The sequence below is a fragment of the Akebia trifoliata genome, chromosome 3 (assembly GCF_017979445.1).
Source record: "Akebia trifoliata isolate Shusen 1 chromosome 3, ASM1797944v1, whole genome shotgun sequence".
Taxonomy (NCBI): domain Eukaryota; kingdom Viridiplantae; phylum Streptophyta; class Magnoliopsida; order Ranunculales; family Lardizabalaceae; genus Akebia; species Akebia trifoliata.
The window spans coordinates 25,054,574-25,126,662 of record NC_141377.1 but is presented as its reverse complement, the minus strand read 5'-3'; the positions used below and the strand labels follow the sequence as shown (position 1 = coordinate 25,126,662).

The 72,089-nt window shown below is 34.8% G+C and overlaps 2 protein-coding genes, 1 long non-coding RNA gene and 2 pseudogenes across 4 annotated transcripts; all 5 read right to left on the bottom strand.

Moving 5' to 3' along the window:
• Window positions 1-1,881: 1,881 nt before the first annotated feature.
• LOC147406200 (amino-acid permease BAT1 homolog) lies at window positions 1,882-6,074 on the bottom strand (annotated as a pseudogene). Its single transcript, XR_015176350.1, has 8 exons — window positions 5,782-6,074; window positions 5,315-5,575; window positions 4,245-4,263; window positions 3,909-4,128; window positions 3,655-3,836; window positions 3,122-3,411; window positions 2,497-2,626; window positions 1,882-2,244 (listed from the first exon to the last, which is right to left on the bottom strand). The product of XR_015176350.1 is annotated as an amino-acid permease BAT1 homolog (transcript).
• Window positions 6,075-19,652: 13,578 nt separating this feature from the next.
• On the bottom strand, window positions 19,653-35,914 carry LOC147406199 (uncharacterized). The gene is made up of 5 exons (XM_086432515.1): window positions 35,364-35,914; window positions 34,609-34,738; window positions 34,182-34,508; window positions 20,374-20,594; window positions 19,653-20,067 (listed from the first exon to the last, which is right to left on the bottom strand). Exons 1-5 carry the CDS (start codon window positions 35,912-35,914, stop codon window positions 19,653-19,655), a joined length of 1,644 nt encoding a protein of 547 aa, XP_086288641.1.
• A 3,326-nt stretch (window positions 35,915-39,240) lies between these two features.
• LOC147406198 (amino-acid permease BAT1 homolog pseudogene) lies at window positions 39,241-42,248 on the bottom strand (annotated as a pseudogene).
• A 17,048-nt stretch (window positions 42,249-59,296) lies between these two features.
• Window positions 59,297-62,334, bottom strand: LOC147406197 (uncharacterized). Its single transcript, XR_015175778.1, has 5 exons — window positions 62,240-62,334; window positions 61,986-62,071; window positions 61,713-61,822; window positions 60,010-60,088; window positions 59,297-59,603 (listed from the first exon to the last, which is right to left on the bottom strand). It is a non-coding gene; the product is annotated as an uncharacterized LOC147406197 (long non-coding RNA).
• A 5,752-nt stretch (window positions 62,335-68,086) lies between these two features.
• On the bottom strand, window positions 68,087-70,806 carry LOC147406196 (uncharacterized). The gene is made up of 7 exons (XM_086432514.1): window positions 70,783-70,806; window positions 70,502-70,579; window positions 70,349-70,380; window positions 69,407-70,159; window positions 69,077-69,320; window positions 68,888-68,959; window positions 68,087-68,803 (listed from the first exon to the last, which is right to left on the bottom strand). The coding sequence occupies exons 1-7, from the start codon at window positions 70,804-70,806 to the stop codon at window positions 68,087-68,089; spliced, it is 1,920 nt and encodes a 639-aa protein (XP_086288640.1).
• Window positions 70,807-72,089: the final 1,283 nt, after the last annotated feature.

The following is a 72,089-nucleotide window of genomic DNA, read 5'->3' as shown; positions in this document are numbered from 1 at the left end:
AAACTCTTTTGATCTTTGAAAAAAGTTAGAAGGTACAAAAGGATCTTGATTCTAATGTGTCTCAACAAACCAAGATTAGAGGAGGTAAGTATTCTTGAGTGGGGACCAAGTAAGACCTTTGATCAAGTTTAGGATAATAAAACGATTACTAAAAGATCTTTGGTAGGGGAAATTTGAAAATTTAGAGCATGGGTAGAAAGGAAATTAGTGAGGGTTTTCTTGGAGAATAAATCATTAAAAATGTGGTTTAAAGAGTCATTTCCTGTGGAGAATCTTGTGAACACATGAGCTCTTAACTAAATTGGATGTACCCTGAATACAGCCAAAAAGAATTATGTCTAGTCTTACTTGAGCTAAGGTCAATGCAATTTTAAGCCTACACTTCACCAAGGTAAGATCAACACAAAAAATGACTTGGCCAAATGATTTGTACGGCGAGGTAAAGCTATGTTTAGCCGTACAGGCCATATGGCCGAGCAAAAGTTAAATTTTAATGATCAAAATTGATCATCTTTGAATGGTCCACGTATGTCCCATTTTGGTGTCTACAAACATTTTTTTTTTCATTGGTTCATATAATAGTTCGGCAAATTATAGTTACACTAATGATTCTCAAATTCCAAACCAATTTTCACAAATGTGCTTTGAGAATCAAATGAGCTGTGTTATTGGTAGTAGTTCAAATTTAGGAGATCTTGAACAAGAATGGCAGGGCAAGATGGTTTTTTTTTTTAATAATCAAGACAACACCCGACATCTCCTTTTCTATGAAAATAACTAATGAAACTTAAAATAGGGACTAGCAAGGGATCGGCAGGTGTCACATATTATCAATCCATTTGATTGTAATGCCTCTTATTCCTTGTTTGAAGAAAAAGATGAGCATAAACGGAATTATGAAATTGGTTGAATTTCAAATTTCCTCTTCTTAAACATACGCACTAAAAAGGTACACGGCTGATGCAGCAAGTGCAGAGAACCAAAGATCTTTTTTTCTTTTGTATCCCTAAGAAACAGATCTATATATGCTTCTGAGCACTTGCCACCCACAGACCACGTACATTTTAGCACGTCATTTTATCACGACTATAAACATTTACATAAGAGCGACATATTAACAAGATATCGACATTATTTACTTGAATCGAGCAAGTGTAACACGGATAATCCTTTAATTTTGTTTGGAGGAGATCCATGCCACAAAAACCAAAATACATGTTGAATTAGGAGTCCAGGTTTAGATTTACTTTCAACTAATAAAATATACACATAATGCGCGGAAGTGAATTACACACAAGACATTAAAAACTCAGATTTGTTGTTTTTCATTGACCCAAGACCCTCAATTGACTAATACAGTCTGATTCAACAAATTATATTAAAACTCATCATCGGTGATGAGAAAGAAGAGTTAAATTGTTTTGATGGATTCAAAGTGGGAGAAAGTGATTAGATGATATTACAATAGAATAGTGATGAATGCACACGGTCTTGGTACACTTCTGATATGGCAATGGCACAGAACCGCAATCTTTTTCCTGTGTATCCCGATGAAAACAATCTATGGTTTTTTGCGCTTGCCACATCAGCAGCGTACCTAGACCGTGTGCATTCTTCACAACTCATTACAAAAACATTTATCTCGGATGATGAGTAAGGAAAGAGTGGAAGAATGGGCTTTAATGGATTCAAAGTAAGATGCACTTTGGAGAAATTCTTATACTGTAGATTCAAAAGCCACTATAGTCCTAATCTATGAAGTAGTGAACAAAAGCGGTATTTGGTCATTTCTATTTACTAATTTAGAAGGCAGATACGATTAGAGAAATAAATATGCTGTAAATTCAGTTTTCTTATTCCGTGAAAAGTAAATTAACGCATCAATGCTTTTGAAATTCAATTATTAACATTGGTAACGGGACCTTTGAAACCAGTGCCGGCCACTTAATATCCACGATGAAACAGTGATGATGAGAAGGCCACCAACCGCAACAGGGGTGTAGTTGAGAGTATCCTTCGTAATTGGGTAAGCCACGGGAAGAGAGAAGAGAACCGTAATGGTTGCCACCCAAAGGACTGCAATCCACCCACAAGAACCCCATAACGGCCCAAAGTGAAAGGACCGGGAACAAAGGACTTGCGTGCCAGTGTCACCCTAAAGAAGATGGGTAACGCATAAGCAATGTAGAGTCCAATAGTTGCTATCGACACCATTGCCTGAAATGCCACTAAGCTTCCGAGAGACTACAATACATGTATAGAAAGACAATAATAAGCCTTAAAAATGGTAAAAACAGAGAGTGCCACAACAACTTTTGCTAACACCACCCCAATTCATATGTAAATCACCAAAGAATTGGCATACATCTTGGGGTGCTGTATAGTAAAATTTGGGTGTGGCAATAGAAGCTCTCTAAATAATCAAAGGAAGAACAACTTCAAATCATGGTTGCAAGAACAGTAACATAAAACTCTTATTAAGTGATGTGTACAAACCGGTAATGCCATGCAAAATGATATAAAAGCAGAGAGCCAAACTGCATTTAAAGGAACATCCCGCTTATCCACTTTATGCCACAATGATGAAAAAGGCATAGCTCCATCTCTGGAGAATGCATATGCCATCCTGAGATCGAACAAAAAGGTACTTTAGCTAATAAGCGATGGAAGTAGGGCTGGAAATGGGTTGGTTGTGGTGAAATGAAGTACATTTCTAAGGATATCCGTATCTGATTATTCATCCAAATTTTTGAAGGATATCTGTATCCGACTTGTACCCAAATTTCAAACAAATATCCGAGTCGGACATATAAAACTCAATTGTGAAGATGATGGAAGAACTTTAATTTTGGGTTATACATATATCTCTTTGTGAATTTACATTAGTAAAATTGGAAAAACGGATATTCAAATCGGATAGGACGCTTATCCATATCCAGCCCTAAAAAAAAATCGGATAATTTTACCCGAATTCTTAATAGGATAAAAAAAGGATACCCATAACCAAATAACATGGGTTGGATGAGTTGAGTAAACGGATATTATCCAACTCATAGCCAGCCCTAGATGGAAGGAATAGAAACTACCAAACGGAACACCATATGTCAAAAGAAGTTTTCACCTTGAGTTGCTTGTAACTGAACTCATACCACAGAAAAATATGGCAACGCCAACCACTCCCAAGCAAGCGATTCCCCCTACTCCATTACCGTATCTATTCTTGAACGATTGGTAAAACACCTCGGCAATGGCATAACCACCAGAATCATTGTCAGTGTCCAAAAGGTTTGGGATGTCGGTTACTGCGAATGTGATACCAAGTAGGTAACCAAATCCAACAATGATAGATATACCAATGGCACTTATTATTCCTTTAGGTCCATTCTTATCTGCATTCTTTGTTTCCTCTGTCTAAAAGCACATGTTAAAGTTTCAGTGATTTAACAAACTCGAAGCATACAACATGAGAACATGATGGTAGTAGAAGTGTCTGAAGAAATAGGTAGTTTACGGGCCAAATTGGAGGCAATATCAATTTTGCGAAGATTTTAAGTTTGCTTATAGTAACATAGCTATGAACATAGGATCGGTGGATAAGTTGATGCAACTGTTTTATGTTGCTTAAATGTGTACCAATAAGACAATGTAACTTACCATATGAGCCGATGCATCATACCCAGTAAGCGTATATTGGCTCATTAAGAGCCCAAGAATAAATATGTAAGGTTTGCTGTGTATTCCCTCCTCATTATCTGTGTTGAAATGAGTGAAAACAAACTTGGCACTAGCCCTCTCGGTAGCAACCATGGGAACGAGAATCATAAGGACAAAAACACCTACAAATGCCAACAGAGGTTAAAGGTATTAAAAATATAATTTAAATTAAAAGATAAGAAAATTATTCTTACCTACAAAATTCCATGCAGCCGCGATTTGTCCGAAAAGGGATAGCCATGTGATGGGAAGACTATTTATGAGGGCATGTACAAACAATATTCCTCCATGGATGCCAATCACCACATATTTAGAAGTCTCGGCTCCATCTCCATTTTTTCCACCAGTACCAAGTAGAATGATAACTTGAATTAGCTGAGCAAGAGAGAAATCTACACTTGTAGTAACAGCCCACTGCAAATGCAAAAGTCTTTTTTAATGATTAGAGCCTCAATTGAACTTGTAATAGTTGTTACAACATTTAGATATTGAAGGTTTTGAACTTCAAAATTATAATTTCTCAGAAATACCTGGCCAACAATGTTGAACCTGCATGAAAAAAGTTCATTTGGGGAGCATCAGAAAATAAAAGTTTAAAAATTGCTAATTATAAAAGCAATAAATTTCCATTTTTGGTTCAGGACCCTAAACAAATGAAAATTTTGAAGAACATAGGCAAGTCAGGAACAAATAATAAGTGGCATGAATAATACTAGAATGACAAAAACAATACACAATAAATTATGATAATGTTCACTACTAAAATTTTAGCTTATATTTTCCAAACTCGGAAAGATTTTAAGTCATTCAAGAAAGATACCAACAAACAAACAGGCTGGAAAAAACCCTTCTACTTAAATGTTTCTCACATCAATTCACTCCCAAATTAAAGTTTTCATACATGGTCACATAGAGAACATCAAAAGAGGTCAAACTTAAAAAAAAAATAAAATTAAGATAATGCATGCAAAAGTAGGTAGTATGGCCGTTACCATCCAATTTTCACCTCTATTTGCATATTCTTCATAGTTAATGCTATTAACACGACTTCTATTAAAAGGTTACTTCTTCGTATGTCCCTGAAACCTATAGATTTTGTAATTGATCAAATGCTCCCAAGAGAATAAAATAGATAAAATCTCGCATGAATTGATTTTCTTGCCTCATAATGGATTTGTCATGGAATCTCTGTTTACTTGGTCATATATATATTCTGTCACCCTTGACATCTTCCTCGTCATCATCATCATCATCATCAAAGCCTTATCCCAAGAATTTTGGGTTGTCATCCAATCAATTCAGTCTAACTTAGGCATGGAATCTACATTATGGACCCTTGCACGCATCAATCGAAAATCCCATTATACTAATAAGTATAATTTGAAAGTTTAAAAAAAAAAAATTGTGCACATTTCAAGCAATTTGAAGTCTATAAGCATGTCTTGAATCCTTAGAAAATGTGGAAATTATGATAAAAACAACTCGGAAAAAAAAATTAATTAAAAAAGAAAAAGAAAAATCAATGAAAATGAAATAAAAAACAAAGAGCAACCCATAATTCAAATTGTAATCAGAGAAAAATCAAATTTGAAGAAGTTACCAGCCCGTCAACCACGAAGCGAAAGGTGCCCAATTGGGGCCAGCGAGTTTAGCACTCCAGTAGTAGAGACCACCAGAAGTTGGGAAAGAGGAACAAATCTCAGCCATTGAGTACCCAACAAACATTGTGAAAAAACCAGCAATAAACCAACCATAAACAATACTAACTGGACCTCCAAATCTCAACCCAGTATTGTAAAGTGTAGTTATCCCAGTAAGCACCGATATAATCGCAAACGAAAACGCAAAATTTGAAAACACCCTGCAATTTCGAACAAGACCCATAAACCAGAATTCAACAAAAAACAAACCCAATTTGATCCCAATCCCATAATTTAAAAAAAAAAAAAAAAAAAAAAAAAAACCCAATTTTGATGGTGAGTTGAGTATCTTGGGAATCAGTTAAAAGAGCTAAGAAAAGATTGAAATTTGTAAAGAAAAACATTAAAAAAGTTTAGATTTCATTACGAGAGATCTCGCTTCAGTTCTTGCTTATAACCAAGCTGAAGTAGACGAGATTGGCCTGAATCCAATGAAGAAGAATTCCCATTTTGAACATGAGAAGGAAGAGACATTTCTTCACGTTTCCAACCCATCTTTCTCTCTCTCTCTGAGAAAGAACAAGAACTGAGAGAATGGTACGGGTATGTTTTCTTTCACTTCTTTCTCTCTTTGTTCGCTCAAATCTCAATGGGTACTCTTTCGTTATAAAAAAATTAAAAAAAACTTTCTCAATTCATTTCGTCTACTGGTTGTTTTGGAGTGATTTTGGTCAAACTACGCCAAGATGCGCAAAGGTGAAGATGAATGCGACGTCTTGTCGTTACAGTCTGTGTGATAGATTAATTAATTAAACGTCGTTTAAGAGTTTAGACATGCCCCTTTATGTTTTGTAAATATTTGTTAGACCACATTGTGTTTTCAAACTTCATGATACACTCCTTGACCTCGGTCTCTTCTTAAAATGTTTTGTACAATGCCCTAAATGCCTTTGCCCAAAAAACCACCTTGATTTTTCTGCTAAAAATTCACTGTCTCATTAGTACTTTTCAGACTTCCTATCTTTCCCTTGAGTTTGAAGGAAGTAAGAGGACATAAGAGAGAGAGAGATGCCATTGTTTAAAAATCAGACCAATTTTTAATTTGAAAACTTATCAAATTGGAGGAAAACTAATTACATTTTGTTAGATCTCATATATCTAATAATTAAAATACATATATTTTTTCCTAAATAACTCTAATTTAGTTGCATAAAAAAAATACAACATTTATGATTAATTAATCAATTCAATTTTGTTATAAATTCTGGTCGAACATTTTATTCTTCCTATTCTTAAATAAATAAAAAACTAAAAGCCAAGGGTAAAATATAGCTTAATTATAGAAAAATTGACCACTTTTACTCGAGGTTGAAAATAAGGGCTTGTAGGTCATTTTCTACTACTGCTACATATTAGACGAAGGCCAAGGGGTATGCCATAAACACAAAGGGTTCCTTGTAAATATTTACAAAAGCCAATTATTAATTATTTAATAATAATTTCGTTATTTTTATAACAGAATCTTTTATTGCAGGATCCGATTTCGTGGGATTTTGAGATTCCTTAATCCTATTACCGGTGGCTTAATTGACTTTTCTAAGTTGAATTGTATATATGATAAATGGGAATGCAAATTACCCAAATAAAAATCCAACTTTTCTTTCAAACTTGGGGAACCGCTGAACACGTGTAATCATGTCATTAGTTCTTGTTTGATATTAGAATTCAATGTGAGATTCAGTCAACTTTCTAACGTGCAAAACACGAGCTGGAATCCTGTATAGGATCCAAAAATACTCACTTCCAACACTCAAGAGTTTCAAATTTAAAATTAAAATATGAAATCCTTCAAAATCATGTCGCCTATTAATTGATGGCCCTGATTAGACTTCAGTTAGGACCTATTTGAAAAGAGAGTTGGGTGAAAGTGCTATCTATATGAATGTTTGGAATGCCCATTCTTTACATAAGTGTGCTCCACTTTGAAAAATTAATTTTTAAAATAAGCATAAATTATAAATCTGAAAAGTCACATTTAACACAAATTTTTTCATTATAGAAGTACATAAATCAGAAATTGATGTTCGTTTGATAATTTTTTATTACTAGATTCTGGTAAGATGTTCAGAATGTCCTTAATATTGACAATGCACCCATAATACATAAAAAATGATCAAAATACCTTAATAAAGATATAATTACATTAAATATATATAAATACAATAAATTTATATTAAAAAATAAAATAATAATAATTATTTTTAATTTAAATAAATTTATAAATTTTATAATTCGATCGAAATTTCAGTAACATCTCTTTAAAATGATCATATGAAAATTTTTTATAAAGAAAATACTTACGTAATACACAATCCAACATCCATATAAAAATGAAGGGTGTTTTGATAATAAATTAGTGATGATGAATTTCTTTTGGTCTTGGCAATAAAGATGAAGGATATTTTAGTAGTAATCCCCCTTTAGAAGATGAAGGATATTTTGGTAAAAATTAAAAGTATTTTAATAATCCTTTTTTATTTTTTAAGATTTGGTCTGGTTGAAAATTTGATTAAAGATGAAAGGTATTTTGATAAAGATAAAGGGTATTTTGCTAAAGATCAAGGGTATTTGACAATTTCGTTTTGCTTTTTAAGGTTAAGTTTGGTTAAAAATTTGATTAAAGATAAAAGGTATTTTCGTAAAGATGGATGAAGGGTATATTGATAATTCTCTTTTATTTTTTAAGGTTAAGTTTGGTAGGAAATTTGATTAAAGATGATTTTGGTAAATATGAAGGGTTTTTTGATAATTTTCTTGTGTTTTTTAATGTTAAGTTTGGTTGAAAATTTGATTGAAGATGAATGATATTTTGGTAAAGATGAAGGGCATTTTGATAATTATATTTTATTTTTTAAGGTTAAGTTTGGTTGGAAATTTAATTAAAGATTAAGGGTATTTTGATAAAGATAAGATATTTTGATAAAGATGAAAGGTATTTAGTAATTTCCTTTTATTTTTTAAGATTAAATTTGGTTGAAAATTTGATTAAAGATGAAGAGTATTTTAATAAAGATAAAGGGTATTTTGGTAATTGATAAAGATGAAGGGTATTTAATAATTTCTTTTAATTTTTTAACGTTAAGTTTAGTTGAAAATTTGATTAAAGATGAAGGGTATTTTTGTAAAGATGGAGGGTATTTTGTTAATTCTTTTTTTATTTTTTAAGGTTATGCTTGATTAGAAATTTGATTAAAGATAAAAGGGTATTTTGATAATTTCTTTTACTTTTTTAAAGTTAAATTTGGTTGGAAATTTGATTAAAGATGAAAGATATTTTGGTAAAGATGAAGGGTATTTTGGTAAAAAAAAATTACTTTTTAAGGTTAAGTTTGGTTGAAAATTTGATTAAGATGAAGGATATTTTGATAAAGATGATGGGTATTTTGGAAGATGAAAGGTATTTTGGTAAAGATGAAGGGTATTTTAGTAATTTTTTTTATTTTTTAAGGTTAAGTTTGGTTAAAAATTTGATTAAAGTTGAAGAGTATTTTAATAAATATGAAAGGTATTTTGGTAAATAGAAATGATGAAGGGTATATTGGTAAAAATCAAAGGTATTACAGTAATTTTCTTTTCTTTTTTAAGGTTAAATTGGTTGAAAATTTGATTAAAGATGAATGGTATTTTAGTAATTAGTAAAGATGAAAGGTATTTTGATAATCTCTTTTTATTTTTTAAGGTTAAGTTTAGTTGAAAATTTAGTTAAAGATGAAGGGTATTGTAAAACCCCGAGTTTTTTATTCGTATCTCGAGGAAAAATAAATAATTGAATTTTAAGAAAAATATTGAAAGTAGGATTTATGGGTAAAACTTTAGAATGTTTCTGATAATTTTAAATGGAATCTGACTTCACCATTGGATTCAAAATGATCGAAAAACATACTTTAGCCTGTAAGCACGTTCAAGTACGAGTCCGAATAGGAAAATTGTAAAATCATTGATTACCGAGTTGGACCTGACTAAAATAGTGACTTTTTCCTAGAACAAGAATTATTAAGATTCGATTATACCACTGGGTTCGTAACGAAAAATTATTGAACATGGACTATTTATTTGTCATTTTTGGAGATCAGGAAGTCGAATTATCATCAAAAACGAAAATTACGTCAATTTTAGAGATCACCTCAGGCCAAAAATATAAATTTTGTTAGAGACAGAATTGTTAGAAATTGACCACACCATTAGATCCAGAACGAAAAATTATACGGAATAGAATATTCATTCATCATTTTTGAAGTCCGGACAATCAAATTATCGTCGATCGAAATAATAGGCGAAATACCGATTTCGTCCCAAAATTTATATAAATAAATTTTTTTTAACTTTTTTTTATTCTTCGTTTTCTCCAATCCGTCCAAAACAGCCAACGATTTTTTAAAATTTTTTTTTTTAAACTTCAATTTCAAATTCACGACAAACGGTTCGCCGTCGTCGACTGATGTAGAAGGGAGAAAAGTCTGCAACCATGTTCTTTACAAAATCCACCCAACCTCTTTCCATTTCACTTTCTTTTTCACCCCGTATCTTCAAAAATCAGCCATATTTATATATCGGGATTTCGAAACTTTGACCTTGAATTTCGTTTGTTTCGGGATCAAACTGTCCTCCGAGATCTTCGAAACCACTAGGCCAGATCCAAAAATTAATCGTCTCGAAGTCGAGTCCATCTCAATTTCAGCACTAATCATCTTGATTTTCGTGCACGTGTTTCAATTCCGTCGTTTATAGATTGTAAGGAACTCTTAATTTCTATTAGTAATCGTAGATTGTGAACGCATTTAGGATTTTATTAAAAATTTGTGGTGTGTTTCCAAAAATTTAGAATTTAATTGGTTATTTTAAATTCACGCAAAAATTTACATATTTGATATGTTTAATTGTATTTTATAACAAGTTATATATGGGTAGGATATTTCACCAGGTTTTATGTTGGCCAGTTGGGTTATGTGCATTGCTCGGACCCCATGTTGATAAAAATTTTGTAATTTTTCAAGTTAAGTGAAAAAAAAAATTTAATGTTTGAAAAATGATTTAATATTCAATGAACTCATATTGAGTTGATAAATATCAGAAAATAGATATTTTATTTGAGATATTGAAAATTATAAAAAAAAAAAATCGAAAAAAAGGAAAAAGGGTATGAAACGGTAAAACGTCAGAATCACACCCGAGGGGTGATATTTGCATTTTACATTGTTATATTGTGTGTAAGTTGGTGAACGGATATCCAGGGATAATGTTACTAGTTGCATGTTTATTTACTTTCTATTAACGCGAGGCGCTGTTTACTTTTCCATTTTGTTATTTATTTTAAGCCGAGTGGTCACACTTGCATGGTAGGAAACTGGATATCTATTCTCAGTCTGGTATTATTAATTCTTTTTTGTTTTCAAATGAAAATAATATATATATATATATATATATATATATATATATATATATATATATATATATATATAGCTATTTTATGAGTTGTTAAGAGTCTGTGAATGCCTGAAGGGATAGTGCGTCATATCATCTAGAGTGGTGTACTATCCTGGGATATACGATAGGGACCATCAAGCTCATACGTGGTATGAAACGCGTATGAGAGTGAAGTTACAACTGGAATCCGGGTTATTCCTTTCTATTTTTACCAGTGAACTTGTAATGTAAAGGTGGTCGTATATGAATGATTTGTATATTTGGGAATCACATGTACGCCTGATAGGCATAAACGGAGATGATTAGTTAGTGATCACTAACAATTTATAGTAGTCAAACATTCTGACATATCGAAAAGAGACCCATTGCTTATGGTCACGTCAAACGGACAGTCTGAACTGGATAAATGGTCAACCAAGTGTGGTAAGTGCAACGACCTATCACAAAATCAGGAACTAAAAGTCAGTAAAGATTATGAAGCATTATGTCTCGACTGAGTGCGATCTAGTCGTGAATCTCAACTCTCTAATTCCACTAATACACCATTGTGTATTATGTATATGTTGCCTTATTTTGATATATAAAATGAAATGCATGTTTAATGTTTTCATTTGATCAATTAGATTTGTATATAAAGAAAATGCTATAGTAAGTACTGTTGATTGATGTAATGTCAATTTTAAAATGTTTAGTTGCTCATCCCTGACTATATGTACCAGTTTACCGTAGTTTCTTCTGTAAAATTTTGTATTATTAAAATGATTCAGTATGCTTATTCGATCATGTTAGGAGGGGTTATTGGCAGAAATTGTTTGTTTCCCTACTGGGTAACTATTGTTACCATTTCCTTCCTATTTTTTTAGTTTCAGAACCTGCAATTGGTGAGGCGGGTATAGATCAACGAGTGGGGACCATCTGGTGGGTCAGATAAATGACCAGAGTCCATTACTTGGTGAGTACTGGGGTTATTATCCCTAGTGGTGTCAGTTAAACCAAAAGTATTATAGATTTTGTTCTGAGCGTTAGAATTTTTGTTAGAGTGAGGAATATTTGTATAATCCTGTATATAAATTTCTTCTTCCGCACTCTGATCTATCGTACATTATTAGATGTATATAGGCTTCCACTAGTATTCTATTTTGTATATATATATGCAGGAATGTATGTCGTTTATCAGGTGCAGGTTGAATGCCTTGGAATGCTAACATAAACAGAGGAGATCATGCCGAAATTTCGAGGTGCCACCTAGTATCTCGAGATCTGACATGGGGATTTGTGTCAGTGTTTGGCGGAGCGCCACAAGTATTTTGGTAAAAGTGAAGGGTATTTTGAAAGATGAAGAGTGTAGGGTCAGATTCCAATGAACGGTGCTGATGGGCTCTGCCTCACGGATCTGAAGTCGACCCCTCATTGCAAGTGTCGACGTAGTACTTACCAAAAAAATTTCGACGCTCAGGTTAGAGAAGCAGATGAATAATCTAATGTATTGATTAGACTTTCAATTTACCAAAAGATCATCTACTATGTGCCAATTGTGCTACTTATAAATCTTACCTTTAAATCAGGGTTTCCTTTTCTCTTGGGAGGTGATCCGAGAGAATCCCTTAATTCCTCAGATCCTAAACGGAATGTGGATCTTCTGGATTGGATATGCTATACTGGGGAGATTTTTTCCGAGATCTCTGAGCTTGACGTGTGCATATCAAGATTACCGGTACTCTTAGATCAGGTCTATCCTACTTAGCAGACCAGGTATTTACTCAGTGTTGTGCTGCCCTTCTAGTCAGGCTAGGCGCTCTCTACCTTGGCCTGCTCTTCTATTGGGTAGCACCCCGTATGTTGATTTGCGCATAGTACCACTCAACTAACCCAAACACGTGTAAGATCTAGATAATTGTGCGATTATTTCCCTCTACAATTATCCCCTCTCGAGGAGACGCGAAGTCTCAATATCTTCTTGAGACACGTAATCCTTTCCTGATTGGTTGTCAAGATTCTCTATAATTGCTTCTATTTTTAAATAATCGACACATTTAATGTAATGTCATTTCACATATTTTCTGACGACTGAGATGAATCGCCATTCATCTATGTCCGTTCACGTGGCCCACTAACATCAGCACTACACCCCAAGTTGTGACAGTTAAGTTGAATTTCCCAGTCGTACGTACTCATTTACATTTTCCTATAAATAGGATACTTTGTGCTAATTTTCCTTCTTATTGTGTTATTGTTCTCTGCAATCTCATCTTTATGTGTTTGCAACGTTTTCTTCCTCTATTTCTCTTTCTACTTCATTGCCATCCTTACTTTTCTCAGGTCAAGGTAATCTTCTTGTTATTTTCTTTTCTTTTCTACAAACTTGATTTCTTAATGGCTACCAATATGACCCAACTTCGGAGGAGACTTTATATCCATGCCTCTGTATTTATTTGGGTCTGCAAAGACGCCTAGGACTCTGATGAGTGTCGTCAGAGGAAAATTATGATTTACGTCGACCAAATTAAGGCTGACCTCAGTTTCCGTCTCTCTCCCTTCCTCAGGGAGGCGTTAAGTAAGATAAACCGAGCCCCGGGTTAAATGTCTGACAACTTTTATTGTCTGGTGGAGATAGTAGAGAAGATGAGTATAACCCCCAATGACTTCCTCTCCAAGTACAATTTGAAAGCTATCCCCAATGCCTTGGGTATTACTCACTATCCTCCAAGAATGCAGCAGTTGCACTGGCTCTGTCTCTCCCCAGTACTGACAAAAGGTGGTACAAGAACCCCTTGATTGTCTCTTAGAACTAGGATTTTTCCCTTGGCACTCCTCGTTAAGGATTTAGAGTCCCTCGAACTTTCCAAGGTAAGATTGGTTTTTAGATATCTAACTATGTCTCATTCTTCAATTTTGTCTATAACTTAATTTAACTTTGCCCATGTTTTATTTGCAGATTCTTTTGCCCTTTCTGTTGATGTAGCTAGGAAAGAGCAACACAAAGCATGGAGAGATAAAAGACTAGTGGCAGTGGACCTCCAAACCAATGTTGTTTTTAGGTTGTCGTCGAATGAGATCAGATATATCCTTCCCTTTCAGTTTTGCTTTGGCTACCTACATGACGGGCCTCGTTTGATCAGCCTGAGTAGATCTCGGGAGACCTTTCTTTTCCCTTTGCCTCTGTGTTTCTGCCCTTCCTTCTCCTCTATCACCCTTAGGGTCTTTCAATGCAATGAACATTGACGTCTCGGAATTCCTTCTCTATCTCACCCCTACCGTCAGGGCTACTCCTCCCTCTGACTAAGATAGGAAGAAAAATAATAATAATCTGACGTCTTGTACCTCTACCCACACTAAAAAAATAGGTCAACCGACACTGGTGTGTGGGAAACGAGATGACCCAACTTTTACCTCTGCTTCTATTTCTGTTGTTGATGTTGCAGCTGCTAGTACTAGAGGAGATTCAGGCTTAGGTGGTATAGAGCTCAGACACCATTAGAGAGCATAGCCTTGTCTCTGAACTTCAACCGCGCAAGAAGCGTAGGCTGACTATGAAGAGTTTGAGGAGTCCTTCCCTTCTAGGGGAGTTTGAGCAAAAGAGTCCTAATAACCTCAAAGACTCCCCTAGAGGAAGATGCATTCTCCTGGAGGAGTCGCGAGGTCTTCCTTTAACATGAAAATGAGAACAATGACTTTAAGCCCTATTTCAATTATGTCTACAATAGGAGTTATGGGGTGAAGAACCCTGTCATTGCTGCCTATCTGCTTTCCCACTTTATTTCACCCAAGGATTGGGATGTTGTGGACCGAATCAATGCTGATCTAAGCTTTGGTCGGTTTGTTCATGGCTTTATCAGGTAATTTTGTATTATTCTCACTTTGCTCCTTATTTTTCATGCTTTGCTCATTTAACTATTTTATTCTTTTTGCATGCCAACACCTATGGTACCTTGACCTTCTTCAAATGGCATGAGGTTGAGAACCAGACAACTACACAGACTAGGGATTATGAGGAAAAAATTATTCTACTCCAAGCTAAGTTGGCCTCCTCTAACTAATTTTCCCACGAGGCTAAGAGGATATAGAGGCAAACTTGGCCCAGTTTTCCAAAGCTAACTTAGATTTGAAGGCCAAAAATAAAAAGCTAGTAAATCTCCAGGACGTTTTCCAACTAGAATTGGCCCTGTACAAAAAGAGAGTGCAGATGAGAGACGTAGAGTTGGCGGATCTCCAATGGAAGGTACAACAACAAGAGCTTAAGATAGGCTCCCTTAGGATTGTTTGTGAGACAACTAAGGCACCACAGGCCAAGAAGGATGAGGCTGAGACCAAAAAACTATTTGTGCAACTGCAAGCCCAATACTCTTAGTTGATAGAGGAAGCTTTTACCAAGACCTACCACGAAAGTTTTGAGGCTGCTCGACTCCAGTATGAGGATGAGGATGAAAATCCTATTGGTTCTCCTATCAAGAAAATCTACAGCTGGTTTGGTGATTTCAGGCGAGCCCACCCTTCCAATTGGATGAGGAGGGGAACCCAATTTCCATCCTAGATCGAGTTCCTAGTAAACTAATGGAGGTTGGACAAATTATAGATTTGAATCAAGTCAGGCTGACTAATTCGCCTGATCCTGCTAGAGACCTACCTCTTGTTCTCGTTATCGACAACAATCAGGATGAGGCGGTCAATCCCTCCAAATCCTACTATTGAGGTCTCATCTTCTACCAACCAGTCATCTACTGTCGAATGAAGACTTGTTTCTTGGTTTCTACTATCGCTATGTTTTTGCTGCTATTTTTTATACTTTCCCATTTTTGGGATTTCTTTTGTACTCCTCTTATCATTAATGAAAAACTGTCTTTTAATCTGTCATAAAATTTACTTTTCCATATTGTTTGTGCTACACATTCAACTGCTGAACTGATCTGATTTCTAACTTAGCATAGACTTTAATATTATGTTTTACTTGCATGTTTGCGCTGCACTCTTAACTGTTGAACTACTATTTGACTTAGCATAGGCTTTAACACTATGTTTTCCTTAAATACACTTTAGCAGATCTATTTTCTTGCACTGCTTATACTTTATGCCTTACTACTTCTTCCCCCCAGGTTTTACCTCACATAATTTTTACTTGGGTGGAACATTTTCGTAAATTGCCTTATAGTAAAAAATTACTTAAGATTTTGTGGGGTATAATCTTCTGTTCTTGGGGAGATACTTTCGAGTTACTGTCCTTCAAAAAGGCTCTAATCCAGTGTTTCGTAACATATAGCTTAATGCTTTCAAGGCATAGTTACTGTCCTTCAAAAGGGATGTCTTATAGTATTTTTATTAAGGCAAACTACATTCGTCTAGCACTATTTTCTCTACTATAGGTAGAAGAAGGCTTCGAAGACTTGCTTCTCAGCTAAACAAATCTTTGTGCTTTGTCACTCAGGACAGGGCAAGGCAATCCAACTCTTCGCTCTATTGATTAAGACAAAGAAGAGCCGATGCACCGGGCTTTCAAAAGAGCCCAACTTAGTGCTATATTACTCGTGCCAAAGTAGGGCCCCGACTAGCTTCTTACTCTAACAATCAAGGTAGAGAAGACCCACGTAAGCTCGAATTCAGGTGGGATCCATCTTTAGTGCTTTTGGACTCGTGACAGAGTAGGGCCCCGACCAGCTTCTTATTCTGCCAATTAAGACAGAGAAGACCCACGTAGGCCGAATTTAGGTGGGATCTATCTTTAGTGTTATAAAACTGCGTTAGAATAGGATCTTGACCAGCTTCTTACTGTACCAATTAAGGCAGAGAAGACTCACGTAGGCCTGGATCTAGACGGGATCCATCTTTAGTGCTCTTGGACTCGTGATAGAGTAAGATCCCAACCAGCTTCTTACTATGCTAATTAAGGCAGAGATGACCCAAGTAGGCTCGGATTTAGGTGTAGACACCCCATTTTTGCACTCGCCTGATTAATCAACTCGTCAATCCGATTGCAATGATTCCCAATGATGGATGTGTATTCCATTGCTTTATTTTGTTACCAGATGTGTTTCAGAAATCCGGATGAGGTATCTCGAATTGACAAAACCTTAGAAACCACGCTACGCTAGGAAAATACGACCCCAGAAACATAGAAATCATCATCTTGCAGATCAAAAAGAAACTTCACGATAAAAATCACTAAAAAATTACCAAATTACCAAAATACCCCTAACCTCAAAACAACCCTATAGCCTACGTTACGCTTAGGAAAACTCTCTCGAACACATAAAATAACAAATCGGAACCAAATAAATCATTTCACCAATTTTAACAGAATTTGACAAAATTATGAAAATGCCCCTCATAAAGTTCACAATCATTTCACATAAAAATTTTCATAAATGACACAAACCAACAATCTCATTGAATTCCTTACGAAAAACCGATTCTAAAACATCCTAGAACATTAAAAATCGACTTAAAACGTGAAAAGTCCTCTCCGGGGGCAAAACGGTAATTTCACAATTTTCATAATTAAAAAATTCGAAATTAATAAATAAAACATTAAATAATTAAAGTGAAACATTGATGAAATTAATTTAAAATTTTGAATTAAAAAATCGATCAATCGGGCTTTCAAGTAAAATTGTTGAGGGTTCGTGAGATATTTTTTTAAGGACCCCTCCATTTGGGGGTCCAAAGAATTAAAGAAATAATGGAGGGGGGTTCTCCAAAAATTAAAAGTAAATCAAGCAAGACTAAAGTCAAGGTATTAAAGTCAATCAAGTGAGACTAAAGTCAAAATTAAAGTCAATTAAGCAAGACTAAAGTCAAGATATTAAAAGTCAATCAATTAAGACTAAAGTCAATCAAATAAGACCAAAAGTCATAATAGAATTCTAATTAAATAATAACTCTATCTAATAGAGTTCTAACTTAAAAATAATTCTACCTAAAACAATTCTAATTAAAACACAATTCTACCTAAAACAAGTCTAACTAAAACACAACTATAATTAAAAGAACTCTAATTAAATACTAACTCTATCCAAATCAAACCTTAAAAAAATTCTATAAATAGAGGTGCTCACACCCTATTTTCGTATAAAATCATAAACCCTAAGAGAAGTAGGTCTAGAAGCTCCCCTAGCCCCCCATAAACCCTAGTTTTGGAGCCCCAACTCCTTACCTAACATCCCTCCTTCAATTTTAGTCTAGAAAACACCTAAAATCCCTCCAAAAACACCCCCAAATCCGCAACAAACTTGAAGAGTTCAGATCCAAAAATAAGGAGATACCTTGATCTAGGAGATCCGAAGTCAAATCCGGAGACAGAACGAAGCAAGGGAGTACAGTACAAGGAGCTCTTTTTGTCAGATATGAGGGAACAAAATCCTTGCTATCGGAAAGGTATGTAATTTTTTTATTTTTATCTAGGTTTTTAGCAATGTGATATATTTGGGAAGTTAGTAGAGACCGGCTTTGGCCGGGCGGGGTTGGTGCCTAACACCTTCCAACCCCGTAACATGATCCCCGAATTCAGATTTTTTGTGGTAGATTAGTTCTTTTTATCCATGTTAGAGTCAGTTTGGTTCCTAGACCACAATAACTAGGTGGTGACTCCCAAACCTCAAGAGTCAAAAGCGGATCCGCGCACCCCGCGGATCGAGGGCGCTTTCATTAGGCGGGATCCATATTTAGTGTTATAGTACTCTCGTTAGAGTAGAGTCCCGGCCAGCTTCTTATTCTACCAATTACGGTAAAGAAGACCCACATAGGCACGGATCCACGTGGGATCCATGTTTATTGTTATTTCCACACGCAGGCTACCAACGATCATAAGAGATTTCTTTATTGAAAATATCTTTTCAAATTACATATTCTACAGTTTAGGCAGCTCTTAACCGGTCATTATCCCCAAATAATACTCTCCCTTTTGACTTATTTTTGCTACTTTGTATGGCCCTTCCCAGTTAAGACCTAACTTTCCATTGTTATATTCTTATGTATTCTAGAATACTTTACGCAGCATTAAGTCTCATTCTTTGAACTGTCTGTGTGAACTCTCTTATTGAAGTAGTTTTGCAACTTCTGATGATAACTTTATAACCTTATCAACGTTGTTTCTCGTTTTCTTCCAGCAAATTCAATTTTGCGATTATCTGCTGGTTATTTTGGTCAGTCTGCACTACTCTGGACCTTATCGTAGGTAAACTATTTTTTATTGGTATTACTGCCTTCATTCCATAGGCCATAGAAAATGGAGACATCCCTATGGAAGCTTTGACAGTTGTCCTGTAAGCCCATAGTACACAATGCAAGACCGCTGTCCATTTTCCCTTCACTTTTCCCAGCTTCTTCTTTAGTATAGTACTTTGTTTGTGGCTTCAGCCTATTCGTTGCCCTGTAGATACTATAGCATAGAGAATAACTGTGTTATCTCATATTCTCTGCAAAATTCTTTGATCTGCTCTCCTATAAATTGTCATCCATTGTATGAGATTATAGTGCGTAGCCGACCAAAACGACAAATTATATTTTCCCATATAAACTTCTAGACCTCCTGTTGACTAATTATGGCAAGAGGGAGTGTTTCCGTTCACTTAGTAAAGTAGTATGTCATTACTAGTAAAAAGGTTAGGTTACCTGGTGCCCTGGGTAATAGGCTTACTAGATCAATCGCCTACTGTGCGAATGACCAAGGGCTGATGAGGGAATTGAGCTACACTGCTAGTTAACAAATTATCATTTCATATCTTTGACAATTACCATAATGCTTGACGTATAGAGTCGCATCATTCTGCAAGTATAGCTAGAAATATCTCTAGGATAGTACTTTATGGGCTAGAGATCTTGCCCCTAAATGATTTCCATAATCTCCTCCGTGATCTCGTTCAGTACGTCCTTCGCTTTTCCTAGCGTTAGGCAACGTAGAAGTGGTTCTCCTACTGACTTCTTGTACAACTTCCCATCTAGGATGGCGTACCTCTCTACTTTGCTCTTTACGCGTCTTGCCTCCTTTGGATTGTCAGGTAGCGTTCCTAACTGCAGGAAAGCGAAAATTGGGGTCATCCACCCTTGATCTCCAATTGCAACTACTATACTCACCATCTCTGGCTCGTCTATCGCAAGTTTTTCTTGATATCCTAGTGGCAATTCTTGTTTGTCTTGCCCTACCAACATTGAGGCTATAAAGGCTAATGTATCTGCATGTCTGTTGTTTGTCCTTGGTATGTGCTTTATTATTAATTTTCCAGTTCGAAGCATGACAGACCTGATATTCTCTAAATGGAACTACATCTTGGGATCTCATGCTTCAAATGTTCCATTGACATAGTTAACTAGTAGTTGTGAATTATTGTAGACTATAGCCTCTATTACCCCCAATCTTCCAATGAATTGAGGCCGAGTGACATTGCCTCATATTCCACTTCATTGTTTGACGATCTGACCCCAGCCGACTATCTTCTCTATCCTTAAGTTGTCAGGAATGATTAGTACTATCCCTATTCCTGATCCTTACAGGTTTGAAGACCCATCCACATAGACTCTCTATCCTAGATGGTTGTTTGCTTCTTACCCTTCTTCTATATTTTCTAGCTCTTCTACTAATAGATCTCTTTTTTCTACTGGAAAATTTGTCAAAAAATCTGCCACTACTTGGCCTTTCAGCGAAACTCTGGGCTTGTATTCAAGCCCAAATTCTGCTAGCTGTACAACCCATTTTGCCATTTTGTCTGATGCCTCCGTCTTTCCTAGGATGGACTTCAAGGGATACTCTATGACCTGCACTCGGTGCGCCTGGAAGTATAGTCTCAAACGTAAAGCTGTGTAGACTAAAACTAGTCTCATCTTTTCAATTCTGGAATACCGAGTTTTCGCATTAGTGAAAGTCTTACTTAGGAAGTAAATGGGCTGCTCTACTGTTGTCCTACTCTGACTAAGACTAAACTGAATGCGCGTTCGAAAATTGCTAAGTATAGCCCAAGTTCCTCTCCAACTTCTGGTTTGAAAAGTATAGGTGGTCGGCCTAGGTATTTTTTTCAACTCTGTGAAAACTCGTTCACATTCCTCTGTCCATTCAAATTTGGTGCTCTTCCGCAATAGTTGGTACATAATCCTGTACTTGTTTGAAGACCTGGATATGAATCTATTAAAAGTTGCGACCCTTCTTGCCAACTTTTGTACTTGCTTTGCGTTTTTGGAGAGAGTATATCTAACAGTACTTTGATATGGTCCGGATTAACTTTTATACCCTTTTTTGTAATCAGGTAGCTTAGGAACTTCCTCGAAGTTAATGCAAATGTGCATTTCCCTGGGTTGAGCTTCATCCCAACCTTCCTTACTCGTGAAAAGACCTCCTCCAAATCAGTAACACAATCTTCCTTCTTCCTGCTCTTCACCAACAAGTTATTGATATAGATTCCCGTGGTCTTCCCCAACAAATTCATAAAGAGCTCTGTTACTAGTTTTTGATAAGTTGTTCATGCATTTTTCAAACTAAAAGACATAACTTTGTAGCAATAAAGTCTTTGCTCGGTGATGAATACTGTCTTCTCTTGGTCTGTTGGGTTAAGTTGTATCTGCTTGTAACCTGAATAGCCATCCATGAAGGATAGTCTTTCGTGACCTAAAGTTGCATCAACTAACTGGTCTATCTTCGGCATAGGAAAATATCCTTCGAGTAGGTCTTATTTAGGTTTGTAAAGTCAATACAAACTCTAGTTTTTCCATTCTTCTTTGGCACTGTCACTATATTCACTATCTAATTAGGGAACTGTATTTCCCTGATAAACCTGTTCTGATCAACTTACTTACTTTTTCATTTATTGTTTCTTTGAATCGAGGTGCTAATTTCCTTGATTTTTGTTTCATTGGCTTGACAGCTAACTCCACATTCAAATGGTGGCAGATCACTTCAAGGCTGATCCCCGACATTTCCTCTATGGACCAGGCAAACACATCTTGATTTTTCCTCGAGCATTCTGTTAGTTCTTTCAACTCTTCTGACATCAATTTTGCTTTTACCCCAATCTGCCTACCTTCCCTTATATCCACTATCTGGATGTTTACATGTATGGGGGTTCCCTAAGCTCGGTTTCCCCCTATTGTAACTGTTATTGCTGAATGTCCTTTTTGGAGAATTTTTCCTTGTCCAGCATGCATGTGGCGCCCCGCCAAACACTAACACAAAGTCCCATGTCAGATCTCGAAGCACTAGGTGATGCCTCGAAATTTTAGTATGTTTTCTTCTGTTTATGTTAGTATTACAAGGCGGTCAACCTCCACCTGACAGACGACATACATTATCCTGCATATATACATACAAAATATAATACTAGGAAAAGCCTATATATATCTAATAACATATGATAGATCAGCGTGTAGAAGATGAAATTTATATACGAGATTATAAAAATTCCTCTCTAACAAAAGTCTTAACGCTCAACACAAAGCTATAATACTCATTGACAAATCGACATCACTAGGGGGTATAACCCCAATACTCACCAAATGACGGACTCTGGTTGTCTATCTGACCCACTAGATGATCCTCACTTGTACTCTATACCTACCTTGCCAAGCTTTGAATCTGAAACTAAAAAAAATGGAGAAGGAAAAGATGAGTAACAATGGTTATTCAGTAGGAAAACAAACAGTTTCTACCAATAACTTCTCCTAACATGAACGAATAAACATACTAAATCATTTTAAAATATACAAAATTTTACAGAAAAAACTACGATTAACTGGTACATATAGACAGGGATGAGCAACTAAACATTTTAAAACTCATATTACATCAATCAACAGTACCCACTATAACATTTTCTTTTTATATAAATCTAATTAACCAAATGGAAATATTAAACATGCATTTCATTTTATATATAAAAAGAAGGCAACAGATACATAATACACAATGGTGGAGTAGTGGACTTAGAGAGTTGGGATTCATGACTGGATCGATCCCTGTCAGGAAATTATATTTCATAATAAAGTAGTAATTCCTGATTTCGTGACTGTTTGACGTGACCGTAAGCAATGGGTCTCTTTTCGATATGTCAGAACGTTCGATTACTATAGATTATTAGTGATCACTCATTAATCATCTTCGTCTATGCTTATCAGTCGTGCATGTGATTCCCAAATATACAATCCATTCGTATACCTTTACATTACAAATTCATTCGTAAAGATAAAGAGGAATAAACTCGGATTTCAGTTGTGACTCCACTCTCATACGCCTTGCATACCACGCATGAACTTGGTGGTCCCTACCGTATATCCCAGTATAGTACACCACTCCGGATGTTATGATGCACTATCCCTTCAAGCATTCACAGACTCTTTAACAACTCACAAAATAGTTATATATATATTATTTTCATTGGAAAACAAAAGAAAAATTAACAATACAAGATTAAGAATAGATATCCAGTTTTTTACTATGCAACTGTGGCTACCCACCCTAAAATAAATAATAGAAATTGAAGTCTGTACGCCAACAGAATTTAAATAAATATGTAACCAATCATTATCCCTGAATATCCCTTCATCAACCTACATACAACATTATAATGTAAAATGCAGACATCACCCATCGGGTGTGACTCTTACATTTTATTGTTTCATCCCATTTTTCCCTTTTTTTGTAATTATCAATTTTTCGAAAAAAAATATTCACTTTCTGATATTCATCAACTCAATATGAGTTCATTGAATATTAAATCATTTTTTTCCAATTATGAAATTCATTTTTTTCTCAATAACATTAAAAAATTACAAAACTTATATCAAAATAGGGTCCGAACAGTGCACAGAACCCAATTGGCGGAAATAACTTGGTGAAATATCCTACCCACATATAATTTGTTATAAAATATAATTAAACATATCAAAATGCAAGTTTTAGCATGAATTTGAAAAAATCAATTGAATTCTATATTTTTAGAAACACATCACAAATTTTTAATAAAATCCTAAATGCAATTTTCACAATCTACGATTACTAATAGAAATTGAGAGTTCCTTACAATTTCTATGCAAGATGATCGAAACGTATGTGCGAAAATCGAACCTGACTGAACTTCGTGGCGACTAATTTTTAAATTTGACCCAGTGATTTCGAAGATTTCAATGTCGTTGTCATTTCTCCCTTCTACGACGGATGACGGTTTGACCTCAAAACAAATGAAATCCAATGTCGAAGTTACGAAACTCCCGTATATATACGGTTGATTTTTTATGATACGAAGTGAAAGAGAAGATGAAACGAAAAGAAGTTGGATGGGTTTTGTAGATGTCAAGGCTACAGACATTTTTTTCCTTCTGCGTCGAAGATCGAAAATGGATCGTTCGCGGTGAATCAGAGTTTGAACTTCGGAAGAAAATCAAAATTTTTTTTTAAACTCTTTGACTGATTTTTGGACAAATTAAAGTGACAATGAATGGTGTTTTGATTTAAATAATATTTTTGGGACGAAATCGATATTTTACCTATTGTTTCGTTTGATGATAACTTGACTGTCCGGACTCCAAAAGTGACAAATGAATACTCTATTTTGTATAATTTTTCGTTTCGAATATAATGGTTGGTCAATTTCTACAAATTCTATCTCTAACAAAAATTTACTTTTTCGGTTCGATGTGACCCTAAAATTGACGTTGTTTTCGTTTTTGATGATATTTCGACTTTTTAGACTCCAAAAAGGACAAGTAAATAGTCCATGTTCAATAATTTTTCGTTACGAACCCAATGATATGATCGAATCTTAACAATTCTTTCTCTAATAAAAAGTCATTATTTTATCTTGATCCGACTCGATAATCGAGGATTTTGCAACTTTTATGTTCGGACTCGCATTTGAGCGTGCTTACAGACTAAAATATGTTTTTTGATTAATTTGAATTCAATGGTGAAGTCAGATTCCATTAAAAATGATTAGAAACATTCTAAAGTTTTACCCTTAAGTCCCACTTTCAGGATTTTCTCAAAATTCCATTATTTAATTTTTCTCGAGATACGAATCGAAAATTCGAGGTTTTATAGTGCACACTTAGGCTGTTACCTGATCCCCTCGTAGATCCCACATCCCTTGCGACGTTGGGAATCTCATGACCTGATAGTATGTTGAAGGGACGACCCTCATCTCATGGGTCCACCACCTGTCCAATATGACATTGTATATAGGAAACTTGTTTCGACAATCATAAACCTAATCATCAAGGTTATTGGCCTTACCTGCACAGGCAAGACTATCTCTCCTTATAGTTGGCTTGTCCTTCCATCGAACCCAATTAGAAGGGCTTCTGCTTGAGTGAGCACGCTTTTACTAAGATCTATCTTCAAAAAGGCCGAAGCATACAAGATATCAATTGAACTACCGTTGTCAATCAATACTTTCTTAAGAATAAAAATGCCCACCTAGAGGGTTACCACTAGTGCATCATAATGGGGCCTCATTACCCCTTCCAAATCTTTCTCCGTGAAACCACGGTCTGATCTCCGTAAAGCTCCGTCTGCTCTGTGTGCCCACTTCTTGTTGTATAGACGTGAGCAAGGTGCTCTGCTTGCCACCTCTTGATTCTTTCGTCAACCCTATTTAGGCTTGACATTCTACTCTCATGTTTAAGGACAACGTGTATAACTGTTGCCCTTCCATCCTGTCCTTCAACAGGTGGTTGATTAGGTTTTTGATTCCTATCTCGGGGTGGATTCTCTCTTTGTCTTCTAGGCAGGTCATTTAGTCTGTCCTACTCTGCCAACCTCTGCAGAAATTTTTTTAAGGCCTGACACTTATTAGTGGTGTAGGCCAATACCTTGTGATATTCGCAATATCGCTCATCTTGATTTATCTGATCTTGAGGAAGTGGCGCTAACTACTCAAAGTAAGGCTCATTCGTGATGAGCAGTAAGATTTCGTTAAGGGGCATAAAGAAATATATCCCCTCCCTCCTCTGCTCTTTGTCTTGCCCGAGTAGTCTTTTCCTACTCTGTTGTTATGGTTAAAGTTGCTTGCTAGCCCTCACCACAGTGTATGTAACCTTTCTTTTTCCTGTTGTATTTCGGTGGTCATCCTCCAATCTGATATATTTTTCTATTCTTTCGAACATCTCACTTAATGTTTCTGGTCTCCTCTTCACAAGAGACCTATATAACCCTGAGCCCGATAACAAAGAATTTTTGAACGCCACTACTGTCATTCTCTCTTCGCAATTTTCCAAGGACATCGCATCTTCCTTAAATTTCCTTATGAACTTTCTGAGACTTTCCCTAGACTGCATTCTCATGCTGAGTAAAGTGTCCACGTCCCCGTTACTCTTCATGTTACTAATGTATCATGTCACAAAGGTAGTACAAAGCTTCTCAAAAGAAATTATTGATCCACACGGTAACTTGTGGAACTAAGTTATAATGCATTTCCCTACAGGCTAGAAGAGAATAGCCTGCACATTAAACCTTTGTTCCCTTCCCAAAGTGCAAACATCTGTCAAAAATGGAATAAATGTTCTATTAGGTCCTTTGTCTTAAAGTATGGGGTGAAACAGGGTGACACAAACTTCTTCGGAATTTCTCCTACCAAGATCTCTATTGTAAAAGGAGACTTTTGAATTCTCCTAACAGCTTGCACTACCATTGTGCCAATATATGCACTCTTCATCATCTCATTCTCCTTCTGGATCATCTATTTGATCTCCTATCGAGTTAGACTCAATATGGGTTCTGCCCGAGTAGTTGCAGTGGCAACTTATGTCTCTCCTTCTTCTGTTGGGATCAAAGGTTGATAACTTCCTTCAGCATTTGATATGCGATCATCTCCAGTAGGAAGCAGATGATCTCTCAGTGGGAGATCTTGTCTTGCTGGTTGTTGGTTCTCAATACGCTGACTCAGGTTCTAATTTTGTTCGGGCAAGTCATTCATCTTCTTCTGCATTTCCTTTTACTGCTTCCTTATGATTTTTAACATTGTCAAGAGTTGAGTATCTACAGTAGGTACCGCAGGTGGAGGTGCATTAACTTCAGTGGTTCTAGTGAATCTTCCTATTGATTTGACTAAAATCAATATGTTATTGGGTTCCCACAGACAACGTCAAATTTATGAGGTTAGATTCCAATGAACGATATTGATGGGCTTTGCTTTACGGATCCGAAGTTACTCATTCCCCCTCATTGCAAGTGCTGGTGTGATACCTGTCAAAAACTCTCCGATGCTCAAGTTAGAGAAGTAGAAGAAAAATCTTATGTACTGGTTTGAATTTTAATTTGCCCAAAGATCATCTACTCCATGCCAATTGTGCTACTTATAGATCCTATTTTCGAATCAGGGTTTTTCCTTCTCTCGAGAAGTGTTCCCAGAGAATCTCCTAATTCCTTAGATCCTAAAAGGAATGTGGATCTTCTAGATTGGATATGCTATACTAGGGAGATATCCTCCATGATCTCTGGGTTTGACGTGCACATATCATGATTACAAGTACTCTTAGACCAGGTCTGCCTTGCTTAGTAGACCAGGTCTTTACTCAGTGTTGTGCTGCCCTTCCAGTCTAGTTAGGCGTTCTCTACCTTGGCTTGCCATTCTGCTGGATGACGTCTCATATGTTGATATACGTATGGTACCACTCAACCAACCTGGACACGTGTATGATTAGATAATTGTGCAAATATTTCCCTCTACAAAGGGTATTTTAATAGAGATGAAGGCTATTTTAGTATTTTCATTTCATTTTACAAGGTTAAATTTAGTTGAAAATTTGATTAAATATTAAGGGTATTTTGATAACTACACTTGAGACGTTTTACGTTTTTGGTTTCCCGCAAAAGTCATTTAAAGTCTTTCTTGGACGACTTCTTCGAAAAATTACTTTTTTGTCTTCAATTGAAATCCACAAGAGTCAAAAATGTCCAAATGAATATCATTTTTATGATTTTTTTGGTTTAAAAACAAAAAAACTGGTTCGTGAAACTCAAACAAACAAAACATAAACTTCTCCAAGAAGACTCTTTTTTAATAAGCCACGCCACCTTGTTATATAGTGCGAGTTAATATCTCCACCTAAAGCTGGATAAACTAAATAAATAAATGATGATCGAACAATATATTTAGATATTGATGGAAACTCATACCCGACCTGTTTCAAACATCTATTATCGGCCAAATAAGAAATAGACAAAATCATACACTAGCCATCCATAAATTTAAATCACTCAATCTTGATAGGCCATGAAACCTACTTTTGAGGTGACTCCACCTCCAAGTCCAAGTCCAAGAATGCACCTCCAAGATGCATTCTTACACAAAATCCAACAGTGGAGTTATAATTGACTCTTCCGTCAATTTTCTGAAATTCAACTCTTAGGATTACAACTCCAATGAGCTAAAAAGACCCACCCACCCACTTACCCACTAAGTTAAAAGTAGGAATTGAGTTTAGAACCCAAGGAAGACCATAAAAAATCAATAAAATTAGGTTTAAAGGGCATTTTAGTTCAACTTGAGGAGAGAATAGGTAAATAATGGTTATATTTGAAAGCTACTTATGTTCCTATTATCTAGACTGGATTCTCTACATTGGCTGGCGGGCGGGCGGGCGGTTTGACTTTCAACTCTTTCACATACTTAATCAACAAGTTATACATTATGTCACGCGTGCTTTTGAAATTTATCAAAGAGCTATGTTTAAAATTCAACTCCTAATGATAAAGGGTACTAGTTTAAGACGTCTAACTATTCATTAATTAAATTGAATTTTTTTACTTCTATTTAAAGATTCCGTTTGTTTATGATTATCCTTGCTATTAAATATACCATGCTAAATGCGATATCTTCTTGAATAAAAAATTATGGAAAATTATTTGACAACTAATTCAAAAAAAAATTTATGAGAAAATGAATTCCATCATTTGGTTGTAATTAGGAAAATTCTAAAAAGAGAGAGAGGTGGGGAAAATCATATTCCAGGGAGTGGACAAGAGGTTGAGAAATCATTTTCCCAACCACAGAGAAAATCAATTTGGACAAAAAAATTGTATTTTTTTCTCTATGGGATAAACTTAGACATGGAGTGCTAGCAAGCAATACATTTTGCATCGATATTGTAGCTCAAGTTGTGATTTGAACTTATTTAATTCATTCAATGCAATTTGAATTTTTTTTATTCCATATACAAGTTGTGATTTGAACTTATTTAATTCATTCAATGCAATTTGAATTTTTTTTATTCCATATATGGAAGAAAAAAAATCTCTAAAAAAAGGTTGAATAGAGGTAGCCGGTAATGAAAGAAAAATTTCTTAGTTAAATTCATAGAGAGAAATAGTTGAATCAAGTGGGTGAGTACTCACTAAACTGTTTTCAAGATGATCAAAAAGTGCAAGTAGCAGAAGATCTGCATAAGGTTTGATAAATGTAGGGAAGAGTAGTACCTTGGGATGAGATATCGTCCCAAATGGGATAACATTCGAAACTACCAATCGAGAGGGTTCACCTTCCTAGATGAGGTAGAATATTCCTATTCAAATGTTCCGTATTCTTGGATGGAATGACAATAATCGATAGGATGAATCTTGGAAATGAATAATCATAGATCCTTATGACCGTGGGAAAGACATAATGGAAGAAAACTGTCTAATTAGGATTTAATGTCAATAGAAATATAAATATGTGAGAAGGATCTTCTATTTAGGCATTTTGATCATTCTATACACTAAAGTTCTATTCTAACTTAAGCATCAGAAATTTTTGACTATTACCTCATCGGTATTTGAGGATGACAAGACTATCAATCTTGGAATTAAATCATAAGTGATCTCAAGGTGAGTCTATGATCGACGAAATAGCCATTCAACGATAAATATAGAAAATTATCCTAAATTTAAAATTATATTTATTTTTACCTTTCGGAAATGGAATAGTGCACAACACATATCCAAATTTCCTAAGGAAATCATTTTGTAGTATACATACATAATTGGTTATAATAGTCCATTATCCATGCAGACTAGACTCATTTCCCATGGTTTATTGCTTGCAAATGGACCTTCCTCTTAAATATGCACCAAGGAGACAAGTAAACAAACCAACGAACAAACACAATAGTCAAGACATTTCTCAAAACAAGAGAGGTCTTGCATACAAGTCTACTTGTTAGCCACTCATAAGGATTTTTCCCGATTTACCTAATATGTGTGGCTTGTGGGATATTGCATGCACTCAAGGGATTTGTGCGAGATATGATGTTCTAAGAGACTAGTTGCCTCGTCTTTGCTAGTCAGCCCTAAGGTCCGAAACCCCCTTTATCCACAACAAACAAAGAAAGTAGACAAATAAACATCATGACAATTTAGACGGTCACTATGGTTTATACGCAAACATCTTTCTACGGAAAAAAAAAAAAAAATGTTATGCTTCAAAGTAAAGAATAGAAACAAAAGGCCTAGACCCATGGCTTAGTTGGTTTAACACATTGCAAAACAACTTTGAGGTCGTGAATTCAAGTCCAATTTATCTATCCAAAAAACAAAAAAGAAAAAACGAATAGAACCAAAGTTCAAATCTTTTTTCCCTCTTTAAAAATCAAGCAAACTTCTGATTCATGTTTATTATTTTGAAAATTTATAATTTGTCTGTTTTATTGCATGGAAGTTCATTGAATTAGATCCATTAGAGTTATGTATTATTGGCTTTTCAATATAATATGAATCACTATAATATCTTCTACTAAGACAATCATCAAATAATATTTCTTATTATTGATTTCAATGACCTAAAGCATGTTTGAAAATTCTAGTATCAAATGATTCATGACTACGATGTGAGAAGATATTTCAAAGGATTTTAAAGAAATGGATGCGTGAGAAACTTGCATTGAATGGTATGTCTATAAAAGATACCATGTTCAAGTACAAGAGAAGGGTACATTTGTAATTTTAATTTTTGGACTCTTGTATTGAATAAAAACATAAAATCACTTGAGAAAAACGCTTTATTGTCCATGTATATGCTATTCAAACTCACAATCAGATGTCATATGAATGAAGAACACAAAATTTTAAAAAATAAAAAAGATTGCTGTTGAATTTTAATTTTGGGAGTTTGTATTAAAAGTTTCGGATAAAGTCAAAATTTGTTTTTTTGAATTTTTTCCCTAAAATCTAGACTTAGCCATAAACTCAAGAGCGCCAAGGTAATAATCCAAATCGACCGACAAGACCTTGGGATTAAGGGTATTTTTGTAATTTTATTTACAAGTGGCTTTTTGTATTTTTATGACTTTCCTCGGTCATATGGAACTAATCCTGATTGGACGCAAGTACGAAACTGCAGCAATCAAAAGAGAGGAAGGAATCGATAGAATGGGCACTGGGCAGCCACAATTACAGCAAACAAGGGATCCTCCAAACTTTTGTCCAATTCCATCAATGATGAATGGGCCCCACTCCTCGAAACTTTCATCTTCTTTTGTCGAATTCAAACATGCCATTTGCAAGAAAGCATCTCTATTTTCTGGTATGATTCCATGTGACATGTAGTAGTATAACAATAATAGCAACCAGAGATTTTCTAGGTAGCACAAGGTATCTAGCTTACCCATGTAAGGTGTAGGAGATTTTCTAGGTAGCTCAAAGTATCTAGCTTACCCATGTAAGGTGCAGGACAGGTAGTAATAGTAGTAGTGTTTGGAACTATGAAACATGATTGGGTTGGAATTTGGGTTTTGGTTCCTAGTTTATCATTGAAGAGAAATTTTATTTCTCAATTTCCCTGTTTCACTCGCATACCAATATATATGATTCAAGCATGCAAGTGAGTTATAAGAACAATCAACAAAAATTGTCAAAGAAAATAATTTCCTTCCTAAGTTAATAAGGAAAGTATACCAATTTTAACTTCGTAAGATGTCAAAAGAATGCAAAACACAAAATTTTAAGAATTGATAAATAAATATATATATATATAGGGGACGGTTCAGCAGCCCTAAAGTTTGCCAAGTTTGGTGCCAAACATTTTTCAAAATATGGGTTAGAAGCTTTGGAATGAGCTGATTTTTTGTGAGGATGATCTCTATGAAGAGGAGATCATCCTCACCAAAAATCAGCCAATTCCAAAACTTTTAACTCCATCAAAAGTGATTTGTAAAAATTGGACGGTCCACGATTCTTCAACTTGTAAACTAGGGTTAGAAGTTTCAAAATGAGCTAATTTTTTGTGAGGATGATCTCTTCACCGTAGAGATCATCCTCACAAAAAATCAACCTATTCCAAAACTTCTAACCCCATCAAAAGTGATTTACAAAAAATGTTTGGCACCAAACTTGGCAAACTTTAGGGCTGCCGAACCGCTCCCATATATATATATATGGAAATGTTCAGCAACAAACATTTTGACAAAACATGGGTTAGAGGTTTTGGAATGGGCTGATTTTTGGTGAGGATGATCTCTACGGTGAGGAGATCATCATCACCAAAAATCAGCCCATTCTAAAACTTCTAACCCCATCAAAAATGGTTTACAAAAAATGGACGGTTCACGATTTTTCAACTTGTAAATTGAGACTAGAAGTTTTGGAATGGGCTGATTGTTGGTGAGGATGATTTCCTCACCGTAGAGATCATCCTCACCAAAAATCAGTCCATTCCAAAATCTCTAACCCATGTTTTGCCAAAATGTTTGTTGCTAAACGGAACCCATATATATATGGAAACGGTTCAACAACCCTAAAGTTTGCCAAACATTTTTCAAAACATGGGTTAGAAGTTTTGGAATGAGCTGACTTTTTATCCCATTAAAAGTGATTTACAAAAATTAGACGGTCCACAATTCTTCAATTTGTAAATTAGGGTTAGAAATTTCAAAATGAGCTGATTTTTGGAGAGGATGATCTCCTCATCATAGAGATCATCCTCACAAAAAATCAGCTCATTCCAAAACTTCTAACCCATATTTTGCAAAATGTTTGGCGACAATGTTTGACAAACTTTAAGACTGCTGAACTGCTCCCATATATATATATATATATATATATATATATATATTATATTTCACTATTATATTTTAAATTTATGAGTTTCTCCCTACTTTCAAAGTTTAGATCAAGTTAAAACTATCTTGTTTTAATTATTTCTATTTTATAAATCTAATCTATATTATGGATTTTTTTTTGCTTTGGAGGGCCGCATATAACATCCTACTTAACACGTGTACAACAAGTAAATAGCTACATTTTTTGTGAAGGGCAAATAGAGATTCGAAGTCATGACTTGGAGAGCAAATCCAATCATTTATGCCATCTCAACTAATCCCTGGTCGGTTAATCTACACCATTATTACCAGAAGGCTAATTTGTTATTTGGCCAAAGTGGTTCCACATGGCCCCACGATTCTTAGTAAAGGTGGGAGCGTTACTAAGTGGTGTTAGCCTCATTCTTCTCCAAATGAGTAAATACGAGTGAGGTTGGTCTAAGAGTGTGATACCTTGGTTAGATTTAAAATCTTACTATAGGTTATGCGGTCCACGTGGACCATGATGTTAGTCCTAGGGAAAAAAAACACGTCAACCCTCTCAATCATATTTAAGAAATAACAATAAATAAATAAATAAAAGAATTTGGATTGTATGCACCCAAGGCGGAGGTTTCGAGTACTACTTCATATTCTACTTCGTTGTTGGAGGCCCTGAACCTTAGTTCTACCACCTTTTTCCAACTTATCATTGCTCAGGGTGACTAAAACCATACCCACATCTGACCAGAAGAAATTAGTTGACCCATCTATGAATAGCCTCCACCTACTTTTCAAGCTCATAGGGTCAAGTGAGTCATCTTTTGGCGGTTTTACCTCCTATTCTTTTTCCTAGTACGGATCCTTTACATGAAAATCAGTCAGGAAATCTGCCATTGCCTGACATTTCTATGCATTCCTTGGTTCGAAGGTTGAATCGAATTCTCCCAATGCAACCGCCCACTTGGCAATTCTTCTGGACATATCAAATTTGTACAAGACTTCCCTAAGTGGATGGTCTTTGATTGCCTTGACCTTGTGAGCTTGGAAGTACGACCTCAACTTCTGAGTTGAATACATCATATTAACTAGATTTTCTCGGTTCGGCTATACTTGACCTTAGACTCTTAGACTGGTAGCTCTCTTAATTTCAACTTTGAAAAGAACCGAACTTATTGTTACTAGGGTAGCTGCTAAGTAGACACCCAAAGTCTCCTTATCCACTGACTTACTTAAGATTGAAAGTGTCCCAAAATATGCTTCCAAGTCTAGAATCACCTTTTCACATTCTTTTATACATTCAAATCCAATCCCCTTTTTGAGTAACATAAAGAGAGGTCGATACTTATCTAAAAATCTTGCCACGATCCAATTGAGCATAGTTACCTGACTTGCTAACTTTTGCACTTGTTTTACATTGGTTGGTGAAGTTATTTCCGACAGTGTCCTTATTTGATCTGGGTTGCCTTCTATCATCTTCTTTGTCACCATATAGCCCAAAAACTTCTTTGACGATACTTCGAACGTGCACTTCTTCAAATTGAGGCGCATCCCATAGTCCCTTAGCAGAGCAAATGTCTTATCTAGATGGTCCATATGGTCTTCTGATTGTTTGCTCTTTACAAGCATATTGTCAATGCATACTTCCATAATATCCCTGAGATTATCCTTGAACATCTTGGTGACTAGCCTTTGATACGTGGCCCCTATGATCTTTAAGCCAATGATATCACCTTATAGTAAAAGAGGTCTTCCTTCGTAATGAAAGTAGTCTTCTCCTGATCCTTGAGGGCAAGCACATTATGATTGTAACCTGTCCAGAGAGCCTTTTATGCCCAACAATTGCATCTACCAACCAATCAATCATTGGAAGAAAGAATCCGTCCTTTGGACATGCTTTATTGAGATTAGTGAAGTCAATGTAAACACACACTTTATCGTCTCTTTTTCAACACTACCACTATAATCGTGATCTAGTTCAAATACTACACCTCTCTAATGAATCTGGCCTTGAGTAACTTTACCTCTTCTTCATTAACTGCTTGCCTTAGCTTTTGTGATAATCTTTGAGGGCTTTTTTGGAACGATCGGGACCTAGGATCTACATGAAAGTTATGACTTGCGGTCCATGGATTTATACCGGGCATGTCCCCAAAAAATCAAGCGAAAAGGTCTTGTTCCTTCTTAAGAATTCCACCATCTTTTTTATTTTTTCCTTCTCCATACCCAACCCGATAAAAGTTTGATGTATACTTTCTTCCCCCAGATCTACTACTGACAGTTGTTCTACCTATCGTTCCTTCTATAATTCCTTATGATTCCCACCCTTAGGTGGGTCGACTTTCACTTCCTCAATTCAATCTTGGTATTTCTTCTTCCTACCCTCCTTTATTGCGTTAGTGAAGTGGTTCCGAGCAACTACTTAGTCCCCTCTAATCCCATAGGCCTTTAACTAGTCGAGAAACATATGACTTGGTGGTATGTCGAAGGCATAGCCTTCATTGAATGTATCCACTTCTTCCCTAGTATAACTTGGTCGTATGCTGAACTAGCTTTACTGCCACAAACCTGGTCATTACCACCTCAGGTCCTGCCGCAACGGGCAGTGTCATTTCCCTAGCTGGGTTTATCAAGTTCTCATTGAATCCATAAACACTAACCTCAGCATGTTGTAGTTCGCTGAGCATTCCCATCCGCTCGATTGCCGAGAGAAATAGAATATCCAATTTTATCCCATCATCAATGAATATCATTTTCAAATCAACTGTCCCTATTACCAGTGTGACAATCAGGGCATCATTGTACGGGCTGGTTATTCCATTCAGGTCTTCTTGAGTGAACATTGTTGCTTTACTTTCCCATATAGACTTAGCTACTTGAGCCACAGTTTCCCTTTTTGTAACTTGATGAACTTCTATCTCGTGCCGTGACTTATTAACCTTGGTGGGATGTGAGATTTTGACCACTTCATCAAAACAAAATTCTTCAAAGATCATGTTGACCACTCTCTGACCTCGTTCCTTATGTTTTGGAGGTCCCCTCGGAGGTAAAGGGGAAGGATCTCGTTTCCTAGATTCCTCTATTTCCACATACCTTCTAAACTTTCCTTGGTAAATCATGTCCTAGATGACATGCGTCAACCTCTAGCAATCATCAGTCAAATGATCCTCTGCCTTATGGTACTCATAGTAAGGCTTCCCTAGTCTGCCTCGTTAGTTTGGAGGAGGTGGTACGAAACTAAGGTCGTTATTTATGTGTTTTAGTATTTATGAGGGTCTCTTTGTTAGGGGTGTGAGGATCCTCCTTAAATTTCATGAATTCCAACCTGTAGTTTCTCTCACCTTCTTCTTGCCCGACTCTTTTTCTTCCTTTTTTCCTTTTCTTTTAGTTTTAGTTTTGGTCGGCATAACAGTGTGCATCGTCGGTCTTGCCTCCTGAGCCATACTCTTTAGAGTTTCCTCTAGGGTAATGTATTTCTCAATTGTGACATACAGATCCTCCAATCTTTCTGGTGGGTTGGTGATCAACTCTTCATGCAACTTTGTTCCTGGTGTGACTGTGTTGACGAAGGCCTAAATTACTATGTCAGTATCAAGGTTCCGACCAATAGCAACTGAGTGCAGAACCGTGCCATGAAAGCTCAGATGTTCTCCCTTTTTTCCTGCCTCCAATAGAATAGTACATTGACCAAAACTTTCCTTCGCCTGTTGTGAATGAAATGAGTTACAAAGTGCTCCTCCAGCTGCTGAAAGTTCTCAACCGCACCTTTTGGCAGACCTTAGAACAAAATAATAGCTATTGATCGCAAGTTGGACGGGAACATCTTACAAGTGAGCGCGTCAATCTCTTGATAAAATATCATCAATTTCTTATAATGCATTACATGCTATATATGGTCCTCTATTTAATCAAAAGAATCAAATTTGGGAATGTGGAACTTCATTGGAGGCTTGGAATTTTGAATCGCCCCTGTGAATGGTGACATTCTTTGATTCCTAACAACTGAGCAAATGAGGCAACCGATTTGCCCTCCTCGAACATCAACATCTTCTGTTCGCCTCAACAAATCTTACACCTCCCCCAAAGTTAATGGGTTGGATGGTATGTTTTGACCGTTATTGACTTGATTAACCTCCAACTGAGCCTTGGGGTCGTGATTCCTAGTCTGAAGCCCAGCATCATCCTCATTTCCCCCTTTTTTATCTGATTTGTCGACCCTCGGTAGTCGTAGTTATTCGTTCTCCCTTTCAAGGGCTCTGCTTCCCTTTGATTGTGGCTTTACACTCTGTTGCAATTCCGTCTTTACTTGCGTCAGCAAATGGCGGACGTCCTTCATGAGATTTTGGTTCCCTGGCACTCTCTGGGCTGCAGGAGCTTGACTTTCAACTACAGCTCTCGCAACACCTTTTGCTGCATCCCTTCGGCCATTGTTCTTTATGTTTGTCATGTGCACATCGTGTTTTTTGTTTGTTCCTAAAGAGGAGCCAATTGTAGAAGTGGATTTTGTGATCACCTCGAGATTCTCATTCTTCCAATCAAACGATCTGCAACTCCTCGAGATCTTCCATGTTCCCTGTTCCATAAAGCCTCTGATGCCTAAGTTCCAAAAAAAAATATTGATCCTTATCTATTTATGGAAAGGGGAGTTTCCGTTTTGCACATTTTCCTTCCTTATCCCCTTCTATTTTGGGATAAGAATCGTGTTAGATTCTCTTTCTAGAGTCCCTTGTAATTCAGTCGCCCAAATCTTGAAATCTCATGGATTATGTCATTTTTTTATTCATGGTACTTTGTTTCCCCGACCTTCATCCGAGCCCATTCTCTCGGTGAACTACCGAGCGACTGCATTTATGCAGGTTGGAAGAATGCTCCCCAATGAACTCTATTATTCTTTAGTGACACGAGTTGTTATAGGTCGGAGAATTTATCCCTCCACAAGTCTGTAATCGAAAAAGTCACATCTATCTCTTAGGGGCTAATGACCCATATCGTCAAATGACAACATAACTCCATAATCCAAATAGGGGGATGAGTTGTGCAACCAAGGTTTGTCTCCCACCCCGATCAGCCATTAAAGTACCCAAATTTCTTCTGTTATTCAATGGATTTTAACCAGAATATTGAAGGTGTAGATGTACTTTAACCAGGTTTAGCTTTAGGACCATTTGTTTTAGTACTAATAATTGGACGCTGAACTCACAATTGTTTCATGCTCTGTCTGCTTACAATGGTAAATAAAACAGAAAACCAACCAGTTTTGGATACATTAGTGTCCAAACTGTGTTCGGTTCAGGTATGGATTTAGCACCCAACCCTTTGAAACTCCTAATGTATTGTAGCCAGGTTGGTCCCTGATGGGAGTGTTAATGGCCTGCGTTAGGGTGCAGGTTGACGTTATAGTCCAAGCAATGCCTGGCCATGATGAGTATCATAAAGCCCAGATAGAAAGCCTTGTGCCCATTTTATGGTCCCAAATTAACTACCAAGGAAACCCAAAAAAGCGTATTATTTTAAGTGCCTAAATCATTCAAAAAGGACTTGATCTGATAGTATGTGAGAAGATGCGATCTAGAGTTATCAATGGATTGTATTCGGATTGGATTGGTCCCGATTTGATAAGAAATTTATGTCATCAGGACCTGATCCGCTCTGTTCTGGACCCCATCCAAAAATCCAATTTTTTTTGGATCAGTCCTAATCCACACCGCTTAAATATGATAAAAGTATATGCATAATTGTGTATATATTATTATTATATACAGTTATACACACACACACACACACACGAAAGTGACTAAATAAATAATCAAATCGGATCCTTTTCAGAATCCAAATCCAACCCAGCATACCGTTTGGATCCTTTGGAAGATACCATTGATTAAATGGACTTCTAAGATTAGAAAATTGATGCCCTATGATACAAAAACATTTGATGTCAACCATAAAAAATACGTCACATATTTTTGAGCCCAATGACCCATAAAGACCTAAACATTATTTAAAGAGTGGGGCTGGGGTGACATAAACGGAGACACTAAGGAGATAAAATGATGAGGTGTCACACACATTACCGTAGATGCTTTTCTGTGAGATACAAGTAAAAAGCTCTATGGTTATGTGCATGCCACCACATCATTTTTTGACCTTTGGGTTGTCTCCCTTTGTGTCATTCCAGCATTTTCCTTATTTAAAACTCAACTTGATCACAGCATTTATTGGATTACATCAATCAATGATCAAAATCCTAATCAACATAATTTTTTTTGCGTGGGCCCAGAGGAAATATGCGGGTTAATAAACTTTTTGTATCACGGGGTTCATCATATAGCCATCTTTTTTTTTAAAGTAATGGCCCCACTCAACATGTATTCTATAGAGAGCCCAATGGATCATTAAACCAATCAAAGAAATGCTTACCTAAAGAATCAAGTGCCAAAAAACGATCTTACCAGCCTGTAAGCCAAGAAGCAAAAGCACCCCACTCATTCCCACAGAGTTTCGCACTCCAGAAGTAGAGCCCACCAGAAGTTGGATAGGAGGAGCAAATCTCAGCCATTGAGAGGCCCACCATGAGAGTAAAGAAACCGGCTATTGGCCATCCATAGACCATAGTTACGGGCCCACCAAATGTTAGACCAGTGTTGAAGGTAGTCGTGATGCCCGTCATCACAGATATGATGGAGAAAGTGAAAGCGAAGTTTGATATCGCGCTACACAGGAACACACGTACATCTTATCAATTATCAAACGACCCCAAAATTTAAATAATTTACATGAGGGATCGACTAGTTGCACCCCAAAATATAAATAATTTACGGGCCCACCACTCATAACCAATTGCACACCACCACTTACAAATTTTCCTTTACACTCCAAAAGTAACTAAAAAAAATGTTACACTCATTTTTTTTTTCTTCTTAGTCAACCATCCCACATAAATTATTGGTAGTTTAGTAATTTTTACAAGAAATACTTGGACTTTTCGAAGCCATGTCTACAAAATTACACGTTTAAGAACCATTTTGTAAGAAATGCTTTGGTTTCTTTGAAAGTTGTATGATTTGTTTAATTCCTAAATAAAATCTAAACAAAGATTTAAAAAATTAATACCTTTAATTGGAGTAAAAAAGAACCTCAGCAAAATCAATCACAACAAAGATATAATACAAGTAGATATCACGAGCAAAGTAGAACATGAGTAGGGCATACAAAGCTTTAGAAAAATAAATAAACTATAAACCTAAAAAGATTAGGTATTGAAGTGCAATCAATAGGGTTAAAATAGAGGTTATTAAAAAAAAATTTTAAGGTTGGCGTGCAACCAACGACTAATGGTGTGCAACCAATCAGTCCCTTTACATAAAGAACTGGAAAGAGAGAGAATAATGTGATTCAGGCTAATTTGGACATTACACATTAGGGTTTTGGTGAATAATTGAGATACCCTGCGTTTTCACACCGACGACATACTGATTGACCACAGTCATACCCAAAAGAGAGACAAAAAGATAAAAATACCCCTTATCTTACTACTCTCGGGGAAGATCCCTTTTCTATAATGATGGTAATTTTGCTCCGCCCTGCCCCGGGTTTTTTCACCTTTAAATGGTTTAAGGTGATTTTGATATTAAAAATGAAAAATCAAATCAGATTTAGGGCGAGGACAGTTTTGATATACTCCCACCCTGCCTCGATTTATATCTATCCCTCATGAGAGTTTATAGAAATACAAATAGGGATATACTTCTTCTAAAATCTTATTAGTTTTTTTAATAAAAAAATTATATTAAATGGCGGGACGGGACAAGGCAGGGTTCGGGTTTTAGAAATACTACTAGTGGCGGGGATGGGTTTAAATATTTAGACACAAGTTGGGGTCAAAGAAGGTTTGGGTTAAGCTTGTGTTTTGGTGATTGGTGATAAGACGACCACTTGTTCTTATAAGATTCGATTAAGAACTTTGCTAGGCTCAAACCCTCAACCCATGATTAAGGCCCTTCTACCATCAAACAGAGAATTAGGGTAAGATGGAAAACAATTTTTTATTTCTTTTCTCTGAGGGAGCAAATGGGATTAGATACCCCAATATTCCTAGTCGTAAACAATAGATACTAGACGCTGAAGGAACCCACCTCATTACAAGACACATGGCATTTTATATTTATTTTATGCCCCTACATTTTAATCAATATTTATAATATCTCCTTTTGAAATGCCATGTGTAATTCAAAGGAGAGAGTTCTTCAAAATTTTGAAGCGGGATGGCCTTTTCAAAGTTTTTTCCCTTTCCTGGAGTGTTCTCTTCCATAGAGAGTCCGACATTGAAGTAGGCAGGCCACTTCAAAATTTTGTAAGAACCCTGGTCTCGTTACAAGACACGTGGCATTCTGAATTTATTTCACACCCCTACATTTCTGCTAAAATTTGAAATACTCCTTGAAAATGTCACATGTACTCTAATGAAGAACCCTCAATGTCTACTTTGATAAATGAAAGCACCTACATATTAATAAGTGAAAATAAATCGCTATCTTATAGTGCCATAAACCCATAATAGTTTTTATCTGAGATGACTTTACCAAATCAAGCAAAGGTTTGAACTTTTGAGATAAATGAAGAGATTTATAGGGGATAAAATGGTTGCCAAATAAATCAAAACTTTTGACCTAAATGATTTTTTTATTTATTAATAAAAAATAAAGGTTGTTAAGAGAATCATTATATATTAGTCTCTTGTAACTCACCAATGGTAAGACAGAGTAGTTCATTACTGCATTTGAAAATGCAGGGAATCTCAAAGGTTTATCAAAACTTATTAAACTATCAAAAAGATTAAAAAATAAAAATAAATAGGGGCACTTGATTTATCAATCACTTTATAAAAATATAAATACTTCTGGGATGTCTTTCGAACGATTTACAGAGGCAACATAAACTGGCAATACTACTCTCCAACAAACGAACGGCTGAGATGAAAGAATATCACAGTTATTCCCAAGTTTAATCCTAATCAGTAGGAAATCTTGTTTTCCCTCACATCTGAGCCGTATGTTTGATAAAGAGCCTCAATCGTCATTTGTGGTTAAAAAAGTATTATGAAATCAAACTGGAAACCGAAATTCGCCCCCAAAAAATCGAATTTTACTCAGAAAAAGCAGCCAATTGCGCAAATATTAAAAAAAAAAAAAAAAAAAAAAAAAATCCTTGAAACTTTGTTCTTAAAATCACTAAAGAGAGATCGAATTTAACTCCCAAAAGAAAATCCAATAGAAAGATCAAAACATTAGCAGAAAAATAAAATTTAAGATGAGAGACGTACGAGAGTCTGCGTCTGAGCTCTTGCTTATATCCGAGCTGTTTCAGCCTGGAATGATCAGAATGAATGGAGGCGTCTTCATCTCTTAGAAGAAGATACGGAGCTTCCTCTTCCAAAACCCTAATTCCCGTCTCCATTTCCATCAAAATGTATTCGAATTCGAAGAGATAACTAGGATTTTAATTATTCTACGAAGAATTTTGGATCTAACAGTTAAAAAGTTTCAGATCTAAACAAAAAGAACACTTTCGATAAATTGGTGCTTTCTATTGACGATTCTTAAACTTAAGTGTTAAGAAGATATTATACGACATTTGTACCAATTACAAGTACGTATTTGGTAGCTAAGCCTGTCAATGGATAATTATCAAATGAGTCCGACTAGACTTACTTTTTATTTTGAAAGAAGAAAAAGGAAATAAAAAAAATAAAAATTAGTAAAGGATTTCTCCCTTACGAAAGGTCTTTCGGCTCAGCCCTTGGCATCTAAAAATGTGAACCGGTGATTTAGGTCTGTAAAGGATAAAATTCTATGAACTTTGAAAACGAAGTTTCAGATTTTTTTTTTTTCTCATTAAATTTCAATTTTAAGTTTGGGTGTTATGTGAAAGTTCAGAACCTTGGGATCAAGCTCAATTAAAAAAAATTTTATTTTTTTTTTGAATGTGAGTTTTTCCATGAAACTTAAAGGGCTGTGGTGTTGGATTGCTGATGTCCTAATCTATTTGAGCAAAATGACCCTTACTAAGACTTAAAATCTTACCATGTTAATAAGGAAAGTGTTTCGCACATCAAATCAAATTGAATCAGACTAGCCTGACGAACTTAATAAGATTTCAAATCTTACTTAGGGTCTTGAGCTCACATACTCCATCCAAAAATATGATTCGATGTCATGGAGATGCAAAGGAAGAGATTTTAAGAACTTTGGCCTTTGTCTATTTTCAACACTTTGGAAGAAGCTCAAAACATTTTTGTTTTGTTTTGTTTTGAATATGAGATTTTTCATGAAATCTAGAAGGTTGTGATATTAGATTGCCAATGTGGCAATCTATGAGGGCTAAACGACTCTTAGTAAGAATTGAAATCTTACTAAGTTAATAAGTAAAGTGTTTTTCAATTGAATAAGGCTACAATTGACTTTGAAATCAAAATCCGACAGATATTATGAATCTATATCAGAATTCAAAGTCCGACAGATATTATGAATTGATATCAGAATTCTTATCTTATTAGATGTTTGACTAATCAATTTTTGAATAATATCTGAATTCTTACCTTATTGGATATCTTAATTTTAAATTTGCTTTTGAAACTGTTGACATAGAAGTGTGTACAAAATCGTTGATGCTTTTCACTTGTATTTTGAAGAAAAAAATCTATGGTTCTATGCACACCTCCAAGTCTGGTCAGTGTCAAATGCAGTCCTACGAAATCCCATTAGCATTTTACTAAACTTAATTGTGGAAAAGATATTTCGTAACATTTGAACTAACTACGTATTTGGTAGCAAAGCCTATAAATGGACATCTATAAAAAAAAGAATAGAATCAGGCTAACCTGACTAAATATGTAAGATTTCAAATCTTACTAAGGATCATGAGCTTACATTGTGGAATCCAAAAAGATGATCCAATGCCATGGGAATATTAACAAGAGTTATTTTTCATCATTCAATTTTAATTTTAAATTTGGGAGTTTGATAGCCAACCATTTTCAATACCTTGGATATATATATATATATAGGTGGCATTCGACTCACAATCTTAGGTTCACAAAATGTTACCAAAACGTTTGTCTTATATGGCTTAGAAATTTCAAATTAGGCTAATTTTTTATGAAGAAGATCTTTATCGTGAGGAGATCATCCTCACAAAAAATCAACCAAATCTGAAACTTCTAAGTCCATTAAAAGTAGTTTTAGAATTGTGAGCGATGGATTATTTATCGAAAATTTGTAAATCATTTTTGATGGACTTAAAAGTTTCAGATTTGGTTTATTTTTTGTGAGAATGATCTTTTTTCCATTGAGATCATCCTCACAAAAATCAGTCCAATCCGAAACTTTTAAAACACATAGTACAAAACTTTTGTGAGCATTTTGTGAGCTTAATATTGTGAGTCGAATGCCACCTACATGTATATGTATATATATAAGGGGCGTTCGACAACCAACATTAGAGAGCCAAAATTTGTCTTATTTGGCCTAAAAGTTTTGGATTGCACTCATTTTTTATAAGGATTGATCAGGGTCTAGAAATTGGTTTCTAGAGCCCTTATTGCATGAGTTTTACAGATAAATTGCATACTAAATCCCTTTATTAAATATAATGTATTGTTAGTCCATATTTCTCATAGATTTCCATTTTATAATGCATATTAAAAATAATTATTTTTAATTTTTTGTAATAAGAAAAGATCGTAAATTTTCGAAAATTATTCAGAAGAAATGAAGCATGCATTGTGATCAAGGACCTGGGAGCAGCCAACTGACCAAGACCCAAGTCCAATGGGCCCAAGTTGACCTTGGCTCCCAAGTTGACTAGTGTGGTGCGGTCAAGGTAGTGAGTCAGACTTCAGAAAAATCATTGAAGACTGGCGGCTGAAAATCATTCTTAATGGACTAGGGTTTATGGATTTGTGCAACCAAGGAAAGTTTTCAAAACTCTAATTCTCTTAGAAACTCTAATCTGATATCTATAAATAAGAGACATACTAGAGTTTAAAGATATCTAGATATTAGAATAATAGTAACATTTCTTTTCTATTTTGTTTTTAGTTTTTATTTGGAAGAAGGAGTTGCAATCGAAGAACCCATACCAATTTCAAATTCCAAGAAGCAATAAAATATTCATATTTCTCTCATCTCTTTTATCTCTTTTACATCATGTTTATTTTACTTTACTTTATTGTTCTTGCAATGATTATCAACTAACTTCTCCGTTAGATTGATTGAAGAAGCAGAAGCAAGCTTTTATCAATATTTTTTACTATTCTCATGATAATTATTTTAATCGTTTTATTGTGATAGTTTTTAAGTAAATATTATCAAATTAAATATTGACTGTTTATCAAGTTTTGATAATTCATTCTTTGATAAGTTCAAGATTAACTATGCTCCACAGAGAACAATTAATATCTATCCCATAATCTTAGCTTAATATATTAATCATATACTTTCAATCTCTTTTCTAATGTAACTGTTTGACTTTCCGATCCACAAACATTAGCTTTGTTTAGTGGATTGAAATAAATAGAAGATAGTAAATCATTGATAAAGTTTGTAAAGGTAGATTTGACTGATCAATACTTCTCCATAATGTTTTAAGTCTTTGTTTTTAGTGTTTTCTTTTAGATAATTTCTCTCGAAAACTGTTTTACTCATTTGCGTAAATTGAATTGTTTTTATGGTGAAAATATAATTGGATTTACATTGTCTCTGTGGATTGAGCCTTACTTGCCGAGGTTTTATTTTGTTCTTTATTTTTATCATAATCTACAACTCAAAACAAATTGGAGCCGCTATCGGGGACAATGATATAATCCAATATCTTTTATCTGGAAATTTGATTCGATTTTTTGTCGATCAAAATTTTTATTTTAAAAAATTTTGAAAAAAAATACTTTGCTAGACTCCTGAATCAATACAAACAAAACCCTAAAATTTGAGCAAATTTTATCAAAAATTTACCGTTGCATCTTAGTCAACTAGGGTACCACAGTAAAATGTCGAGATTCGTGCTTAAAATTTTTATAGAATTTTTCTTCAGACTTTTGGATATGTAGACACCTCATCTTTTTGCATCCGCCTGATTAATCAACTCGTCAACCCGATCGTAACGGTTCCCAATGATGGATGTTTATTCCAATGCTTTATTTTGTTACCAGATATGTTTCAGAAATTCGGATGAGGTATCTTGAACTGACAAAGCCTTAGAAATCACGCTACGCTAGGAAAATACGACTCTAGAAACATAGAAATCATCATTTTACAAAATCACTAAAAAAAATTAAATTATCAAAATACCCCTAACATCAAAAGATCCCTAGAGCCTACGTTACGCTTAGGAAAATCCATTCGAACACATAAAATAACAAATCGAAACCAAATAAATCATTTAGCCAATTTTCACAGAATTTGACAAAATTACGAAAATGCCCCTCATAAAGTTCACGATCATTTCACAAAAAAAACTTCATAAATGACACAAACCAATATTTTCATTGAATTCCTTACGAAAAATCGATTCTAAAACATCTTAGAACATCAAAAACTGACTTAAAACGCGAAAAGTCCTCTCCGAGGGTAAAACGATAATTTCACAATTTTCATAATTAAAATTTTCAAAATTAATATATAAAATATTAAATAATTAAAGTGAAACATTAATGAAATTAATTTAAAATTTTGAACTAAAAAATCGATCAATCAGGCTCTCAGGCAAAATTATTGAGGGTTCGCAAGATATTTCTTCAAGGACTCCTCCATTTGGGGGTCCAAAGAATTAAAGATATAATAAAGGGGGGTTCTCCAAAAAATTAAAGTCAACCAAGCAAGACTAAAGTCAAGATATTAAAGTCAATCAAGTAAGACTAAAGTCAAAATTAAAGTCGATTAAGTAAGATTAAAGTCAAGATATTAAAGTCAATCAATTAAGACTAAAGTCAAAATCTTAAAGTCAACCAAATAAGACCAAAAGTCAAAATCCTAATAGAGTTCTAATTAAATAATAACTCTATTTAATAGAATTCTAACTAAAATGTAACTCTACTTAAAACAATTCTAATTAAAATACAACTCTACCTAAAATAATTTTAACTAAAATACAACTCTAACTAAAAGAATTCTAATTAAATACTAATTCTATCTAAATCAACCCTTAAAAAAAATCTATAAATAGAGGTCCTCACACCCTATTTTCGTATCAAATCATAAATCCTAGGAAAAGTAGGTTAAGAAGCCTCCCCTACCTTCCCAAAACCCTAATTTTGAAGCCCTAACTCCTTACCTTACACCCATACCTCAACTTTAGTTCAAAAAACACCTAAAAACCTTTTCAAAACACCTTCAAATCCATAAGAAAAATTAAAAAACTCACAAATCTAAGAAAAAGATACCTCAACTTGGAAATCAAAAATCAAATCTGGTGACGGGCGAATAGCAAGAAAATACATACGTAGCTACTCTTCGCTGATGCTGAGGGAATCGTTGTAATTGACAAGGTAACTTTCTTTTATATTTTTTTTATTATAATTATTTGTTATTTTTTGTCTATTTTGCAATGTAACCGATTTTTGGGAAAAAGTAGAGACCGGCACTTGCCAGGCGGGTTGGTGCCTAACACCTTTCAACCCCGTAACGTGATCCCCGGACCCGTATTTTCTTTCGTAGATTAGTTGTCTTTATTTTTAGAGTCAATGATCGGTTCCTAGACCGTAATAACTAGGTGGCGACTCCCAAACCTCAAAGGTCAAAAGCGAATCCGCGCACCCTACGGATCGAGAGCGCTTTCAGGGTCACTACAAAATATGAGGTATTTAGGGACGATTTTAAACTGCCACCAATATCAATTAAATCGCCTCCAATATATTTAAGGGTGGTTTAGTCAAACCACCCACTATAGTGACGTCGCTAATTACTTTTAGTGGCCGACTAAGGACGGTTTTAACACCGCCTCTTGAAAGTGCCCTCGATCCGCGAGGTGCGCGGATCCAATTTTGACCTTTGAGGTTTGGGAGTCGTCACCTAGTTATTACGGTCTAAGATCCAAACTTTGACTTTAAAAGGCAAATAAACTAATTTATGAAAGAAAAATATGGGTTCGAGGATCACGTTATGGGGTTGGAAGGTGTTAGGCACCAACCCTGCCTGGCAAACGCCGGTTTCTACTAATTTTCAAATAAAACTACATTGTTAATAAGACTTAAATAACAATAAAAAAATAAAAATACTCACTTTTTTCGAGCGCAACGATTTTGTTCCCTCAGATCTGATAAAATCGCTCATTGTACCGTACTCCTTGCTTCGTTCTGTCTCTGGATCTGATTTCTGATCTCTAAGACAAGGTATTTCTTTCTTAGATCTGGATTCTTTGAACTTTTTTATCGATTTTGGTGTGTTTTTGAAGGATTTCTAGGTGTTTTTCAGGCTAAAATCGAAGTATGGGTGTTAGGTAAGGAGTTGGGACTTCAAAATTAGGATTTTGGGAAGGTTGTGGAGGCTTCTTGACCTACTTTTTCTAGGATTTTTTATTTTATACGAAAATAGGGTGTGAGGACCCCTATTTATAGATTTTTTTAAAGATTGATTTAGATAGAATTAGTGTTTAATTAGAATTTTTTTAGTTAGAGTTGTATTTTAGTTAGAATTGTTTTAGGTAGAGTTGTATTTTAAATAGAATTGTTTTAGGTAGAATTATATTTTAGTTAGAATTCTATTAAATAGAGTTATTGTTTGATTAGAACTCTATTAGGATTTTGACTTTTAGTCTTATTTGATTGACTTTAAGATTTTGAGTTTAATCTTAATTGATTGACTTTAGTCTTACTTAATTACCTTTAATTTGACTTTAGTATTGCTAATTGACTTTAATACCTTGACTTTAGTCTTATTTGGTGGACTTTAATTTTTTGGAGAACCCCCTCTATTATATATTTAATTCTTTGGACCCCCAAATGGAGGGGTCCTTGAAGAAATATCTTGACAACCCTCAACAATTTTGCCTGAGAGCCTGATTGATTGATTTTTTTAATTTAAAATTTAAAATTAATTTTATTAATGTTTCACTTTAATTATTTAATATTTTATTTATTAATTTCGAAATTTTTAATTATAAAAATTATGAAATTATCGTTTTGCCCTCGAATAGGAGTTTTCGCGTTTTAAGTCGGTTTTTGATGGTCTAAGATGTTTTAGAATTGATTTTTTGTAAGGAATTCAATGGAAATATTGGTTTGTGTCATTTATGAAATTTTTTGTGTTAAATGGTCGTGAACTTTATGAGGGGCATTTTCATAATTTTATCAAATTTTGTGAAAATTGGCGAAATGATTTATTTGATTTCGATTTGTTGTTGTATGTATTTGAATGAGTTTTCCTAAGCATAATGTAGGCTCTAGGGTTGTTTTGATGTTAAGGGTATTTTGGTAATTTGATCATTTTTTTGTGATTTTTATCGTAAAGCTTCTTTTTGTCTGCAAGATGATGATTTCTATGTTTCTGGGGTCATATTTTCCTAGTGTAGCATGGTTTCTACAGTTTTATCAATTCGAGATATCTCATCCGGATTTATAAAACATATCTGGCAACAAAATAAAGTATTGGAATAAATATCCATCATTGGGAACCGTTGCAATCGGGTTAACGAATTGATTAATCAGGCGGATGCAGAATGGGGTGTCTACAGATGCCCCTCTTTGGTAGAAGGTTGAAGCAAACTAGATAGCAAATTTATTGTGGTAGATAGTGCGGTATCCAAATGCCAAAGTTAATGACAGTTCATTTTGTAGCTTGATTTAGCAATTCGTCAGGGCGTTCGGATTCTTGAGAGTAAAACTCTCCCCGAACAAAAAGGTTGTCAGGTCCTTGAATGAGAGCTCTCACTGACAGTGTCAGATCCTTGAATTTTAAAGAATTCTCCTTGACTAAAAGTGCAAGTGTGAGTGTGTCTACTGTGTGAAACTGAGTAAAAATTGAGCATAAACTAAGCATAATCTGAGCATAAACTGATTATAATCTGAGCAAAATTTGAATGTCTTACTCTACCTACCCTGAGTAAAAGAGTAATGAATTTTTTTTGGAGTCCTACTGTACCTACTCATGGTGAAAGAGTAATGAACTAATTTTTTTAATTTTTTTTTGGAAGTTCTAGTTTACCTACTCAGAGTGAAAGAGTAACGAACTAAGCTTTTTGGGAGTCCTACTCTACCTGCCTAGGGTGAAAGAGTAATGAACCAATTTTTTTTGGGAAGTTCTACTCTACGTGCCTAGGGTGAAAGAGTAATAAACTAAATTTTTTTATTTTTTTTGGGAAGTTCTACTCTACCTGCTCGGGGTGAAAGAGTAATGAACTAATTTTTTTTGTTAAGTTCTACTCTACCTACTCGGAGTGAAAGAGTACTGAACTATCTAAGTAAAATCTGAGCAAAAAATCGGTGGTATCTGGCTAAGCATAATCCAAGAAATCCCTCGGTAGCAACTGGCTAAGCATAATCCAAGAAATCCCTCGGTAGCAATTGGCTTAGCATAATCCAAGTTAACCCTTGGCGGCAACTGAGCAAAATCCAAGATAACCCTTGGCGACAACTGAGTAAAATCCAAGATAACCCCAAGCGGAAACTGAGCAAAATCCAAGTTAACCCTTAGCGGCAACTGAGCAAAATCCAAGATAACCCTTGGCGGCATTTGAGCAAAATCCAAGATACATCTGAGCAAAATCCAAGTTAACCCTTGGCGGCAACTGAGAAAAATCCAAGATAAACCTTGGCGGCATATGAGCAAAATCCAAGATAACCCTTGGCGGTAACTGAGCAAAATCCAAGATTACCCTTGACGACATCTGAGCAAAATCCAAGATAACCCTTGGCGGCAACTGAGCAAAATCCAAGATAACCCTTGGCGACATCTGAGCATAATTCCGAGAAAACCCTCAGCGGTAATTGAGCATAGTTTCGAGAAAGCCCTCGGCGGAATCTGAGCATAATTCCGAGAAAGCCCTCAGCGGCAACTGAGCATAGTTCCAAGAAAGCCCTCGGTGGCAACTGAGCATAATTCTGAGAAAGCCCTCGACGGCATTTGAGCATAATTTCGAGAAAACCCTCGGTGGTATTTGGCTGAGTAAAACTAAGAATGAAGGAATAAATCTGGGAAAGAACAATTGAAAATGAATCTGGAAAAGAGTGGTTAAATCTGGGAATGGATAGATCTCGGACAGAATGAATTCCCTATCTCCTATGTGAGATCCAAAATGCGTTTGTTTGAACCTCAAGGTTTTATCCAAAAGTTTTATGAATTTAAAACCTGGGTTTTTATTTCTTTTGAACCTCAAGGGTTTTTCGAAAAACTGTTATCAAGAGGGTAACCTTAAGATTGGGGTTCCCATTATCTTTTAGGATTAACATTGCTCAAAAACAAAATGCCCTTGGTCTGACAATAAACATGGCATTGAAAATAATTGAACATATCGTGCAAAAATTAAAAAAATGCCCCTAGTATAAGGGGGGAAACTACATATTTAGAGGAAAAAAAATGCCCCTTGTATGAAGGTTTGAAATATTTGATTACCAAAAGCGCAATAATGATCCAACTTTTAATTTTGATTAATTTTATTGAAGATTTTGAGTTAGACTCAAGATAACAAAATATTTCCTTTCGAGACTCATAGAATTCACCCTTCTCTCCATTGGTTCACTTGGGGAAGTAAAAAATTTCAGATCGATCGTAGACGATATACTTATGGCTTCTAAGTCTGTGCCTGGTTTAAGCTAAGTATTGAACTTGATTGTTCGGACTTCAAATGTTTCGGCTTGAACCTCTTGAGATTTTCTTTTATTTTTCTTTGTTGCTCTAACTTTTGCCTAGATTGCCTTTGAAGATTTTCAATCTAGCGAGCTTGCTTTTGCCTAGATTGCTTTTTCAGGTTTTTAACCTAGCATACTTTTTCTGTTTTTTTTTTCTTTACTCTGATTGTTGCCAAAGTTGTCCTTTCAGATTTTCAAACTTGCGAGCTTGCCTAAGTTGCCCTTTTCGGGTTTTCAACCTAGCAGACTTTTTCCTTTTTTTTTAAATTTATTTTTATTATTTTTATTTTTTTTTATTGCTGTTTGATCATGCTTTGTATTTTCCCTGACTTTTCGCACGGTACATAGGAGGACTTTTATAGGTAAGCTTAGGATTGGGTATAAAAAGAAATGGGTTTTGATGCTCAAAAACCTGAATGCCCCTTGTGTGGTATTTCTTTTATTTTACCTTGCATTTTCTTCCCCATTTTGAAGATATTTCTTTTTCTTTTTTTGAATTTTTTCTGGATCTTTTTGTATGGGGAAATAGATTTTTTTTTATTTTGATGTGGTCGAACCTGAAATAACTTCTTAGGTTGCCTACGTACCCCAGAATTTTGGGATCAGACCAAAACGTAGTTCGAATTTTTCCTTCCCCTAGGTTAGGTGATTGGACTAAAAGAGAAAAAAGACATCATTTTTTTTTGAAAAAACTGCAAAGAGCTAAGAAAGGAGATATTGAACTAGGTAACAGGAAAATTGATTCGGCCAAAGATGGCCTCCTTAAATGCAGTACCGTTTAATCTGGTCAAGGTTAGTTGACTCTAGTAGTTCAATCATGATCTTGAAATCTGACGATTTTTTAAGGCAGTATTTTCTTAATGAATGAATCTCTCTAATTAGGTTTGAACTTCCCTCTAGTATAAAAAATAAGTACTCGATTTTCTTTAAAATCTGATGGTTTTCCAAAGTAGTGTTTCCTTGCTAATGGATTAATCTCTCCAATTAAGTTCAGACTTCCTCCTATGGTCGATGAGGGATGGTCAATTTTCTTCGAAGTCAGATGGTTGAATCCTTGACTTGTAAGTAGTGAACTTTGACCTTCATGCGGGTGACTATTCTTTGATAAATTTGTACGTGGTACAAAATTCTAAGTTGTTTAGCTCTTCATACCCAATGACGAACCTAGTCTGTTTCTAGTAATTGATTTTCCATCAAGACCTTGAGACATGGAATTCCCTTTCAACTGGTAAGACTGTTTCTGTACCCCCATAGTGTGAATGGTAGCTTTTCTAACTAATCCTGGTGTGATTGACACATTTTCACAATGGTTATTTTGAGACTATTATTAGTTGCTTGCTTCAACCGCTCTATTAATCTGAGGACGATAGGGAGATGATACCAAATCTTGAACTTTGAACATAGATCAGAGATCAATTTCGCTTCAACCATTTCATTAGTCTGAGAATGTAATCTATTTTAGGAGCTCTACCATGTTGAGAAGTCTAGCACTGATACATTTTGTAACATCTTCCTTGATCTCATTTTATCAAGTCAATATCTAATCTGTGTCAGACAAAACCCAAGCTTGCACCTAACACATCCTCATAGGCCCATGCGAACAAGTCTTTTGAAATTTTTGAGAAAATTTATTATCCCCTTGTGTTCCTCCAGGGATAGAATGGTTTCTATTTGAATCTCTTTAGGAATTAATTTCTGTTCTGAGGTTAATGACCTTTGCTTTCGTGAGCCCGACTCTTATATTCTTGTTCAGGAGAAAAATATATCCTTGAAGCTAGATTATTAGTTAATTCGTTAATGCGCTTGAGGTATTCAAAAATTTCCTTTATCCAATCAAATTCAGATGGGGTGACAAATACCTCTATGACTCGACAAACTAACTCGACTCAACAGAAAAAAGAGTCGACTCAAAAAGAAGACATGACCTTGTTGAAAAAAGGGACTCGAACTAACCTAAGTAGCTCATGAAAACTCAAGACTACCCACAACGGGCTTGATTAGGACTAAGGATTGAGACATTGCTTACAACCAGCATGACTGAGGTACTGTGATCTTCAAAGAAAAATTGGACGATGTTGAGAAATTTTGAGGTCATTTCTGACTGTTGACTTGATATTGACATTTACTCTAACTGACCGAATTTACAACCCTAGCTAGACGATGGTTGATTAAGCTTAGATACAATGATAACCTAGTAAACCTATCAAATATGGATTATCAATTCCAGTGTTACCCCATTGATAATATTTTAAATGAATCTTAAGATTTTATTGAATTATTTACACCAATCCATTAAACAATTCATCCATAAAAGGAAAATAATTTTATTGCACTCTTGAAAATTATTGAAAAATAATGTTTTTATTGATTAATAATTTTCACAAACATATTTCAATAATTTTTAATGCAAAAATAGATATTTTGTAAATCATTTTTTCTTTGAAAAATATTTTTCTTCTTTTTTTTTTTTTTTGGAAAATATTTTCTTTTAGAAAACGTTTTTGGGAAAGCATTTTTTTTTGAAAAATCTTATTCTTCTGGAAAATATTTTATTTTTGAAAAGCATTTCTCTTCAGGAAAACATTTTTCTTTTTTTAAAATAGGTTAAAAATCCAAATTAGAAAAAAGTTTGAATTTCATTTTGATTCAAATTGCTCGGCCTATAATGATCGTTGGATCGAGATGGACTGGGTCAAGTTTAAAATGGATTTTTTATTGGGTTGGTGTACCTAGTGATACTGTAATTTCAAATCAGGTTAAACAACAAAAAATTTATCCTTGAGGACAAACCCGTACATTCCTGATCTCACCATTCATATACATTCATCTCATCATTCATATGCATTCTAATATCATCATTCACATACATTCATCTTATCATTCACATGCGTTCTGATCTCATCATTCACATACATTCATCATTCACAAGGTCTCATTCAATGAACAACCTGGGAACACCCACGATAAGTTCGAGTTGTGGCATACATGGGAGATTTCTAGACTCTAAGCTTACTATATGCAATGCATTTTTATCTAACCACCCTTTTCCAAGTACACCTATACACCTCTCGAGCGTACTCAATCAGACGGTACGTGGTGACTTGGTTTGATATACCGTATAAGTGATAATTTAAAATCTCAACTCACTTTTCTGAAGTCAAAAATAGTCAGTTCGATCCCCAGTTGAGAGGTGGCACACAATACTGAGCAAGGGCCCACTTAAATACCTCTCGTCTAGAATAGACGTAGTCTATCCCCTTCGTACAGTAGAGTACATTAGGGTAGGATCTCCCTTAAGCACCGATTTTGACCAAGAAGTGCAATTGATATACTTGGATTATCTTTTATATACCTATGGGTACGAATCAAGAGTTGTAGCTTTCATAAATGGTTTGGCATCCCACGAAGGGACCGACCACGTACTAGTACTACGTTGGCAATCGGGATATGTGACTGTGTGGCTCACAATAGGTCAAAAGCTCAGGTCGCTCCAGCCTAGGTGTATCAATATACCTTTCAAAGTCATCTGATCAGACGGTACTGATGTCCCAGTTTGATATACCCTAAGGTACGTGACTGGAGTTGTGATTTTCATGAATGACGTCGCATCTCCGAAGAGATCGGGCCACGCACTAGTGCCACGTTGGGTATATAGGACGTGTAAGTGTGCAAAACAGTAAACGTGCATGTGGTATGTGCAAAATAGGGTGGGGTGTGCCTGGGGCCTTTTTTAAATAGATTAAGTCATGGGTCCAATTAAACCATACAAGAGAGGATATTAAATCATACAAGTATAGGCATACATTGATAAAAAACATATTCATATAGTTCAATTTAAGATTTAAACATGCACATCTCCTACATACATCAATTATGGTAGATCAATTAATGAGTACTGCATATAATAATCAATTAGATCCAATCATTGCAATAGACACAATTTTTGTAATTTTATGGTCCAATCAAGGGTTGCTTTGGGTGATCCTAAATAAATTGAGATTCCAATAGATGTTACATTGATGATAGAATGATAATTGTTGAGACGAGGAGTAATGAATTCTCTTTTTTTTTTTAATTATAAAAAAAAAACTAGAAACACATCCCAAAAGAAAATCAAAGAGAAAGATCTTAGTGCCAAATGAGCTCGCTCTCAGGAACATTAACTGTGTTAACATAAGATAAATTTGGATTTTCTGTGAATTAGGAAAATACAATCTGAACTTGCATCGATGATATCTAAGGTTCTCAATAACGAAATCGAGTGAATTCAGATTCTAAATTAATCTACTCAATGGGATCTACGTTTTATTAAAAGGTGCTCAGACCTAATTCTGACTAGAATATTTTGTAAAAACGTTTTAACATTACTGTCCCAACCTTCATTCAGCAACAATTCTAGATTTACATATTGAACATGCATCGATGGTATCCAAGGCTCCCGATAACAAAATTGAGTGAAATTAGATTCTAAATTAATCTACTTGATGAGATCTACGTTTTATTAAAGGTACCCAGACTTAATTCTTATTACAATATTCTGTAAAAACATTTTAACATTAGTGTCCCAATCTTCATTCAACAGAAATTCCAGATTTACAGATTGAACTTGCATCAATGATATCTAAGGCTCCCAATAACGAAATTGAGTGCATTCAAGTTCTAAATTAATCTACTTGATAAGATCTACGTTTTATTAAAGGTGCTTAGACCTAATTCTGACTAGAATGTTCCGTAAAAATATTTTAACATTGCTGTCCCAACCTTCATTTAGCAACAATTCCAGATTTACATATTGAACTTGCATCGATGATATCCAAGGCACCCGATAACGAAATCGAGTGAATTCAGATTCTAAATTAATCTACTCAATGGGATCTACGTTTTATTAATAGGTGCCCAGACTTAATTCTCACTAAAATATTCTATAAAAATATTTTAACATTGCTGTCCCAACCTTTATCATTCCATCCTTTTCATATGTCTATTTGAATCTCTCATTATTTAGGGGTCATAAAAAAGTGGACCCTTAATTGGACAAAAGTACAATACCCAAAATCATCCACAATCAAGCCACAAAAATAAATAAATAAATAATTAAAATAAATCGAACTAAAAAAAAATTAGGTTATCTTGGCAATGTTCCCATACTTGGGATTTTTCAAGTCTGATGCTCAATAGTCCCCAGTGGAGTAGCCACTGAAAATGCCCTCGATCCGCGGGGCGCGCAGATCTGCTTTTGACCTTTGAGGTTTGGGAGTCGCCACCTAGTTATTATGGTTTAAGAACCAAACTTTGACTTTAAAAGGTAAATAAACTAATCTACGAAAGAAAAATACGAGTCCGGGGATCACGTTACGGGGTTGGAAGGTGTTAGGCACCAACCTCACCCGACAAACGTCGGTCTCTACTAATTCTCAAATAAAATTACATTGCTAATAAGACCTAAATAATAATAAAAAAATAAAAATACTCACCTTTTTTGAACGCAACGATTTTGTTCCCTCAGATATGATAAAACCGCTCCTTGTACCATACTCCTTGCTTCGTTCTATCTCTAGATCTGATTTCTGATCTCCAAGGAAAGGTATCTCTTTCTTAGATCTGGATTCTTCTAAATTTTTTTATGGATTTTGGGGTGTTTTTGAAGGACTTCTAGGTGTTTTTCAGGCTAAAATCGAAGTATGGGTGTTAGGTAAGGAGTTGGGGCTTCAAAATTAGGGTTTTGGGAAGGTTGTGGAGACTTCTTGACCTACTTTTTCTAGGTTTTTTCTTTTATACAAAAATAGGGTGTGGGGACCCCTATTTATAGATTTTTTTAAAGGTTGATTTAGATAGAATTATTGTTTAATTAGAATTCTTTTAGTTAGAGTTGTAGTTTAGTTAGAATTGTTTTAGGTAGAGTTGTATTTTAATTAGAATTGTTTTAGGTAGAATTATATTTTACTTAAAATTCTATTAAATAGAGTTATTATTTAATTAGAACTCTACTAGGGTTTTGACTTTTGATCTTATTTGATTGACTTTAGTCTTAATTGATTGACTTTAATATCTTGACTTTAGTTTTACTTAATTGACTTTAATTTTGACTTTAGTTTTACTTGGTTGACATTAATACCTTGACTTTAGTCTTGGTTGGTTGACTTTAATTTTTTGGAGAACCCCCCTCTATTATATCTTTAATTCTTTGGGACCCCAAATGGAGGGGTCCTTGAAGAAATATCTTGGCAACCCTCAACAATTTTGCCTGAGAGTTTGATTGATCGATTTTTTTAGTTTAAAATTTTAAATTAATTTGATTAATGTTTCACTTTAATTATTTAATATTTTATTTATTAATTTCTAAAATTTTAATTATAAAAATTTTGAAATTACCGTTTTACCCTCGAAGATGACTTTTCGCTTTTTAAGTCAGTTTTTAATGTTCTAGGATGTTTTAGAATCAATTTTTCATAAGGAATTCAATGGAGATATTGGTTTGTGTCATTTATGAAATTGTTTGTGTGAAACGGTCGTGAACTTTATGAGGGGCATTTTCTTAATTTTGTCAAATTCTGTGAAAATTGGCGAAATGATTTATTTGATTTCGATTTGTTGTTTTATGTGTTTGAGTGAGTTTTCCTAAGCGTAATGTAGGCTCTAGGATTGTTTTGATGTTAGGGGTATTTTGATAATTTGATAATTTTTTAGTGATTTTTATCGTAAAACTTCTTTTTATTTACAAGATGATGATTTCTATGTTTCTGGGGTCATATTTTCTTAGCGTAACATAGTTTCTATAGTTTTGTCAGTTCGAGATACCTTATCCGGATTTCTGAAACATATCTGACAACCAAATAAAGCATTGGAATAAACATCCATCATTGGGAACCGTTGCAATCGGGTTGACGAATTGATTAATCAGGCGGATGCAAAAATGGGGTGTCTACACCTCTAAATAATGATTTAAGGGCATTTTTTACATTTTTAGAGGCTTTTTGAAAATCGCCTCTAATAATAATAATTTAATGACTGTTTAAAAACCGCTTCTAAAGAATATGATTTAAGGGCGGTTCTTATATTTTTAGAGGCTATTTTAAAACTGCCTCTAATAATAATAATTTTAATGACGGTTTAAAAACCGCTTCTAAAGAATATGATTTTAGGGCGATTCTTATATTTTAGAGGCAATTTGAAAACTGCCTCTAAAAATAATAATTTAAGGGTAGTTTTAAAACCGCCTATAAATATTGATATTTAGGGGCGATTTTTTATATTTTAGAGGCAGTTTATATAGAGACAATTTGAAAACCGCCCCTAATAACAAATTAATTTTATAAAAAACAACATTAGAGGCAGTTTAAAATCGCCTTTTATATTGTAAAAAAATAATAATAAAATATTCATTCCAAAATAAAACCTACAATTATATAAATAAAAAGAGCTGCTATTGGCACTACAAATTTCACTTATCACTTATTTATAAAAAGATATCACAACCTATAAATGAATATTTTACCCATCTCAATATTATTTTCCATGAGCAGCCGAGTCAACAGAAATAAAATCTAGATCTACGGAAAAGCTATCACCTTTATGCCTTATTTTCACAAACCCATATTAAAAAAAGAAAAAATTGGAATCATAGTCAGAAATATCAGTCTCCAGAAGCTAGAGACAAGGAAAAAAATAAAGAAATTCGTCAAACATCAATGCAGAAAATTACTTATAGAAATTCAAAAGCAATAACTAGTTTATACCCAAATGAAAACAATGAAGCTAATTACAGAAACAACATAAACACAAACTCATTAGCAGTTAATACTATTAAACCACTTGTATTAACAGGAATTATGCCAAGTGCCCCTATTCTTAAATGAAACAAACAATGCCACAACTATTGCACGTGAAAACATAGAAATTTGTTGATCCTTCTGTGAAGATTTATAGTACCTCTGATTGGGAAGAGGTTTCTTAAGGGCTGATGCATCTTTATTCTGCAAACAAGAAAATAAAAGCACTCAACAAGACAAGCAGTGATGTCGGAACTAGCAAACTCTAGATAAAAATGAAATGTTCTTGAAGACATCATGACTACTTCCATTCTATTAAATTACTTAACACAATAAGAGAAATAGGATATGTATTGATAGTCCTGTGCAATGGAAATAAGAGAGATTAAAAACATGATAAGGGAGGATGTGCTTACACTTTCTCTCACATTTTCAGATTAATCAAGGAGAATCAATTTGACAAGTTTTTCTTATCTCGAGATAATGAATTTATGACAATATTTCCACGTGTCTACTAGCTAGTCTGTTATACAAAATATTAGTGAACTGGCACAACTACAATACATTTTTGCCGGGTAGGTTGAGGATGAAGGAAACATGAAACAATTACCTCCATAGATAATCCTGGTTGCGGCAACAACTTCATCACCAACATTCTCTTTGAGCCATTTCCTCAATTCGAAATGAACCTATTATATACAAAATATTTAGTGTGAGAAAATGACATGGTGGAAAAGCAGATTTTATCAATTAACAGAAAAGTTGGTCTATCCCATACAAAAGGGTTCCCACAATAGTCAACACAAGCTTCACTACTGCAACTGATAGAACATAGAACTTATGTATTTAGAACCTAAACATATAGGTCAGCATCAGATGCATTCAAAGTATTATGCATGGAAGGCCAAAAAAAAACGATGTAATTAACAATAAAATCTATAGTTTGGGCTACACCACCCATTCACTTATTCAACCTTGGCTTTGGCTTGGGCAAACTATTCGCACTAAACTCTCTCTCTCACACCCACACCTCCACCCCACCCACCACATCTCTTTCCTCTCTTTCTCTTCTTTCACCTTCCTCTCTTCTGCAAAGAGGAAATAACTTCTGGTCAAAATACAAAATCCCATTTTGTATTACAAAATATTAAACAAATTCATTTTTGGCCGAGTCAAATACCGAGCTAGGCAAACAAATAAAGAAAAAAATCTATTCAATGAGCGAAAAGAGAGAGAGGGATTCAAACCCTCGATAGTTCATTGTTCAGAACTATAACAGTTTTCAAGACACGACCTATCAACCACTCTCAGCCTTCTCTCCAAAAGATGATCTCTGTTTTATTTTTATTCCCCCAAATAGAAGATGGCCATATGAGTTCACACCAGTACTAGATTTGAAGGGCATCATACCATAGCCGTCGAGGTGAAATAGGGATCTAAAAGATCGAATGGAACGATACATAAATACATGGACAAATACATCCCTTGTGGGTTCCAAGGCATATTCCTTTAAGGTAAGGGGAGGCCTTGAGTTTTAAAACCCTATACTTGATTGAGGCCACTTAGGTGCTTTTTTATCACTTTACTTTTGTAGAGAGCTATGAGCTAATCATATTGGGGGTTTTCTGTAAAAATTTGAAAACCATAATTTACAGTTCAAAATTGATTCCCAGCTGGCCATAATACCTTGTAAATTTCATCATTTTAAGCATACATTTAAGTGTGTGATCGTTTACATCTATAAATTTTGAGGTAATTTAAAGAAAAAGTACCCTGAGGAAAAGAAAAAAATGAAGCACACAAAACAAACAATTTTTCAATAAGGGTTGTGGTGTCTAATTGATAATCCATGACCCTAATAAAAAGGAGTTATTTTACTATGGAGCTTAATTGGAGAATGATTTCAATTGTTGCTAAATTGAAGCATAAATAAGGGCTGTGGTGTCTAAAGGTTGTGTGGCTAGAGCCATTCGACTGATAATTGGTTTCTCTAGTAGTAATCCCATGTCATCACACACCAGTTATTGCTTCACTCAATCAGATATTACTGTTACTTCTAAATTTGTCCTAAAACAAAATTATATGCCTAACTCCTACTCTTTAACCTACTCTATGATAAAACTGAATAATGGTTATTTCACTCGTAGTATATTTTACAAATGTACTGATTAGAAAACCCTTTTCAGATGATCAGTGGCACCTTCAACTATATAAGACAACAAAGACATGATCTAGCTATTAAACATAATAACAGATCATCAGATAAAACATATTAGTTTCCTCTAAGCTTTGTAAATTACTTTAAGGATATACCTTAGTGATGGGTGGATGAGAAGCCTTTGCTTCAAAATCCATCTCAGGTAAGCGTGCAACCTCCACTCCGTTGTCAAATAATATGTAGGTCAGAAGTTGGCCCATGGACACTACAAGTTTGAACAAGAACTACAAATTCAGTAATAATGGGAAAAATATAAAAATCATCAATGTAATATTTGGAAATTAGTGAAGCATTACATTCAAAAGAAATACTGAACAGTATGATAATCAAAAGATGTATGGAAAAATGTGATTGTTAGATTCATTTACTGCTCAAAGATATTCCAAATTTTTCTGCAGCATTTGGGAAGAGACCAAGATCCACTATTCCAAAAGACAGATTTTTGTTTGAGTATCTGCAACAAGATAGTAATATGAGCATGCATAAAAGCAACTAGTAATGTTTCAGACAAGAAAATGAGACATACACTAAACATATGAAAAGCAGTTACAAATACATACTCCATAAGAAAGTCTTGTTTTAGTGAAAGTGCCAACTTAGTTAATTAACTAAAGAGACAGACCTGTGCAATGATGATGGGACCCCCTTGTGGTGCTAGGAGTTTCGCATTTTTAACCACATCCACAATCTTAGTAGTAAATTTTTGCATCTCCTCCTACAAATAAAAATATTAATATTTTATGAAACTGAGTTTAGGTAATGTGTTTATACTTTAAAGTCTTCTTTTGGACATGTAAAATTAAGTCAGACAGTTATTATGAGTTTAAACTAGAAAGAACCAAACATAGCAAATAAATGAAAAAAAAAAGACCTTGTAAACCGAATTGTCTATCTTTAATTTAATTCCTGGTAGATTGTGTAACCACACTGGAAATCCTCTGTTACAAGGAAAAGACATGGGTATGTATACAAGAGGTTAACTAAAAGTGATATTGAAGTGTAAAAATTTCTTGTTTTCAGTGATTTGCATAGGCATTGAAGTTCTTTGTTGATTGAAATTGCAAAATAAAATACCCATAATTCCATTCGGCAAAAACATAAGGTCCAATTCGGAGAATCGCGTAACGTCCCGCTTCTTGTATGTTTCTAAGAAATCTGATAAAGTCTAGATTCCCTGTGAAGTCATACTGAAGGAAAAAAAAATGAAAAGATGCAAAAGTTATGTTCTTTACTCGTTTTGTTAACATTTTACTAATATATAGAAAGAGAAGAGAGTGAGAGATAGGAATCTAACCTTGCCCTGAACAGGCTCATGAGCGTTCTAGAAGACATAGGTCTCAATTGCATCAAGACCTCATTCCTTTCCCTTTCGGAACAAATTTGGCCACATCTTGAAATCCATGTACGAATCAATAAAAAAAATAAAATCTTTGAACTTGGAGGGTTGAGAGAGAGTATGAAAAAAAAAGACAACTATTTCGATAAAGAGTTTTTATATTTCCTTGCATTCCAGGTGATTTTTAACCATGTGAATGTGCCTGCAAATGCATTTATGATTTCCAATGGAAATATAAAATATTCTTAGTGAACATAACACCTTCTTAGTCTTAAATTAATTAATTTTGCAAATCTTCTTAGCTTTTTTTTTGTTATAGTTCTCCCTTTAGAACATATAAACCAATCAATCCAAGTGGATAGATTAATAAATAAAAACCCATCAACCTCTGGAGTGCTGTGTGGATAATGAATGGCACCCGAGAAGATAACCCGGTGTTCTCCATTCCCATCATAAGAAACATCCGTTCCCCCTGAGGGCAAGCAAAAATAAAGAAAAACTAAACATGAAATGTAAAATGTAACTCTCCTACAATAATCCATCTTCATCTCCTTAATGAATCAACAAAATCCTATTCTAGAGAAGAATTTATAAACAAAGTTTCGGATAAAATTGAAGTGTAACTGATTTAGTCGTTAAACAACAGAAATCTGGTAAGTCCCATTTTACAGTAAAAGTTTGTTATATTTTCTTTAGAAAAGTAGGTAGTTAAATTTGGTCGATTTTATAGTAAAGTTTGTTATATTATTTCTTTCTTTATTGAGGTCGGGTAGAAATTGAAATTTGTTTCTCACAAATACCCCATCCACAACAACTACTTTTGTATTTAAAATAGGGAAAAAAAGAGAGATTATAATCCGAGATCCCTATAATGTTGGTTAGTTTTCAATAAGAGTCGTTCAAAACTAATCTACATTCAACATTGGTTGACCTGGTACACTCTTTTACTTAAAATAAAAGAAAAAGATTATAATCCCAAATCCCCTAGATTATGGTCGTTGGTTCGTTTTAAAAAAGAGTCAGTTCTAAATTGACTTTCCACACTGGCGGACATGTTAGTGTGCGAACAATAAGATATTTTTCCTCCACACCCCCAATCCCTATAAGAGTCGTGATAATCAGACTCTCCCACGTGGCATACTGTGTCTGAACCATAGATTTCCTTTCCTTGGGATACACCACCACATATCCCTATAAATCTGTGCAGTTATGCACCTCGATGAAAGGAAATCTATGTTATGGCACACCCACTCTCCCTGTAATCATGTATTGATTTTATCTTTTAGAGGAATGATTTTCAGACTTCTCATGAGGCATACTCAGAATACTATCCTGACGTGGCATGTGTTAGAACCATAGATATTTTCTCTTGGGATACAAATTTGGACATATCGAGTATTTTCCATGGCATAAAATGTTCTAGCACATGATGCCAAGTCAGGAAAGTATTTTGAGTATGCTAAGTAGGGGAGTTAGATTATCACCATCTTTTATTATTGACTCAGGATCGAATACCGGTGTCTATGTGGGTTGTTTTGCTTGGTAACACATAGTTTTGCATTTGCTAAAAACATGCAATGGTCCTCGCACTGTTATACTTTAATAGTACAGTTCTGTACTCTACAGGTGGTCCTCAAACATATCAATCCAATCTATTCAATAAAGGAGCCCTTTGTAGAAAATATATTAGAAACAGATGATGTTAACCATCCCATAAATACTTTCTTTAGGACTAGTTTCATTATATTTGTTTACCTAAAAATGGTCTGATCATTAAGATCAATTGTTTAGAGTGAATCTTATTCAAAAAATGTTTTCAATCAAACACATCAAAATAACCCAAAGTGATATTATCAGCATAAGTGGCCTGAGAGTGTCCCTAGTTGCAAATGCCCTAAAAAGGGGAAAAAATCATAAAACAAAAGAAAACATGCAATTTTGAAGTACTTGACAAGACACCATTGTATTGTAGGAACTCTCCATGTAAGATGCAAGAAATATAAAAGGAACAAAAACTAATGCTTACTTCTGGAATAACCCAATGTGACAACCTCGCATAACGAAGGTCAATAGAAACCCCATTGAATTTGAACCTCATTACAGGGACACTAGCATCAGGTACAGGGTGCAACTCTGTTACTTCAGGCATCTCAGCTAGCATAATATGAAGTTTAACAAAGAAATCCTCCTGCAGTCAAGTGAAGAAAATGTTTACAAAAACAACTACTTGATTTCTGACGTACCCATCATTCTCTAAGCACTTTGGCAAAGGTTTAAGGTTTTAAGGGTTGATAGGTAGGCCGTAATGAATGTGGATTGAAATAGTAAGAAAACTTTAAGAGCGTGCACATTAAAAGAAGAAAATGATCTATATTGAATTGAATGGTAGAACAATATTCTGTTGCTAACAAGTTCAAGATCCAGGATGTCCATGTGTCATCACCTTGAGAAACAAAACTTCGAGATTCGACATGTTAAATTCAGACATGATCAAAATTCACTTGAATCCCAGTGGCAACCTAGGATTCCTATCCAAAAGGGAAAACCACAAGGAAAAATAAAAAGAGATTATGCCCAAGAATTATGTCACAATCAATGCCCATGAATTAAGAACCCAAATCAAAATATTGAATCTCGACATTGGGGTAATCATAAATACCAAAAATTAAACAAGATCAAGGATGCTGATGTATCACCTCCTTAACACACAACTTCAAGAGTTGTGAATACAGATTTGAACATGACCAAAATTCAGGAGTATAATCCTATTTATAAACCAAGGTTCTGATCAAATAAGGGAGACTCGGCCATGAAAAACAGAAGGAATTCCTACCATTTTTCTTCTATTGTGCCAAATGTCCTCATATTCTGTTTATAGATAGTAATTAGGTGACCCAATATTTAGTTTTACTAATAACTAAAAAAGTAATACAATTCAATCAAATTAATGCTAAATATAATACATAAAAAAGAATTACCTCTTGGCCAGGTGCATCAAGCGAACTACTCCTTGCTTCATCCTTTTCCCTCCTCCTTTATCCAGGCTTGGGATCGGCAATGTAAAATGTTTAATTTTACATTGGCGGAGTTAAAAAAGATTTACCTAATAAGCAAAAAAAATATAAGTTAGTAACAAGTAAAAAAATGATATAGTAAGAAACATAAAATATGCGATACGAGATACTAACAATAAAAAAATATGAAGTACTAACAAGCAAAAAAATATGATAAAAGGTAGGAAAAGTGTATAAAGTCTTACATCAACATATTAGTGTATGTGTACCTCACACATTCCAAAGTAAAGAGTATAATATGGGTGAAAGAAGTAATTCTTACCTATCTTGAAATAGTTCAAAAAATCCCAAAAGTTACTGATGTTACTTAGTATTTAAAACAAAGTAGTTTACTAAAGACATTAAAATAAATAGTAACTCTTATAAGTTACGGTAAATCAATCATCGTCCGGAGGCTGGGTAGAAGAGTCAGGTGGAATTGAGTACAAGTTTTCGAACTGCAAAAAAATATATATTATGAATTATATTATATTACCTTATTATAAAACTTAAATAATAAGAATAAATACTTACTAATCATTCCATTCCCATAAAAAAATGTTTGAGCTCCTCATACGCTTCCCTATCAGATTCTCTTTGTTATTCAGCCTCGACCGTATCAGCTTCTCTTTGTTTCTCCATTTCAATAAGTTGATTTTCTAAAGTTTTCACTTTATCCTTCAAAGTGATAAACTCCTCAGTATCTGTGGATGAGGAGGTACCTTGACTAGAAGATAATCCAAACAATGATGTTGGAGTCGGACCCAAGTCATACCCACGAACGTGGTCAGGTTTCTCAGGCCTTATAACCTTAGTAAATATGTCATTCGGTTCGATGATGTCTTGAGAGTCCGGTGGTAAATCTTTCATGAGTTCTTTCGTCTCATCCTACAAAAATATTTATGATTTTAATTAATTTAATCAACAATTATTGACAATGATTAATTATAGTAAATAATTGATATTTTTCAGTAACGTAATTTTGCACTTACAATTTTCTTAGCAGCAACATCATCTACTGGACCGTTATCACTATTAGTGTGGGTCTTGATAAATAATTCTGCCCGGCTAAGTTGACCCTTCGTTGGATTTTGCTTTTCCTATTCACATATTAGAAAATAACATAATAGTGATTAGTATAGTTACATATGTAATTGATATATCAAGAAAAATAATGACTATATTTATAATTAATGGAACATTAATATGATTGATATACCTCTTCATGAAGTACACGTGAGAAACTCTTCGAACCACATGTATGAAGCATCGTTTGGTGGGAACGATTTTCTCGATTAATAGTACTCCGACGCTATATCAAGATCAATTAATTAATAAAAAAACTCAACATGTAATATTTACAAACTAAATTCTTTTATACAAAATATACCTGACCCAATTCAGAATTCCAAAAATCAATCAACGTGATTCACTGCTCAAGAGAAATATCATCTGGACAATTTTGAACTCGAGTTCTGTCATCATTAAATACATCATAAATACGAGCCTTCAGTCTATGCTTGTAGTCCTTCCACAACTTGTTAATTTTTTTCATTACATGCTTATGATGTTTAGAACCGATGACAAATTTATCCTAGAAATTAAAGAAAAATGTAAAACTATTATAAAAAAATTCATAAAATTATATCGATAAAAAAAATCTACATAATTCTGTTAAACATATCTAACATACCAAAACACTCTGCCACACCCGTTCTTTGGCATCCTTATCAATTATCTTCCATGATGGGACATCTAATCTGAGTAGATGTGGGTCTCTATCCAAGACACCAAAAAACTAAACAACTTTTGAGCATGCTTACCATAAGCTTGGCCAGCCTTGTTGAAAAGTACTTCTGGTCTTCGATTAGGTTCGACATTAAATATATTAATGCATCGTGTCAGGCCTCGCTTTCTCTTACCTCATGCTGGAGTGAGTCCATCTACATTTACAAACAATGTTAGAACACAAATATGAAATCAAAATAAAAATTAATTAAATATTTATTGCAAATTTAAACAGTAAATAACTAATTAAACAATGATCTTGATATATCGATGAACATTTAAATTAAATAATTCATTGCAAAATATGAGCTCTACCGTAGTAATTTTCAAAATCAGAATCATTTGAATAATCAACATCATCAACTGGATGAGAAAGCGGTTCAGATAACAAGTGAGGAGGTGCATCGATAGTAACCCCCGGTACATCATCTCTAACCCAATTGACATCACCATCATTGATTTCTTCAAAGACATTTCTATCAAAACCATCACCAAATGGATGACTCTTCCATATATCGTCTTCCTCATTAGTAATTTCCTTATTCATGTCATACAAATCTCTTGATTTAGTCTTTACAACAACATTCCATCCTAAATCAATAAGATCTTCAATATAGAAAACTTGTCGTACTTGTGAAGCTAGTGCAAATGGTTCATCTGTGACTTTATCTCCTTGAAATAAAAGTCGTGTGAAGTTGACAAGAGTAAACCCATGATCATCAATCTTTATTCCTTTGTCCATTGCCGTAACATCAGCCCAATCACACTTAAACAATACAAACTGAAGATTCTGAGAATATGTCAATTCAATTATATATGTTAAATGTCTATAATATGTAACCGCAACAACACTATTTTGACTTTTACGTCCCTTCACGTTATCCGATACACGAAATCTAAAATCGTTCAGAATAAACCCCTTAAATCTTTTTGCAAAACTTTGTGGACTTAAGCTTAAGCTCACAATTTCATCTGACACGGTTTTATTTGATTTCTTCAGTAATTGCACCTGATTGAAGCGAAAAAATTAATATTGATACATTACCAAGATAAAACTAATGAGTCATAATCATATTTAATCTATTTCACTTACATGATCCTTGAACCAAATAGTAAACATTTCATTTTGTAATTTCTGCAGTTCATGAGAATTCTTGTGTGAAAACTGCATTATAAGAGAACGCATATGTTTGCATAATCACAAAGCTAAATTACATCATGTACACTTGTGTGTAACTTAAATGATTCAAACAAAATTCTCTTACTCTATGTAACACATAACATTCTTGTTGTTGAACAGTATGTAGTGATGTGCTTGTTCTCTTTCCAATTCCCTCAAATGAAATGTAACGACGCCTCCTATCGCACAATCATCGTAATTTATAATTGGTCTATTGAACCTTGTCTCAACATTATGTAGATATCTTGAACATAATGTGAGACATTCCTCAGCCAAGTATCCTTCAGCTATAGATTCTTTAGGTTGAGATTTGTTTCGCACATAAGCTTTTAATTTGTACAAATACCTATATAAAAATAAATATAATTTATATGAGATAATTGTTTGAAAGTAATTTGAGTTAAGATCATAATTACTTTTAATATTACGCACCTTTCGATTGGATACATCCAACGATACTGAACAGGACTACCTAATATTGCTTCTTTAGTCAAATGGATCGGTAGATGCACCATAATGTCAAAAAATACAGGTCGAAAAATTTGTTCTAAATTACACAGCGTGAGCGCAATGCGTTCCTCAAGTTGATGCAACTCTTGAATATTACATACTTTGCTACATGATTCACGGAATAAATTACACAATTCAATGATAACTATAACGAGATTCTTAGGCAGTAGTCGTCTAATAGCCAATGGCAATAATTGTTGCATTAAGACATACGAGTCGTGACTCTTCAAATTAATAATTTTACGCTCCTTCATATTGACATGTCTTGTGATATTGGAAGAGTACCCATCTGGAACCTTCAGACTCTTCAATACCTTATAAAATAATAATTTCTCGTGTTTGTCCATGGAAAAACAAGCAGCTGGCAAATAAACTTTATTCGTCGTAGACACTATATGTGGGTGAAGTATGTCCCTCAAGCCCATTTCTACCAAATCCAAACGAGCTTTTAAGTTGTCTTTAGATTTACCTTCGAGGTTCAACAAAGTACCGATTATATTATCACACACATTCTTTTCAATGTGCATCACATCCAAATTATGTCTCAATAAATTTTTCTTCCAATATGGTAATTCGAACAATATGCTTAACTTTTTCCAATTATCTGGCATTATGTCATATTGTGCTTGTCTCGATCGCTTCTTCCCAACTTGTTTTTCAAACTTAAACGCAATCCTGTTCAACAAATTTATAATGTCATTTTCCAGACACAACAAATGGTGAAGTCCTATCTTCCACCGTGCCATCAAATGATCTTTTTTTCTTCCGAAACCTATAGTGTGGTTTTAAAAAATGACGATGGCCCATGTAATAATGTTTTCTTCCTTTATTCAAATATCGACTACATGTATCCTTATTGCAAACAAGACACGCAAGTTTCCCTTTTGTACTCCAACCTGATAACATTGCATAACCAGAAAAGTCACTAATGGTCCATATCAAAGTTGTACGCATCTGAAAGGTCTCATTTTTTGATGCATCATACGTCGTTATTCCGTATTCCTACAATTCTTCCACCAGAGGTCTCATGTAAACATCTATGTCATTTCCAGGACTACTAGGACCAGGGATCAATAGGGATAAGATCATGTTTGACTGTTTCATACATATCCACGGGGGTAAATTATATGAAATAAGAATCACAAGCCATGTGCTATGAGAAATGCTCATCGTCCTGAAAGGGTTAAAACTGTCGCTAGTCAATCCAAGCCTTATATTACGACTGTTTGAAGTAAATGACAGATTTTAATTGTCAAAATATTTCCATGCTAATGAGTCTGCCGGGTGCCTTAACAAACCATCCTTCGTACAACCTTCGTCATGCCATCTCATGTTAGAAGCAGTTTTGGTTGACATACAGTTTTTGTAGCCTTGGTTTTAAAGGGAAATATCGCAATATCTTAGCCAGACTTTTGTTCTTATCCCTTGGATCATCTCCTTCCATTTTTCATCTAGAAGCACTGCATGTATCACATTATTGTTTCTCACTGGTCTTCCTCCAATATATCATGCAATCGTTGGGGCATGCATGGATCTTAGTATAGTCGAGACCTAAATCTGATATGATCTTTTTGGTCTGACTAAAATTTTCTAGTAATGTCGACCAATCTGGAAGTACCTCCCTCAACAATTCAAATAACATTGTAAATGATTTGTTGCTCCATCGACTAAGACACTTTATGTGAAATAGTTTGACGATGAAAGATAATTTGGTATGTTTTGTATAACCAGGATACAACTCTTTCTCTTCATCACATATCAGATTGTAAAATTTTTTAGCTTCTTGAAAGCGCCCTCGATCCACGGGGTGCACGGATCCGCTTTTGACCCTTGAGGTTTGGGAGTCGCCACCTAGTTATTGTGGTCTAGGAACCAAACTGACACTAAAATGGATAAAAACTACTCTACTATAGAAAATCTGAATCCGGGGATCATGTTACGGGGTTGGAAGGTGTTAGGCACCAACCCCGCCCGGCCATTGCCGGTCTCTACTTATCCCAAATAAATCTACATCGCTAATGACAAACCTAGATAAAAAAAAAATAAAAAAAACTTACCTTCGATCTGCAAAAGTGCTATTCCCTTAGATCTGGCGAAAACGGCTCCTTGTATCGTATTCCTTACTTCGTTCTATCTCCGGATCTGATTTCTGATCTTCGAGGTAAGGTATCTCCTTCTTGGATCTGGGTGCTTCGAATTTATTGTGGATTTTTGGGATGTTTTTGAGAGGTTTTTGGGTGTTTTTTAGGCTAAAATCGGAGTAGGGGTGTTAGGGAAGGAGTTGGGGCTCCAAAATTAGGGTTTTGGAGAGGTTATGGAGGCTTCTTCACCTACTTTTTCTAGGGTTTTTTCTTTGATACGAAAATAGGGTGTGGAGGCTCCTATTTATAAAGTTTTTAGAAGCATTAGGATTTGATTAGGGTTTCTTTTAGTGTTTCAATTAGGGTTTAGACTTTGGTCTCATGAGATGGACTTAGTCTTTAGGGTTTTAATTTAGAGTTTTGACTTTTAGTCTTATGAAATTGACTTGATTAGTTTAGATTAGGGTTTTGATTTAGGGTTTTGACTTTTAGTCTTATGAAATTGACTTGATTAGTGTTTTGAT

Excerpts from the sequence above, each read along its gene's own strand:
- LOC147406199 (XM_086432515.1), bottom strand. The coding sequence starts at position 35,914 with ATGATTTACCAAGGAAAGTTTAGAAGGTATGTGGAAATAGAGGAATCT. Across the intron at positions 34,509-34,608 it reads ATAAAAGGCTCTCTGGACAG|ATCATAGGGGCCACGTATCA; the intron begins GTTACAATCATA and ends ATTGGCTTAAAG. Across the intron at positions 20,068-20,373 it reads CTAGAAAATATAGAAGAAGG|GTCTGTCATGCTTCGAACTG; the intron begins GTAAGAAGCAAA and ends AGAGAATATCAG.
- LOC147406196 (XM_086432514.1), bottom strand. The coding sequence starts at position 70,806 with ATGACGAAGGTTGTACGAAGGATG. Across the intron at positions 70,381-70,501 it reads ATGTTTACATGAGACCTCTG|GTTGGAGTACAAAAGGGAAA; the intron begins GTGGAAGAATTG and ends CAATGTTATCAG. Across the intron at positions 70,160-70,348 it reads AAGGGAAACTTGCGTGTCTT|GATTGCGTTTAAGTTTGAAA; the intron begins GTTTGCAATAAG and ends TTTGTTGAACAG.